The 72089-nt window shown below is 37.7% G+C and overlaps 1 protein-coding gene and 2 long non-coding RNA genes across 3 annotated transcripts; 2 read left to right on the top strand and 1 right to left on the bottom strand.

Moving 5' to 3' along the window:
• Nucleotides 1–34723: 34723 nt before the first annotated feature.
• On the bottom strand, nt 34724–36382 carry LOC145053014 (uncharacterized). Its single transcript, XR_013684318.1, has 2 exons — nt 36258–36382; nt 34724–36020 (listed from the first exon to the last, which is right to left on the bottom strand). It is a non-coding gene; the product is annotated as an uncharacterized LOC145053014 (long non-coding RNA).
• Nucleotides 36383–36403: 21 nt separating this feature from the next.
• LOC145053013 (uncharacterized) lies at nt 36404–51834 on the top strand. Its single transcript, XM_079000970.1, has 3 exons — nt 36404–37503; nt 37743–37820; nt 50545–51834. Exons 1-3 carry the CDS (start codon nt 36520–36522, stop codon nt 51535–51537), a joined length of 2055 nt encoding a protein of 684 aa, XP_078857096.1. The 5' UTR covers nt 36404–36519; the 3' UTR covers nt 51538–51834.
• Nucleotides 51835–56576: 4742 nt separating this feature from the next.
• LOC145053012 (uncharacterized) lies at nt 56577–58510 on the top strand. The gene is made up of 2 exons (XR_013684317.1): nt 56577–57346; nt 57457–58510. It is a non-coding gene; the product is annotated as an uncharacterized LOC145053012 (long non-coding RNA).
• The last annotated feature ends 13579 nt before the right edge of the window (nt 58511–72089 follow it).

Here is a 72089-nt window from a genome sequence, read left to right as displayed (position 1 = left end):
AATGAATGAATTTGGTTTAGAATTCTATTTATAGTCCTGAGATATTTTTGGCAGAAAATATTTTTATTCCCGGAATGAAAACTACTATCCTAGAGTTTTGGAATAACAGTGTTGCACAAAACCCTAATGCATCCACTCTCCTGATATCTCCTTATGTGTAAATCCTGAAAACTGCCAAACTTATACTCGAAGTCTGGAATTTCACTGTAATTGTTCTAACTTCTATTGGATTGATATGGTTTGTTCAGAATGGAAATTTCGGGTGGTCACATGTTTCTCCCTTGTCACCCCTTCCGGAGGCTAAAATATCTTTTGAGTCCCTAATTCCTGAGTTCCAACCAATAGTTGTCAAGTGTCCTGATTCCACGCCTCTTCCGCCTCTGATAAACCTGGACCTGAATCGGACCCCGAAATATCATTATAGTCTTCCAAACTATGTAGACTATGAACCTCAAGCCATGTGTGATGGGTTTTGGTCCTAAGAACATCCTATGTGCTCATACAAACCCTAATGCTTGGATCTAGGTTTCTCTATTGTACATGCAAGTTATCCAAGACAATAAACCCTAATTCTAGCATTCATGTAATCATATTAACATAAGAATAGGTTTAAGATCATACCTTGATTGTTATGTAGCAATAACAATCTCAAATCCTTCTTGTATTGACTTTAGAAAGCTTAGAGTCACAAATGTCACTCCTCTAATGGTTCACAAACACCATAATCAAGAGGATGAAGATGAGAGAGGATGGAAGTTGCCCAAAACCGTGTGAAACCCTAGAATAAAGCTTAGCCCCGTTTTTGGGTCATAAGGGTCATATATAGTGAGGCTATTAGGGTTATCTAACAAGGAAACCCTAATTTGGATGCTTAAGCCCTAAGCAACCCATGGATCCCTTTCCTTAAGGCCTTGGACGATTTCCTCATGGGCTTCCCCATAGAATTCGTCCACTCCTTAATATAAGGCAATCCATGGCCCAAATTGTAATTATCTTATAATTACAATTCCATTCCCTTAAGTTTAATTAATTTCTTTTAGTCACAAAACTAATTACCAATTAATTATTGACTAACATTAATTAAACAATATGATTTCTCCTTTAATATATTATTCTCATAATATATTAATAAATCATATTTAATCCTTTCTCTCCATAATTCATCCTATCAAGTTGCTTTGGTGAAGGCAACCCAAAAGGACCATGCACCATCGAGTCAAGTACATACCAAAATAGTTATGGACTTAGACACTAATCCAACAGTCTCCCACTTGGATAAGTCTAATAACTATTATGCGTATGACTTCAGATCCTGATCTGCAATCGTAGCTTTCCAAAGCCGCTGTCAACTCTGATCCCATCAGATACGCGTGTCCTTTAGATAAGGGATCATATATTCCTCCATTCTAGATATCATATGAGATATGATTTCAAATCATTCTCTTTGTACTATTTCTCAACTTCCGATTTATGACGACTGACTAATTGAACAAATCAAATTAGCCCTAACCCGGCCGAGCATTTACGTTTGTCATCACTAAATCATCGAGGGGCCCAAAGATATCGCTTTTATCCTACTTTGGATAAAAGGAACGGATAAACTTTGATTCAATGCTCGCTTGCACTCACTCACCAACTCACACACAACAATATGTTTTATGACACCAAGTTACTAATGTGTTTACATATTATCAATGTGCAACCGATTTGCAAGATACAACTCACACATCTCGGTTTCAAGAATATAAGATGTTATCATCTCACCAATCACTTGTGATACAATTCATGGAGTGATCCAAGTGAGTGTGGGTTTAATCCAATGCTCAAATCATATTCATAAGCACTCATGAACGTTGCAACAAACATTTGCTTATATCTAATGCTCTTTAGACAATCCACACACCAATTCACGACAGTCTTCGTTCATACCTACTTCCAACATATGAACGACTGTGGCCCGTTCGAATAATTTGACTGTTCTTAACCAATTAAATTATTCAGGAAGTCAAAACATGCAAATGTGAAACACACGAAGAATACTAATCCCTTATGGCCTCAAACCTTTGAGTATAAATAAAACACCTTTTATTTATCACCATATCGGTTACTCATTATTTGTCGTTTCGAGTAATCAACTTCTTACTTCAATTATTACAACACTTGTCCCATGCTCCTAGCATGCACACAATGTTTACCTATGGTTCTTACTTTGTGAAATAGATCAAATTGAACACATTTCCAATCATTCTCATTTCACAACTTCAAATCCTTTTCATAAGTGTAAGAATATCAAATTCTTGCTACTTATAGAATATGCTAGATTCTAACATTCTATGCAACTATCCTTTCGTAATGTCACTGCACCAAAGTCACAAAGACTATTGCCAATGATATTACAAAGTCTTCTATCGGAGATTGTTACAAGACAATTCCTTAGATATGATGTCTCTCACTCAAAGTACATTCCTTTGAACATCCTTTTGCATAAAGGTTTCTAATCTAGTCATAGATTTTTTAATATTCAATTTCTAATATGGATACATTTCCATATTTTCCATATGACAACTTATTCTTAATAGAATCTTATCTATTCATAATAATGTCGATATGGTCCATCCATATGACAACTCATTCTTAATAGAATCTTTTCTATTCACAATAATGTTGATATGGTCCATTCAATACCATGCTTCCAACTACTCACAAGCAACCAATCCTCGTCGAACTTTGGATTGTCCTTTGATAGTTGTTTAATTATTTTAGTCAAAACCGATTCTAGTCCCTTTTCCCTCTAAATGCGCTAGACATTTGGAAAATTTTAGAATGGTCAAATATTAAAGCATTTGCAATCGATCCTATACCCGAAGCATATGGGACACGATGCATTATGTTTTATTTGCTATGTTCTCAAAATTCGAATTGTGAAGCCGATTGTCATAATCATAATCGAAATTTTAAGAACACACTATGTACCTTTGACTAAATTTATTAACATTTATCAACCTAAGCCTTTAGATTAGAAATGAAGCATAATATTCTCTCCCTTAATTATAGCAAAACAACTATTCCATCCTTACGACTTTGCAAAGAATGACTCTTGTTTTCTATAATTAATATTGCCAACTTGCAATAATCTCCATAATAATCATATAATCATAACATTTATGCTCCCACTATCATGATGATTATTATAAAACATAACACTTATGCTGTCACTAGCTTTGACATGTATTCATAAACATCTTAACTTTCAGAAAAACAATACCTATTTAATTTCTTAAGTCCATGTTTCTAATACTTAATGCTTTGATAATCTTTTATCAAGGCCTCTTGAACTTATACACCTTTGCCTTAGATAGTTCATATGTGTGTCTAAACAATTAAGACTAATTGCCAAACCTCACAATTCAAATCATGGAAAGGGATACCATAACCATAATCGAATTCGAGAATGCAATTTTACAATCACTATCTTCTTAAAATCTTTCTTAGTGAAAGCATTTCCTCACAATCATTTTCATGAAGGAGGAAATCTTATGACACTTAGATTTAAACGGTGTATGTGTTCCTATCCATGTGAATTTGTTAAAACCAAAGTTTACGACAAATTCAAACTCATATGGACCGAACTTTCTTAATCTTGATTTCTTGCCTTATGGTAGCACAGCTGCCCACCATGTCTTCCAAGTAGTTAAGCAGCTCACCCTTTCCTATCAATGTACCTTTCATCGATTAAGGTGCCTTGCCTTTTATGCGTTCAAAATGAGAACTCATAGAACTCACATGCATAATTAACTCAATTGGAACAGCACAGAAATAATGTCAACACGATAGGTTGTAAACCTCAACTCGTGTGCTAGTGATGATCGATAAGGTTTATTTGATTTGTTCTTGAAACCTTTCAAGACCATTAAGACTCCCACTGACTCCTTGACATATAAGATTCTCTTGTCAATAACCATTTCTTGACAAACAAATATTCAAGAGTTAGTGTAGTTTTTATCAAAACATAACACTTCATAAAATGGTCCTAGTTGGTCTTTGTCTTATCCAAGACATCACAACTTTCCACATTTGATGAATGTTAAAAAAAACCTTCTTAATACTTGTCACTTATTGCCACAATCTTAACTTTAAGACTTGTTATTGGAACGAAGTACGATTGACCTTTTGATTTAACCATTTCTTCAATTCTTGATTCCTTTTCTTAAACATACAATTGTACTAAGACTCAGTTAGAGATCAATTGAGATATGGTTCTTAATCATTAAGACCTATCATAAAGCATAAAAGGTACTCTCGCTTCTTCTTAGAATGGAGAAACTTTTACCTTCTGCCTACTTGATTCTTCTTATTCGTTTTGCTATTGATTTAAACCCTTTTAATCAATTCCGAATTGCACTTAATCTTATAAGTATAATCATATTTATTAAACTTTTAATAAATCATGATGAATATCTTATTACTCTTATGGTGGACTTGATCAACACACAACTTTGTGTACTCGATCTCCTAGTTCTTCACTTGTCACTTTGTCAATGAATTAGTCTAATTTCCAAATATGAAATTTATCAGTCATCGTGCAACCAAGTTGCATAATTCCAAGTTTCTGTCCAATTGAACATTGGGCGATGAGAAACTCTCCCTATTTGGTAAATTCTTGACTTTTCCATAAACACCATAAATAAGAATCATATCCATTTTGTTGTAGAAATATTCAAACATCAATTTTCATAATGATTTCATTGCAAGGAAGTAAACAAATAAATAAATAAGTCAAATCAAAATTTATTTTATTTATAAAAGCAGCGGAAAACATTTGTCCTTACAATGCAAAATCCATTGAAAACTATGTATTTCAAAAAGAAAATTTCTAACAACTCTGTCATAACTATCTAAGTTCAAAATCTAATCTTCAAGTCCATGCGATCAAGATCCATTTCTTGTGATTAGATTCATCTTGCTCTTTCACCAAGCTTACTTTCATTTCACCGATCCTGCAAAACATTCAAATGCAATCTTATCACATCATGTATTAAGAATCAATGAATAGGAACTTAACGAAGTTAGATAATGGATTTTACCTGAAGCACAGCCATACTCTTTGACTCTCCCATCTTTGGAATCTTCAGGCTCTTAGGGCAGACTTCTATCCAACGCCCTTTCTTTTGGCTACAAACGCAAGTCAGTTCTCCTAGAACGTCCTCGGAAGCATGGTCGGTTGACTTTCCCAACAAATACGCTCCATTGCTTCACCAAATCATTTCTGATTCAGCAGCAATGAGCATGTAAGTTAGGTCAATGAGTTTGTCGTCATGATCCATCATATAATACTTTCTTTTGAACTCATTATATGATTCAGGGAGTGACTGCAAAACCCAGTTCACAGCCAACTCATCCGGGAAAGACACACCCAACATTATCAACCTATCAATGTGTGATTTCATTCCTAGAACGTGGGCACACACGGGTTTACCATCTTCATGTTTCATTTCCAATAGGGCGTTAGTGATATTGAACCTTTCAATTCTTCGATCTTGTGGGTTAGGGAGAACAATTGGAGGAGGTGGAGGAAGTGAAGCATGATTTCTTGTTCCTCGATCGAATCGTGGAATATCATCTTCATGTGGAAAGCTTGTTCCACGGGATTTTGGAAGACCATAGTTGTCGAACTTTGTGACAACCCTATATTTTCCAAAAGCATTGTAACACTCGAAAGCCAAATACAACGGAATTAACCTCGAAAATAAAAGTGTTCAAGTATCTAAGTTGGGATGCCTCAAATATTTGATATCATGCCAAGGTTTCCAAAACATAAAGAACGCTCAAAACCGGGTTATATTGAAGAAAGTATAACCACTCGTATATTTAGGACACGACGTTAAAACATTATTTTAACATAAAAAGTGAAATTTCAATAAAATGCATTTTAGCCTTAAGTATCTAAACAAAAGATGTAGAGTCCGTTAAACTGTAAACATACATAAAAAGATCGCCCAATTTGGACCTCGTATGAAGAAGTTACGAATTTTCAAAGTTTCGTAACAGTAGTAGAGGGCTAAAAACTCGGATTGAAGATCGAGTGTTATTTAGCTATCGCCACCTAAATGGAAGTTGAATATCTCCTCAGTGGTAATAAAACGATAAAAAGACAAACGAAAACCGACGTCGAATAAAGAACCTATGAATTTTCTTACGAACTTTAGGAGGCCCGGCCTATTAAAAATATATCATTAAAAATGAAGTCAAAATTAGCCGACGGAGTCTAAATGAAAGTTGTAGAGCATAATCTCACCTATGCGTGGATATAAAGAACACGAAAAACGGAGCTCGTACGCGAAAGTTATGGAATTTAGAAGAGGACAGGCCGGATTACGCCCCGCGTTCTTTGGGAGTACGCCCCGCGTACTAGACCCAGAGTCGAGTCCCATCGGCCCGCCCCCTCTACGCTTAGCTAGCCAGGAGTCGTAAGCCATGACGCCATATTACGCCCAGCGTAACGAGGTACACGCCGCGTACGTGAGTACGCCCCGCGTACTCCAAAATTACGCCCCGCGTACTCACTCTTCCAGCACTATAAATAGATGGCATAAGCTTCGAGTTTTTGCACACCTTCACAATTCATCAGTCATTCTCCCATACTTCTAAGCCCTAGAGACCATTCCCGACGACCTTGGTTTCCGCACTCGAGCCCCCGACGAAAGATCTACGCTGCAGAGATTCCCGAGAGCCCGAAGACGCAACTTTCTGCGGTCGAAACTCTGCTCAACTCTAGCCTCTCTCTTCAAAAATTAACGAGTGAGTTCATACCCCTACTTTTCAATTCTTTTCACGCTTTAGGGGGGGAATACAAGTACATTACCAGTCAAAGTATCATTTCATAAACATAATTATAATATCGTTCTTATAGGGTTTTGATACAAAAATAACGTTATGTTTAAAGGGCTAATATATCACCAAGTTGTTCTTACTAAATGGAAACATACTTTTGAGAAACTATAATGAGTGTAGTATTCAATTGATTCATACATTTTACATATACATCTCGACAAATGAAATGCTTTCAAAAGAAGTAAAGTCCTTATTATCGTAAATCTGTTTATACCAAGTAACGTGAGACATTTAAACTTCAACGTACTCGTATGTATGCATTTCAAGTCCTGTATTATATACCATAATCTCTTGGAGAGAGAGCGTGATACTTGTGTATAGATCTATACGGGATTGACAACCCCGCACCTAAACTATTAGCTATAGTTAGACCGGCAGGTCTGGGGTGACAAATGTCATAACACTACAACACCTGAAGAATGTTGTTACAGGCCGTTAGTGTCAATAGTATGGTTATAAAACTCACATAAAAGTATAAAAACAAGTTTGATTTACGAGATTCATATATGCATTTCAGTTTTCCATTTCATTGTGAATACAAATTTTATCACTATTATTCAAGTATGGAAAACACTAACGCACTCTAACACGGGAAACTTTTCAAATCATTTATAGAAAATATTGGATTTTTTGAAAACCTCGTTCATCGATATACTATCAAAAAGGACATACTTTTCAATGCAAAACACTTATGAACTCACCAACTTAATTGTTGACACTTTTTCGAAACCACTTGTATTTCTCAGGGAATCAGTAATACATGTAACCACCAGCTTTTGGAGAAGGGAACACTAAGGATAATTTATTATTGAACATTTATCATCTTATTGTAATATTCTTTTGCTAATATGTATAATGCAACAACATATGTTTTCATTATATATGTGATGGTTGTGTTACTTTCTTTACAATATTCAATGGTTGTGATACTACGTGAAGTCATCCACCCCCGAATGTTTCCGCCATTCTGGTTTGGGGGTGTGACAGATTGGTATCAAAGCATTGTTTATTGTGAACTAAGTATATCGAACCACATACGATATACAAACTATAAATGCAAAGGGGACCAAAAACCCTCTGATGAAGCATTTTCATGAACGAAATACTTCTTTTAAAGATATACATTTTGACAAGCATGCATTAATCTCGTATCATAACAAGTTTTACTAAAAAGTATTAAGGCAAGTTACGACACTACGATTGAGCCCCGGGGTATGTAATCAGGTCGAGAATAAATATAGCCTGATCAACTATATTTATCCTGGATTTGACCAACGTACGTCGCGGAATGGTCGTAGTGGACAACAAGCCAAGAACTTACCAATTACAAATTATTTTAGTTTCGCCAAATTGAAATATTATAGGAGTATTATTAAAAATAGTTGTACAAATTATAGTTAAAAATAGTAAGTCGTTAAATAGAATCTTCTTTTCTTATAGAGTTCTCATACGTCTATCCTAGTACAGACAAATGGCCGGATTCCATTTACCAGGAGATCCCTACTACCCAAACCAAGGCAACGGCGGTTGGATAGAAGAAGACCCGGAGGAAGACCCAGAGGAAATCAAAGGAGAGGTCGAGGAAGAACCCGAAGGGGTTATCGAGGGAGAATTCGAAGTCGAAGTCGGAGAGGAATTCGAAGTCAACGAAGAGATCAAGGAGATTTCTAGCGGGACAGACTCCGATCCAGAAGTGTTCGACCCTCCCATCCCTCATCCTCCCGAAATCCGACCATATCAACCGGGACCCATTCCCATGTGGGGAAGTCACCTCTACTACTGGAGCCGCCAGCAAGGTGTATGCCCTCCTTTCGGCATGTGCCGAGATTTTTACAATGTCAGTGGGGGAAGCTCAGCTGATCGAGCACTTCTTGTTATTGTGAACGCTATAGCTACCCAAAACTACGAGACGGACAGGCAAGCAGCCAGAGTTCGCGAGGTCAATGCTGCTACCCAAGGTAACGCCGCTGACATCCGCCGTTTGGAAGGACTACATGAGAATACCCAAATCTACACGGGGACACTTCAAAACCAAATGATAACGGCTCTGGCAGATATAAGAGAGATGAAGGAACAACAAGCAGATCTCGAGAGGCGACTGATGGGAGTCAAACGGTCGGATGCCGAATCTAGCTCCAAACGCTGCAAGTAGAACTTGTTCGAGCCCCAACAATTTTGTTATAGATTAGGATTTCGGATAGAAGTTTTTCCCTTATTTCCCTTTTGTATCTGTAATCGGAGACCTCTAGGAGGATCAAATTTTCCAAACAAAAACATGTAATGTAACACACCTCAGGTATGACCTATATGTATGAATATGAAGTATTTCTTATTTTATACCTCTCAAAAATTACGAGTTTTAAATTTCTATGCCTACCTTGAAACCATAAACTAAAGTCAAAACAAATTACAAGATACAACTAACACACGATTGTCAAAACATTAGAAACTTATAGTATTCATTCTTATTCTTCTCTACCAGAACATGCCTCCTCGTAGATCAACACGCAGAAACTCAACTTCAACACCACCTCCACCACCTCCTCCAATTATGGACACGGTTATGTTCTAGACTGCTGTAACTGCAGCAATGGCACAAATGAGCAACAACGGATCAGGGGGAGGAACAAACAGTTTTACAAATGGCCAAGGTCAAAGCCGTTCAGGGGTATGTACTTACAAAGACTTCACCAACGGAAAACCTATTCCCTTTTACGGGACTGGGGGAGTATTAGCTCTATCTCAATGGATAGAGAAAACGGAAGTTGTATTCGAAATCTGTGCATGTCCCGAAGAAAGCAAAGTAAAGTTTGCCGCTTTTACTTTCTCTGAACGCGCCCTGACATGGTGGAACGGCCACGTCCAGACACTAACCCTAGTGGTAGCAAACTCCATGGTTTGGGAAAACTTGAAAAGAATGCTCCTTCGAGAATACTGCCCAAGAGGCGAGATTCAGAAGCTTGAACAGGAACTGTGGAACCTCTCGATGGTAGGTTCGGACATAACAGGTTACACCAACAGGTTCAGTGACTTAATAACACTTTGCCCAGGAATGTTAACCCTGGAGAGCCAAAAGGTCGAGAGATACATCTGGGGACTATCACCCCAACTTCGACGAAGTGTTTTAGCCTCCAAACCCTTGACTTTCGCCAGCGCCAAGGAACTAGCGCAATCTCTTGTTGATCATGGTGTCTGTCAAGGAGTCGCGGCTATCATGGCTGAACCAACCAAAAGGAACAGCAACAATGAGATCAATGCCAACAACAACAACAAGAAGAAATTTTGGAACAAAAGGAAGGGGCAAACTTCGCAAGAACCTTCAAAGAAGCAAATGGTTGCGGTTCATGCTGCTACTACCCCCCACCACAACTCCTGCTACCTCTACGCCAACAAAACCATATGCGGGGATTCTGCCCAAGTGCAGCAAGTGCAACTACCATCACCATGGTATTTGTCGCGAGATGCACTGCAGGAACTGTGACAGGAAAGGGCATACAGCCCGTTTCTGTAAAGCACCGGCACGACCAATCACTCAAGTTTCTGGCACTGGAGTAAGCCGGGCGTGTTATGGGTGCGGAGAGACTGGACACTTCAGGAGGGATTGTCCCAAGGAAAGGAATATTGGCGGTGTAGGGAGAGTGCTAGCAGTAGGACAGAGAGAAGCAATAGCGGACCCCACGGTGGTTACGGGTACGTTCCTACTCAACAATACTTATGCATGCATACTTTTTGACTGCGGTGCGGAGAGAAGTTTTGTGAGTCATAAATTCAAACATCTACTAAATCAAAAACCCCAACCACTCAATAAAATATTCACTGTAGAAATGGCAAACGGTAAAACAGAACACGCAAACGATTTGTACGTAGGGTGCACACTAAATTTAAACGAGCGTTTGTTTCAAGTCGATCTTATGCCTATTTCCATAAGAAGTTTCGATGTCATCATCGGTATGGACTGGCTGAGCCTTCACCATGCCGATATCCTTTGCCACGAAAGGGTCGTTCGCCTAAATCTGCCAAACAACGAAACTCTTGTCATTTATGGCGACAAACCTAGTTCAAATTTGCAAATCATTTCCTGTATTAAAGCACAAAAATATCTTCGTAAGGAATATCATGCCTTTCTAGCCCACGTAGAAGACAAGAAACAAAAATCGAAAAACATTAAAGACATTCCGGAAGTCTGCAATTTCCCAGACATCTTCCCAGAAGATCTTCCAGGAATCCCACCGGAACGTCAAGTCGAGTTCAGAATCGACTTAATCCCCGGAGCTACCCCTGTAGCAAAGTCACCGTACCGTTTAGCCCCAGCCGAGATGCAGGAACTATCCAGTCAATTAAACGAGCTGCTGAGCAAGGGATTCATCAGACCGAGCTTCTCACCATGGGGAGCGCCAGTCCTATTCGTGAAAAAGAAGGACGGATCCTTTCGCATGTGCATCGATTATCGGGAACTAAACAAACTCACGATCAAGAACCGATATCCCTTACCGCGCATAGACGATCTATTTGACCAACTTCAGGGAGCAAGCTACTTCTCAAAGATCGATCTAAGATCTGGTTATCACCAACTGCGAGTACTGGAGGGAGACATCCCCAAAACAGCTTTCCGAACACGTTACGGCCACTACGAATTTGTAGTAATGCCCTTCGGATTGACGAATGCTCCAGCCGTGTTCATGGATTTGATGAACCGAGTATGTCGTCCCTTCCTGGATAAATTCGTTATCGTATTCATAGATGATATACTCATCTATTCAAAAAGCCAGGAAGAACACAGCCAACATCTCCGCCAAGTATTGGAAACATTAAGGGCAGAGAAACTTTACGCAAAATTTTCCAAATGCGAATTTTGGATTCGGGAAGTGGATTTCCTAGGACATGTTGTAAGCAAAGAAGGAATACACGTGGACCCCTCCAAGATAAAGGCAATAGATAGTTGGACTACTCCAAGAACCCCTACAGAAATCCGGCAATTTTTGGGACTCGCCGGGTATTACCGAAGATTCATACCGAACTTTTCAAAGATTGCCAAGCCACTTACCACCCTAACCCAGAAGAATGTGACCTTCGACTGGGGAGAAAAAAAAGACAGCGCATTTCAGACACTAAAGCGAGCCTTATGTAGTGCGCCCATCTTAACCCTGCCAGAGGGAATGGAGGACTTCGTGGTCTATTGTGATGCATCAAACCAAGGACTTGGGTGTGTCTTAATGCAAAGAGGGAAGGTCATCGCCTACGCCTCAAGGCAACTAAAGACGCATGAAGCGAACTACACAACGCATGATCTTGAGCTAGGAGCAGTCGTCTTCGCTCTGAAGATATGGAGACACTATCTCTACGGCACAAAATGTACCATCTTCACTGATCATAAAATCCTCCAACATATCCTCAATCAGAAGGAACTCAACATGAGACAGAGACTATGGGTAGAACTACTAAGTGATTACGAGTGCGAAATTCGATATCACCCTGGAAAGGCTAATGTAGTGGCTGATGCACTCAGTCGGAAGGAGTACTCAGGTCGCCGAGTGAAGTCCCTAACTATGACGATCCATTCACACCTGTTCACGCAAATCAAGGAAGCCCAAATAGAAGCCTTGAAATCCGAAAATCTGACAGGAGAAGCCCTAAGGGGAATGGATAAGAACCTTGACACCAAGAGCAACGGAATTCGTTATTTCATGGATCGAATTTGGATACCGAAGTTTAGTGGATTCAGAGAAATCATTATGGACGAAGCCCATAAAACACGATACTCCATACATCCCGGCTCCGATAAGATGTATCTCGACCTCAAGAAGTTGTACTGGTGGCAAAACATGAAAGCCGAAATTGCTACCTACATGAGCAAATGCCTGACATGTGCCAAAGTCAAGGTGGAATACCAGAAGCCCTCGGGTTTATTACAACAACCAGAAATACCCGAATGGAAGTGGGAGCGGATAACCATGGATTTCATAACAAAATTACCCAAAACAACAAGCGGACTCGACACCATTTGGGTAATTGTCGACAGGTTAACTAAGTCAGCGCATTTCCTACCAATCAAAGAGACGGACAAATTGGAGAAGTTAACAAGGACATACCTCAGAGAAATTGTACGACTGCATGGTGTGCCCATATCCATTATCTCGAACCGAGATAGTAGATTCACCTCAAGGTTCTGGCAGTCGCTACAAAAAGCCTTGGGGACAAGACTAGACATGAGTACCGCTTATCACCCACAAACCGACGGTCAGAGCGAGAGAACTATACAAACCCTGGAAGACATGCTGAGAGCTTGCGTAATCGATTTTGGCAAAGCATGGGACACACATCTACCCTTGGTCGAGTTCTCGTACAACAATAGCTACCACACTAGTGTCAAAGCTGCCCCGTTCGAAGCCCTCTATGGCCGCAAATGCAGGTCACCTTTGTGCTGGGCCGAAGTGGGGGACACACAACTAGCAAAAGGGCAAGCAACTGACAACACGCTCACTGGTCCAGAAATCATAAGGGAGACTACGGAGAAGATTGTTCAAATCTGAGAACGTCTAAAAACATCAAGGGATAGACAAAAGAGTTACGCAGATAAGAGACGAAAACCCTTGGAATTCCAAGTTGGAGACCATGTCCTACTCAAAGTCTCGCCTTGGAAAGGTTTAATACGCTTCGGAAAACGTGGAAAACTGAACCCTAGATACATCGGACCATTCGAGATCCTTGCCAGGATCGGTCCAGTGGCTTACAAACTTAGACTACCTCAGGAGCTTCACAACGTACACCCTACCTTTCACGTATCGAATCTAAAGAAGTGCTTGTCCGACGAGAGCCTTGTCGTCCCTCTAGACGAAATTGCAATAAATGAAAACCTCCAATTTGTGGAGGAACCAGTAGAGATCATGGATCGGGAAATCAAAAGGAATAAACAAAGTCGCATACCCATTGTAAAGGTCCGCTGGAACGCCAAGCGAGGACCTGAATACACCTGGGAACACGAAGATCAGATGAAACAAAAGTACCCGCATCGTTTTCCTAAAATTGTAAACTCTATCTTAGATTAAATTTCGGGACGAAATTCCCTTAACAGGGGGATGATGTGACAACCCTATATTTTCCAAAAGCATTGTAACACTCGAAAGCCAAATACAACGGAATTAACCTCGAAAATAAAAGTGTTCAAGTATCTAAGTTGGGATGCCTCAAATATTTGATATCATGCCAAGGTTTCCAAAACATAAAGAACGCTCAAAACCGGGTTATATTGAAGAAAGTATAACCACTCGTATATTTAGGACACGACGTTAAAACATTATTTAACGTAAAAAGTGAAATTTCAATAAAATGCATTTTAGCCTTAAGTATCTAAACAAAAGATGTAGAGTCCGTTAAACTGTAAACATACATAAAAAGATCGCCCAATTTGGACCTCGTATGAAGAAGTTACGAATTTTCAAAGTTTCGTAACAGTAATAGAGGGCTAAAAACTCGGATTGAAGATCGAGTGTTATTTAGCTATCGCCACCTAAATGGAAGTTGAAGATCTCCTCAGTGGTAATAAAACGATAAAAAGACAAACGAAAACCGACGTCGAATAAAGAACCTATGAATTTTCTTACGAACTTTAGGAGGCCCGGCCTATTAAAAATATATCATTAAAAATGAAGTCAAAATTAGCCGACGGAGTCTAAATGAAAGTTGTAGAGCATAATCTCACCTATGCGTGGATATAAAGAACACGAAAAACGGAGCTCGTACGCGAAAGTTACGGAATTTAGAAGAGGACAGGCCGGATTACGCCCCGCGTTCTTTGGGAGTACGCCCCACGTACTAGACCCAGAGTCGAGTCCCATCGGCCCGCCCCCTCTATGCTTAGCTAGCCAGAAGTCGTAAGCCATGACGCCATATTACGCCCAGCGTAACGAGGTACACGCCGCGTACTCCAAAATTACGCCCCGCGTACTCACTCTTCCAGCACTATAAATAGATGGCATAAGCTTCGAGTTTTTGCACACCTTCACAATTCATCAGTCATTCTCCCATACTTCTAAGCCCTAGAGACCATTCCCGACGACCTTGGTTTCCGCACTCGAGCCCCCGACGAAAGATCTACGTTGCAGAGATTCCCGAGAGCCCGAAGACGCAACTTTCTGCGGTCGAAACTCTGCTCAACTCTAGCCTCTCTCTTCAAAAATTAACGAGTGAGTTCATACCCCTACTTTTCAATTCTTTTCACGCTTTAGGGGGGGAATACAAGTACATTACCAGTCAAAGTATCATTTCATAAACATAATTATAATATCGTTCTTATAGGGTTTTGATACAAAAATAACGTTATGTTTAAAGGGCTAATATATCACCAAGTTGTTCTTACTAAATGGAAACATACTTTTGAGAAACTATAATGAGTGTAGTATTCAAGTGATTCATACATTTTACATATACATCTCGACAAATGAAATGCTTTCAAAAGAAGTAAAGTCCTTATTATCGTAAATCTGTTTATACCAAGTAACGTGAGACATTTAAACTTCAACGTACTCGTATGTATGCATTTCAAGTCCTGTATTATATACCATAATCTCTTGGAGAGAGAGCGTGATACTTGTGTATAGATCTATACGGGATTGACAACCCCGCACCTAAACTATTAGCTATAGTTAGACCGGCAGGTCTAGGGTGACAAATGTCATAACACTACAACACCTGAAGAATGTTGTTACAGGCCGTCAGTGTCAATAGTATGGTTATAAAACTCACATAAAAGTATAAAAACAAGTTTGATTTACGAGATTCATATATGCATTTCAGTTTTCCATTTCATTGTGAATACAAATTTTATCACTATTATTCAAGTATGGAAAACACTAACGCACTCTAACACGGGAAACTTTTCAAATCATTTATAGAAAATATTGGATTTTCTGAAAACCTCGTTCATCGATATACTATCAAAAAGGACATACTTTTCAATGCAAAACACTTATGAACTCACCAACTTAATTGTTGACACTTTGTCGAAACCACTTGTATTTCTCAGGGAATCAGTAATACAGGTAACCACCAGCTTTTGGAGAAGGGAACACTAAGGATAATTTATTATTGAACATTTATCATCTTATTGTAATATTCTTTTGCTAATATGTATAACGCAACAACATACGTTTTCATTATATATGTGATGGTTGTGTTACTTTCTTTACAATATTCAATGGTTGTGATACTACGTGAAGTCATCCACCCCCGAATGTTTCCGCCATTCTGGTTTGGGGGTGTGACAAACTTTGACATCTACAAACCGGGAGAAAACGAATTCAAGTTAGTTGATTGATTGAGTCCTTAGTAAATCACCCAAATGAGATACTAAGGCTAGGACCCAACACAATATGCTACAACTCGGGAGAGGGATGTCGTAACCCAAATTGCAGAACATTTGAAGGTAAGTGAATGATGATTCACTAATTTCCACCATGAAGAACGAAAAAGAAATTTAAGTTTTAAATTTATGAAAACTCCTAGATCCTATGAGATTCATTGTACATTTCAATGGCATGTTTAAATCTTGATATGCCCCTCTTGTTTGTGACTGGGATGCCGAGGATCACAAAGCGGGTGTGAATAACCATGCAAACTTACATGGTGCCCTCACATGTTACAGTCACCTATTCGATGTGTCGGTAAACCACACACGCTCCACCGAACTATGACAAACATTGAGTCACCCTTTGCTACCTTTGCTTAGAACCATTTAGTGTGCCGGTAAACCACACACGCTCAATGTCTTCGCAAGGGCACAAAGTGTAATTTCATGGAATTGCATCAATTCACTTTTGCCTAAGTAACTAAGATTGGGAATTTTATGAAAACATTTAGTTACTTTTATACTTCATTATACTTATAATGGAAGGTTTTGTCCCATCCTACCCGTTCGGCTAACGACCCTCCACTAGTCAAGAGTGTGGTGGGTAAGAGTGGATACCCATTCAATCGTCATTTTATAGGCAATTTCCTTAAACATCCCTTATAGACTAGCTTCATGAATGAGACCTACTAACGGTAAGACTGACTTTACTCATACATATATATAATGTTAGACTTTTAATGTTATATATATAGTATAGGGTGTATTTTATACTTCTAAAATACTAGGTGGTCTAATTTAATAATTATACTTTTAATTTAATTAAATTGTATACCAAGTCTTTATGGATTTACTAAATCTCTTTTAATTATACACCTTAATTATTTAATAAAACCATAAGGGTGTGATTCGAACTTTTTCAAAGCAATACTAGGGTTTTAGAATTTAACATTCCTAATTAAGCTTTTAGTCAACTTTTAAATTCCAAAACTTGAAGCAAAGTTTTGAAACATTTCAAAACATTAGGGTTTAGAATTTAAATATACATCAAAATTAAACTATTAATTCAAAATTTAAATTCCAAAACTTGAGGTCAAGTTTTGAAACCTTTTTCAAAACATTAGGGTTTCAACTATTTAAATTTCAAAACAACAAAACCTTTGGGTCCAAATTTAAACTATAAAACCTAAAAGGGAAAATATGAAACGTTTCATAACACAAGGATCAAATAACAAATAATCTTAATTAACATTTAATCACATAATTATCCATATTTGATTTATTTAATGATTTCTTGCAAAACAATTTACCAATTTAATCAAAATAATTAATCAATTATCACATAAGGAAACAAATATTTTATTAATTGATAAATATCTTCAATTAGATCAAGAATATAGTCATATATATCATAAAATCGGATTTATATTGATCTAATATGATAAAGGCAAGTATCTCAAAGATAAACAGCAAGAAATCCCGATATTCCCTCTTTCTGACGCTCGAACTCGCCGAGTGCCCATATGGACTCGCCGAGTAAGGGCCTACTCGCCGAGTCCACAATAGGACTCGCCGAGTTCATCAAGCAGATTCACAAAAATCGAATTTTTTCAACATACAAGGCATCAATACAATAGAAACCAATCAAGGCTCTGATACCACTGATGGGTTTTGGTCCTAAGAACATCCTATGTGCTCATACAAACCCTAATGCTTAGATCTAGGTTTCTCTATTGTACATGCAAGTTATCTAAGACTATAAACCCTAATTCTAGCATTCAAGTAATCATATTAACATAAGAATAGGTTTAAGATCATACCTTGATTGTTATGTAGCAATAACAATCTCAAATCCTTCTTGTATCGACTTTAGAAATCTTAGAGTCACAAATGTCACTCCTCTAATGGTTCACAAACACCATAATCAAGAGGATGAAGTGGAGAGAGGATGGAAGCTGCCCAAAACCATGTGAAACCCTAGAATAAAGCTTAGCCCCGTTTTTGGGTCGTAAGGGTCATATATATAGTGAGGCTATTAGGGTTATCTAACAAGGAAACCCTAATTTGGATGCTTAAGCCCTAAGCAACCCATGGATCCCTTTCCTTAAGGCCTTGGACGATTTCCCCATGGGCTTCCCCATAGAATTCGTCCACTCCTTAATATAAGGCAATCCATGGCCCAAATTGTAATTATCTTATAATTACAATTCCAATCCCTTAAGTTTAATTAATCTCTTTTAGTCACAAAACTAATTACCAATTAATTATTGACTAATATTAATTAAACAATATGATTTCTCCTTTAATATATTATTCTCATAATATATTAATAAATCATATTTAATCATTTCTCTCCATAATTCATCCTATCAAGTTGCTTTGGTGAAGGCAACCCAAAAGCACCATGCACCATCGGGTCAAGTACATACCAAAATAGTTATGGACTTAGACACTAATCCAACAATGTGTCCTCTGATTCATGTGAATCTGAATCCTTAGTGCTTTCAAAGACCAAATTGGTTCCAATTACTCCTGAGTTTACAAATCCATCCAAAGGACAAACCTCTAGATCCTCTCCTCATCCTAAGAGAAAACCAATGTTGAATAGGAAAGATGTTGTAGATCCCAAGGTAGAACCTAGAAATGCTTACAAAAAGGAAGTAAAGACTAGACAAAATTCTAGGTTCCTTTCTAACTCTAAACCAAATTCATCCCGGAATTCTCATGTCTCTACTCACAGTCAAAATTCTTTTGTTCCCACTAGGATCCTAAAAAGACCTTCTGGACCCCTTGTTCTTTCGGAACCTAAGGAAGTCCTTAGCTCCAATTCACCTCAAGCTCATGTTAATGTCAAAACCATCTGAAATACTTCACCGACATCTCAAACTGTTTCATCTGTCTTTATTGCAAAACCTGATGGCACAATTTTTAAACCCATAATTTCAAAAAACAATGTGTCATAAAACAAATCCACAAGTACAAAAACCACCGTTTCAAAATCTTCAAACAGAAATCTTGTGTGGAAAATCAAAACATCTGTCAATAAAACAACAATCCCGAAGATAGCAAAAATTGTCAATCATTCGGATACCAAAGGTCTGAAGAAGTTAGCTCCGCACCCACAAGTAGTTGAATATGACTACTGGATAGATGAAAATACTTTAGCATTCTTTCTGTTTCCAAAGAATTCCAGTAACATCACCCAGAAACACAAAGTTGTTCCCAAGTCACAATCAAAGTCCAAAGCCCATGCCTACGTCCCAAAGTCTAACTCGGAGCCTAAAAACCCCATTTTTCACTAATTTTGCAGGCACTTTGTGCTTCGGAGCAAGAAACAATATGGTATATGATAGTGCTTGCTCCATGCACATGACGAGGCAGAAGGATTTTCTGCGAGATTTAAAGCTCTCTCCAAATTTTGGATACGTGACATATGACAACAACTCCAATTCTCAAATTCGTGGTTATGGAACTCTCACCAATGGAAACTTCTCTATTTCACATGTTGCTTATGTAGCTAACTTGGAACACAATTTGATAAGTATTGCTCAGCTCACTGACTCAAGTCGACGTGTGGAATTTTGCAAAAAAGTATAGCTATGTGATGATTGAAGACCGAAAAGAATGTTTGATAATGTCACTTCGCAACAAGAACATGTACCCGCTTGACATCAACATGATTATTGGTAAACCACAACTCTGCCTTCTCTCCAAAGTTGTTCCTGACGTCAGTTGGTTATGGCACCGAAGGCTTGCTCATCTGAACTTTTTGTACATGAATGATCTTGTATCAGGCGAAATGGTAAGAGTATTACCTCTTCTCAAGTTCAAAAATAATCATTTATGTGTTGCGTGTGAGTGTGGTAACCAATCAAAGAAAGGTCATCCTGCTATCATAGAAAAGTCCATCTCAGATCCATTGGAACTTCTACACATTGATCTTTGTGGACCATCCACTGTAGAAAGTCTTCATCATAAGAAATATATTCTTGTGATTGTTGATGACTTTACAAGGTTCACCTGGGTTTTCTTCCTAAGGCTGAAATCTGAAACAGCCTCTGAGCTCGTCAATTTTATTAAAGGAATAAAAGTTCTTATCAAACTTCCCGTCCGAAGAATCCGAAGTGATAATGGCTTAGAATTTGTCAATTCCACCATTGAGAAATTTCTCACAGAAAAAGGAATTGATCACAAATTCTCAGCTGCCTATTCCACAACAAAACAGTGTAGTTGAAAGACGCAATAAAACACTTGTTGAAGTCGCTCGATCAATGTTGAACTATGCAAACTTACCACTCTATCTTTGGGCTGAAGCTGTATCCACTGCTTGCTTCACTCAAAATCGAAGTATCATCAATAGACGTCTCAACATGACACAATACGAAGCAATGAATGGTCGAAAGCCAACAATGTCATTCTTACATGTCTTAGGATATAGATGCTTCATAAAAACAACCGTAATCAGCTTATAAAGTTCCAACCTAAATCTGATGAGGCTATCTTTCTAGGGTACTCTTCCAAATCAAAGGCTTACAGAGTTCTCAACCAAAGAACTCGTGTTCTGGAAGAAATTTTTGATATTACCTTCGATGACAACTTTGTTCGGAATTCTGGCCCCACTCACATCATGGAGTCTGATGCTCCTCCGCCAGGATGTCCGAACCCTCAAACCATTCTTGAGGTTGACTTTGAAACCCTCTTTGGTCCCTCCGAAACCACTCTCGACTCCGAATCTCGATCAAGACCATCTCTAATTCCAGTTCCACCTTCGGAAGCCCCAGTTTCTCACAACCCCTCTGGTCCACTTCCGAGTCTACCTCCATTTGATACCGATCCGTTTCAACCTTCTCAGGTTGAGGGGGAGAATAATGTAAATCCCTCTCTTGATTCAAATGTGGATGGCTTCCAAGATGCAACTATCGATTTCGATGACTCTAATCCTCTCAACATTAATGAAAATGAAAACTTCTTTGAGTTCCCTTCTGATGATGATGTCAACCTCTCAGGTTCAGAAGTTCATGGGGAGCATCATCCAAATATTCAAATCATTCAAGGGGACCAAATCAATTCCACTGTTGAGGTAGGATCTTCGACTGCATAAGAACTCCCTCGATTGCATGTTTGGACGAAGGATCATCCTCCGAACCAAGTGATAGGCAATCCGAATGTTGGTGTACAAACTCGCTCAGCTACCAACATTCAAAATGAATGTCATTTTTCAGCATTCATATCCATGGTTGAACCCGAATCCATCAAGGAAGCATTAGAGCATGCTGATTGGATTACTGCCATGCAAGAAGAACTGTCAGAATTTGACCGAAATGAAGTCTGGATTCTCGTACCTCCTCTTCAACATCACCCCGTTGTCGGTACAAGATGGGTATTTTACAACAAGCTAGACAATGCAGGAGTTATCATCCGAAATAAGGCAAGATTGGTAGCTAAAGGTTTTACTCAAATTGAAGGTCTTGACTACGACGAGACATTTGCTCCTGTTGCACGACTTGAAACTATCAGAATCTTTCTTGCTTATGCTGCTCACAAAGGCTTCAAAGTTTATCAAATAGATGTTAAGAGTGCCTTTCTTAATGGTGAACTTGACACTGAAGTATACCTTCAACAGCCCCCCGAATTTATTAATCTTTCTTTTCCAAACTATTGTTATAAACTCCGAAAGGCTGTCTACGGACTCAAGCAAGCTCCTCGGGCTTAGTACGAAACACTCACCAATTTTCTCAAACGCTCAGGTTTTCAAAAAGGAATACTTGATCCCACTCTATTCCGAAGATCAAATGGAAAGCATCTCATGCTGGTACAATTTTACGTGGATGACATCATTTTTGGATCTACGGATTCATCTATGGTTGCTGATTTTGCCAAACTTGTGGTCAGTCGATTCCAAATGAGCATGAATCGAGAATTAAGCTTCTTTCTTGGCCTTCAAGTCAAACAGACCAATAAAGGTATTTTCATTCACCAAGAGAAGTACATTTCTGAACTTCTCAAGAAATACTCAATGGACACCTGTGCCTCAGCAAAGGTACCCATGGGCTTCAGACACAAAATCTTTGCCAACCCTTCGGGTGTTTCAGTTGATGAAAAGAAGTATCATGGAATGATTGAATCCTTACTCTACCTCACTGCAAGTCGCCCAGACATTATGTTCTCAACATGTTTATGTGCCAGATTTCAAGTCAATCCGAAGATGTCTCATCTTCTGGCTGTGAAACAAATATTTCGATACCTCAAAGGTACAAAGAACCTCGGAATCTGGTATCCAGCAAATGAAAGTTTCCTTCTGCAAGCTTACTCTGATTCAAACTATGGTGGTCTTCAACTCGATAGGAAAAGTAAATCAGGAGGATGTCAATTCCTAGGTGGTCGATTAGTCAGCTGATCATCTAAGAAACAAAACTGCATTGCTCTCTCTACAGCCAAAGCTGAATACATTGTTGCTGCCAGCTGTACCTCTCAAGTTCTTTGGATGAAATCTCAACTCTTAGATTATGGTTACCATTTTCAATGCATTCCTATCTACTATGACTCTCAAAGTTCCATTGCAATCTCTCACAATCCAATTCAGCACTCCATGACAAAGCACATTGACATCCGGTACCATTTTATTAAATATCATTCTCTAAATGGCAACATTGAACTTATTTTTGTTCCATATGACGATGAGATTGCTGATGTCTTTACTAAGGCATTAGACGAAACCAAATTTAATGGTTTTCTGAATAAAATGGGTATGATGATGTCTGATCCTCAATTCTTTCATGAGACATGTTCTCTTTGATAGAAGTATCTAGAAGAGAAACTTGCTCCGAACTCAATTATTTTTGCTTCGGAACTATTTTCTCTCTAAATACATAGGATCATTTTACTTGTCTTTATTTCTGATTATCCTTTGAGTTTTTCTTAAGTTGTACAGTTCATTCTACTCATCACGATCATCGAGTTCAACCATCACTGGAATCTTTATTACAGAACTCACTTCATAAAGGAACTCCAGAAATCACTCCAAAAGGTAATCTTCTTTGTACTTCGAAATTTCTCTCAAAACCCTCTCCAGAATTTTCAAAAGTGCTCCGGAATTTCAAAGTGCTCTAGAATTTCAAAAGTGCTCCGGAATTTTCAAAAGTGCTTCGGAATTTCAAAAGTGCTCCAAAATTTTCAAATCTGCTCCGGAACCTCTTTTTTTCAATCATATATGTTCCGGAACACAACTTTTACCCTCCGGATCATGCACTGTCTGGAACAACTCATCCAGAATACCAAAAGGTAATAAGACGAAATGGTTTTCTCAACGGTTACTTTTTAGGAAGATCCTTATCCAATCTTCCTCGATTTGCGTGACACGATTGCACGCCCTCTAAACTAGAAATCGAATTGACGGTTACATTCTCCTTTTCTAGCCCCAATTTGCCTTGCCCTTTCACCTCACTTGTCTAATCTCATTCCAAACATTAAATGTCACCGAATGGATCTCGGACCCTCATCATTACCTTTTTCAACCCGACCCATCTTTCCCTACCTATAAATACTCTTTTACATTCCCTTTTACCTCTTTACGCTCTCAAACCTCCAAACATCCCTCACTGTTCTTTGTGTTCATCAAGCTTCCTTCATTCTTCATCAATGGAGTCTTCAAAGAACCCAACTCAATCTGCACCACCACCCAAGAAATCCATCGCCAGGAAGAAATCATCTAAAGGATCAAAGGGCTCATCCTCATCTGCCAATCAAGGGCCCTTTCTTAAAGACACAACTCAACTTTTCTCTTTAAACCCTCTTGACTACGATGAATCAATCAGAATAATGATTGAGTTCCTTGCAAATCATCCTCTCTCCATTCCACTTACCAAAATCCCTAATCCTCCACTCCCACTCTCTCATCTTCATTGTGCATTCACCAGCATCAAACTCGAAGATGGTGTTCTATTAACTACCATTATTGGTGATCGCACCATTCCTGTCTACAAATCAACCTTCCTCAAGGCGATTGGAATTACACCAAATCCTACTGGTTTTGAAATTGTTGAACCAACGGCTGAAGAGTTTCAGACGTTTCTAAACATCATAGGGTACTTGCAAGACAATAGGGCAAAGGATTTCAAGAAAACCGATGTTTCTGGTCCCCGAACCGTTCTTATGCATCTCATCATCCATGGGTTATCTGGCAAGCATGGCGGTACCAATACCTTGAGCAAAGATTGGCTGAATGTGGTTTTCAGCATTTACTCTAGACGCAACAACGATGTCGATCTTCCGGAAGTCTTGTGGCAAGACTAATGCAAGTTCGCCATCAAAAGGAAGCCAAACGATATTTCGAGCCCTAGATTTTGGGCTCTGACGATTGAACAAATCTTCAAAGAACTCAACGTACCCATTCCGGTTAGCACCATTCCTCCGGAGGTATGTGTCTATTTTAAACTTGTTAAGACATATAGAATTCTGGACCAATCATCTTTTGGTCCGGTCAGACGTCTTCCGGGCAATATGTTGGCCATCATTCCTTCCGACTCTCCCTATTTAAAACAACATATTGAGACTTCGGTTGTGTTCGACCCAACACAACCTGCCCCGGTCTCTGTTGAGCCTACTCCAGAAGAGGCCACTCATGCTAAGTCCGGACCCAAAGTTAAGCAACCAGCCAAACGAAAGGCTTCACCTACCAAGCCTAAGGCCAAAAAGAAATCCAAAGTCAGTGCCCCCTCTCAACAGGAGGGCACCCATGACATTCCGGCTGATTCTGGCCGTCCGCACACCCCTCTTGCCCACTCATCTGAGGTACCCCTCAATGTTTCATCATCACAAGCACACACTCATGGGGAGTCTCCACATATTCCACCCTCACCCTCCCAAAAGGGTGATGCCGGTGCTGAATAAAGTTCCTTGCAGCCCCCTGGAACACACCCACATGTCAAATTTGATATTCCCATTATCTCTTCCACACGCACACACTCCGGAACCATTGTTTCGGAACCCAAGCATCCGGAAGGAGGAGCAGTCTCTCCAACTTCCGATGCCACAACTGGTCCGATACCCGGAAGGCGTACCGGACGACCAGACACTAATGATCCTCTTTGGGAAGATTATGTCAACAGGGCCGCCACTCTCATCTCCATGAGGAACAGGGCCATCCAAAGCAATCTGCCCTATGTTCCTCCCACTGACGATGGCATCATAAATGAACTCACTACGAAGCTACCCCCAAACACCACTCATCAAAGCATCTTCCTCACTGATCCAGAAGAAGAAATCTGAAGAAGTTATGTTGGAGGAAGAAGCAACAACCATTCCGGATTCTCATCTCATGACCTCCGTTCACTATCAATCTAAAGCATCCATATCCAAGACTGCCTTTGACTTCGGATCCTCTTCCACTACCACTCCGGACAACGGCTCCAACTCAAACTTTCAAGAAGATGATGATGCTACCAAACCGGGTCCATACTCTAATCCGAACGCTCACCAACCTCCTCCACAACACTCTGATTCCGATACAGAATCCTCGGTTGGTGACCACGTTAACCCGTTTGCCCTTCTGGAATTCCGCAACAATGTTTCGGACACTATGGATAAAGTGTCATCTATAGAGGCATCTGTAACAGAGCTGAATTCTAAATTGGATCAAAAAGTCTCCGGACTTGATTTGAAACTTGATGCCATTCTTCAGTCTCTCTCCCAACAATCCGGACCATCAGTGGCAGAGAGAGAAGTCCAACTTGATCAACTGCTTTCCATCCGGCTGAAGCACACTGTTGAGCAACTTGACTCCAAGTATGACGCTCTTGTTGAAAATTATCTCAACACCATATCCTCAATGCTCAAGGTTCATGATGATATTTTGTCTGCCACCAACGACCTAATCAAGCAGACTCATGTTCGTCATGAGAAACAAATTCAACGACTGCAGAAGGAGATCCGGAAGAATGATGAGATGAACCTCATTATTCAACAAGTCCTCATCAAACTCCTGCGCTCAACTTGGAACATTGTTGATGTTCCGAATAGGAAGTTTGATGAGATGATTCCCATCCTCAACAACACATTCAAGCATCTCTCCGAACAAGCTCCCACTGCCGAAGCCTATGACACTCTCACTCTTCAACTCTCCACCGGTCTTCATAAGGTTTTCTCCAAACTTGATGATATCAAGGAAGACTTAACGCTTGCACCGGTCTCAAGGTTCACCGATGCAAGATGGGGAGAAGGTCCAAGTAGGAGATGGAAACAAGCCTCAAAATTCACACGCAGGGATGAGGACCTTGATTATGAAGATGAAGACATTCAAATCGACTCCGAAATTCTGGAAATCATTGAAGGAAGCGAAGGTGATGAAGATAATGAAGCATATATTCCAGATGAAGCTCCCAAAGGAGTTCTTGGTCTTCAAGCTCCAAAGTTGACTACTCCGAAGGTGTTAACTGAGGAACAAAAGAGGATCTGGTCCGCAGTCTCCTGGCCATCCTCTCTTCCGGACGCTTTTGAAATGGCCGTCAAAATGGCTAAGGCAAAATCATTCCTTACAGCTCAAGCCTTCCGAGCCACTCCCTATGTGCTGTCTCCCACTCCCATTCCGGAACCAAAAATAACCCCAATCGACCAGGGCTCTTCTCTCCGGACCCCAGAAGAAATTCCGGAAGAACCGCTTCCAACTCCCACTCTGGAATTCATCATTGATGAAAATATGAAGATGGTCATTGATGCACTTCAGAGAGACAAAGGGAAGAAACCGATGACTTCCGAACATCAAGCCTTCCACTCCGGACCTCCTCTCAAACAAAAATATGGATGGTCTGAGGAGGAAATTCACAAGGCACTAGAGGACATCATCAGGATTCAAGCTTTAAAAGACCATCCCGATCCGATGTGTGGCATCTCTCCTCTTTGCCGTGAAGGCATCCTTCAAGCAAAGGAAATCATCCCAACACTCTACTATGACCTTTCCACAAATGACACTGATCAACTGGATCTTCCTCTCTCTCCTTTTAGCAAATTCTACTCGAAGTTTTCTCCGCTCCACCCAACCGATGATCCGGAAGTGATCATCCTGACAGAGCTTGAAAGGATCAAAACCTTCTATGCAAAAAATGCTCAACCCTTCAAGGAAGTATGGACAAGAAAGAGGATCACCAAAGTTCAAGGCTTTGGAAGAAAAATTTTAGTAAAATTCGAGCTGAACTGTCCTCTATTTTGTTTCCATCTCCTCCGGAACAAGCCAACTCCCCAGACCGTTACTGATGCAGATTTTCCTTCAATAAATCCAAATGACATCCTTACCATAGCTGCTTATTTCAGAGAAAATCAAAAGGATGACATCAGTATGGGTGCCTACTACGCAACTCTCAGCTTTCTCAAAGATTATGTTGTTGAGTTCTGCCGCTGTGATTACGAACTTGCTCACCTCTACGGAACCGAACGATTCGTTGCAAAGATCGATTTTGTTCTTCCAGAAGCTGAAATTCTTGCAGATGGTCCAATTGAAGAACCGGTTCTAGGGTTTGTCTACACCACCAGAAGAACAAACAAGAAGGACTTCTTCCGAGTCCTTGACAAACACCTAGTTCCTACCAAAGCTCTGAAGAAGTTCAAATCGTGGGCGTCCAAGTCTGATGCTCCGGAACAGGTTAAGGCAAAGTTTGTAAGTCAACTGGCTTGGTACATTGCGGTGCGTGAATGGTTGTTCCGAGCATACACCTTCATCAAGGAAGAAATGAACTAAGCTTGCTGGATTGCTAAGTTCACTTAGGAGGAGATTGTTGGAACCTGAAAGTGAACCTTCAGCAATCCTAAGTACACATTCTGAAGTGTGTTGGTTCCAAAGGAAAATGTAATCCGGAACCTGTCCGAAGCTGAAGAAAAGAAGAGGAGAAGTATTTTGAAGAGGAACACATTCCGAAGCTGATCTTGATGTCCGGAATGTATGCTGATCCGGATCAAACTTTCATCTCCGGAAAATTACTTGTCTGGAATGAAGTCTTTCTGTCTTTAATACAATTATTACTTTTGTCTTGTATTTGATGTAAAGTTTCATAAGACTTAGTCTAAAGTTACTTTAGGACAATCATAATGCTAGACTTATGTCTTTTGTCCAGTCTTATGTAAACATCTGGGTTAATTCGTTGTAACATTCACTCTTTTAAATAGGAGCTCTCAATACAAGTCAACTACGGATCTTTCACTCACTTTTGGCATTTACTCTTATCACATTAAAAACATTCTTCTTGTTGTTCATTTATTAACTTTACTTTGATCATTATCTACTTGTTCTCAATTAATATCTTGATCATTTGTTGAACTGATCATCTAAGACTTGACTGGTCTCTCCTGTCTCGACTTGAACATCCATTATCAAGCAGACATTGATCTCAAGCATTCACTCAAGGTTTCATTTCTCAAACCTTGTCCCTGCGCATATATCTTGTTCTCACAAATAAGGGTTTATTTCTAGACTTAAACTTAGAATGCTAAGCGATGATCGTGAGGAGTGTGTCTAATATATTTTAGGTAGTACACCTAAATAGACACAGACACTAGCTAATTTAGGGAAAGTGCCTAACATGTTTTTATGTGCTAAATGAATTGTGATGGTTTATGATGCTATCATCTGATCGGATCTATGGTTTGTTGCCGACCGGATCTGGAAATTTTATGTGTTCAGATTTCTAAACGTTTAATTAAGGTATTGGAACTGGCATGTAACTTTTCGGAGTGATAGGGAGATTTACACGTCGATCGTAAATAAAATATTTCCTATCTTAATTCTCGTCATTACACACCAAACGTCTGATTTGGTGTATAGATCAAAATGGCAAGAACCCGAAGCGGAGTTGGAAACGCGAACAGAAATAGGAATCAGCAGCCTTAACCCCAAGTAATTGAGCAAGTACCAGTAGTAGCAGCTGGACCTGAGTCAATCACAATGGATGGAGTACAAGCCATGATTCGGGCTATGCTGGCTGACAAAATAGAAGAGATGAGGAAAATGTTGCAAGAAAATAGGGACGAACCTATGATACCTATTGAACAGCCCGAACTGAATGAAGAGTTGTTAGATGAGGGAAATTACAGCCATACGGTGAGTCAAGTTGGACCCCGAGTGGTCAGGAGAAACAACCCGGACAGAAGGAATGACAAGGATAGGTGTATGTATAAGAACTTCTTGAGTGCCAAACAACCAAGTCTCTCTGGAAGCCCAAAACCAGTGGAGATTATAGACTGGATCTCCGAGATGGAGATGGTATTTGAGAGCTATGACTGTAGCGATAAGCAAAAGACCATCTTTGCAGTCAGACAACTAAAGACCGGAATGTTAAGTTGGTAGAAGTTGCTGGCAGATACAATGCCATGAGGAGAAGCCATATGAATGTCTTGGGAAGCATTCACGGAGCAGTTAAAAATGCAGTACTGCTCAGAGATAGATCTGATAGACCTAAACAACGAGTTTCAGAACCTGAAGAAAAGGAATATGAGTGTTGATGAGTATGTCACCACATTCACTGAGAGGATGAAGCTATTTCCCTACTTGGTGCCTACTAAACTCTCCAAGATTGATAGGTTTGCTAACGGACTGCCCACAGACTTTGGCCCAACGGTCAAAATGGAAACTACGTTTAAAACAACTGTTAGAGCAAGTAAGAACGTAGAGACCCAGATAAGAGAAAAGGGTCTAGAAAAAGATAAGGCAGGAGAAAAGAGGAAATTTGAAGGATCTTCAAGGTCCAACAAGGAGAGCAAATTCTCGAAGCTTGGAGGAGGAGAAAGAGGTGATGCGGGATGGTGTGATAAGTGCAAGAGGAAGCATAGAGGGAGATGCAACGAAGAAGTGACTTGTTACAAGTGTGGGAGGACCGGTCACTATTCGAAGGACTGCACACATAATGATAACGTATGCTACGAATGTGGAGGCAAGGTGCACATGTCTAGAGACTGTCCGGGGAAAAATAAAGCAGTAAGGCCAGATACACCACCAAGGCCAAGGGCATTCCACATGATCCTCGACGAAGCAGATAACAACGCGGGTAATCAAGGATGAGGACTTCATATCCAAAGATCAAGATATGAAGTAGCTAGGAGGTGTAGCCTATTAGAGATATAATATAGGTTGAACTTGAACACCTATGTAATAGTTTTAAGGAATAATATAAAACCTGCGTTTTGTTATCTGGTGTGTTAAGTTCTTATGTGATTTTCTTGTATGGTGACTTGGAAAACTGCGAGACAATACTTGGGACGAGTATGAGTAGGTGTGAATGGTAGTAGAGGCCTATACTATCGGAAGCACAGGACTTGCACTTGGATCAGGGAAAGTCACAAGGTTACCAAGAAGCTAGTAATTGATTCTGTTTAGTTCATGTATGTCATTACCATTGTTTCGGTAACGATTAAGAAGATGATTGTCATTTCGACCCTAGTGGTCATATCAAATCGAGTCCGACTAAGACGAATATGTTACGTGGTTCAAAGAACTAAGTTCGATGTCACATCTGACTTATGACAAAAGAATAAAATAATAGATGATCGAAGCGATCAGTAGAAATATCACGATCATTTTTGAAATAAGAAACTTGTAGCCAGAAGTGCTACATGCTAGAATGCGATTATATCACATTAGAACATGAAGAAAGGTATAGTCTGTTCTGGAATTTGACTCTAAGAGACCTGAGTCTAAGCATTGAAACATACGATGAGAGGTCATTAAAATGAGACCCATCGATCTATTATAGAAATCAAAGAACTTATCTTAAGTTTGTTAAGAAGAAGAAGGAGTCTCCAGTAAAGATCAAGATTGTGACTTGAAGGTCATAGTTTGGAGTCTAACATAATTTAGAGAGTGGGTGCAAGATCGAAGTTATGTTTATTACCTAGGATAAAGAGATAACATATGGAATCATGATACAAGCCATGTTTCGTTGATGATTCTGGGATGTAATCATCCTAAGGGGGAGATAATCGTAACGCCCGCGGATCCGGGCTAGTCATTATAGAGACAATAAGTGTTGAAAATGACTTTTCGATTATTTAGAATAAATAATCTTAACTAAGTTGTAGCATATGTCACAAGGGTTCCGTATATATAAAGAAAGCCGAAATCCGAGTTATAACGAAGATGTTATGGTCCATCGAAGTTTCGCGACAAAACCGACACGACACTGCGCGGCGTAAATAGTGAATTTACGATACATTGCTTTTTATCCTTAGTGATCTAAACAAAAGTTGTAGGATACGCTAAACGGAGAACATGCATAAAAAGAACGCCCAAATCTGACTTCGTATGAGGAAGTTATGATTTTTCTAAGATTTGGCATAACAATGCAAAACCCGGAATTCGAATATTAGATCGACCGATTTTTAGCCGACATAACCTAAACTAGAACCGAATGTCTCGTTAATAGTAGATCAACGGTAAAAAGATAGACGAAAACGGACGTAGGATGAAGAAATTATGAATTTTTAACGGACTTTTCCTGTCTCGGCCTGTTAAAAATATAACTTTAAAAATAAATTCAAAATTACCCAACGGAGTCTAAACGAAAGTTGTAGATTACGATCCCACCTACGCGTGGATATAAAGAACGTCAAAAACAGAGCTCGTATGCAAAAATTACGAATTTTAGAAGATAATTAGTTTTTAGAGTAACCAGCGAGTGACACGTTGCGCAATCCGAGCCACACCTTCTTCCCTACGGCTTTGCTTGAGATCGCGACACGTGGCACATTATGCCCAATGTAATTTTGAGTACGCTAAGCCTAACCCTTAAAAACCCATTACGCTTAACATATTTTTTGAGTACGCTCAGCGTACTCGGCGCTGACAGCCTATAAATAGAGGCGTTTTTCCTCATTTTTCTTCATGCCTTTTCTCAACTTCTCTCCCAAATACCCCCAAATCCTCAAGGATTTTCTTTGGCCTTTCTTAGGAGTTAGTAGCGAGTCCCGGAGCGCCACAAGGCCCTCAGAAGAAGAGTTTTTGGCTCAGAAGTTCTGCCCGCGCAAAGCCCGGTTCTTCGCTAAACACCCTTGTAAGTGAGTTATGCTTACCCTATAAACAAGATTTATCAATTATTCCAATTCATTATACTGATTGATCTACTTACGGGGATGATGTCTAGGCTGTGATTTAGTTAGGTGTTTAAAGTGGATTTCCAAATAGTATACTTCGTATACCAAACAGACCCTACCTCCGATATGATCCTACCTGGTTGTTCCTTACTTGATAGATCATGAAAGTAGACTTTGAGTTAATGATGAATCTAGACTAATAATTAGTCGCAATAATGATTAGACTAAAACTTAGCGATAATAATGCTAGGTTTCGTCGAAGGAAAATAGAATCGTTAGAAGCGAAGCACTGCCCAAGTTTGGAATCATCACTTTGATAAATGAGTGCATAGTTACTTTCATCTTACACATAGATATGAAGTATTTAATATGTGCTATGTGTGCAAATTATATGTGTTCTTGATATCTATGCTAGATGAACAATTTTATACATGTTTTAATGATTTAAGTTGTATAAGTATGTTATATCTACAAATGTGTTGGGTGAAACATGAGTAGATGAATGATGGGAAATGAAAGATAATATAAGTAAACATTATCAGCTATGGATTTAGTGCTTTACGGACGAGCACTGCCAGCTATGGACTTAGTGCCTAATAAATAACGTCGGTAGCTATGGACTTAGTACCTATTAGATAAACGTTGGTAGCTATGGACTTGGTGCCCAAGAAATGAACTTTAGCAGCTATGGATTTAGTGCTTTATGAATGAACATTGGAAGCTATGGACTTAATGTTTGTCATATAAACCCTGGAAGAAACAGACTTTGGAAGGAATGAATGCAGGATAGATGATACTTAGGGTAGACCCTTAAGAATAAAAAAGATAATGGGAATGGGTAATTGGGTTACTTGTTTGATAATTAAACATAATAATTATATTATTGTGGGTTGAAAACCCTATGTACTCACCAGGTTTCCCAATCTGACCCACTCAAATTTATTGTATCACGGGTATCGATATGAAGTTACATTACACTAAGAGATTAAGGAGATGTAAATCACTAGTGTTAATGAATGTAAGTTCTGTTTATGCTTATGTTTCTATATTGACGATGAAATCCCAAAGTTTAAAAATGAATAAAATACATTTCTTCGGAAATGCTTTGATAACGTATTTATCATGTTTTTTTTTTCTGGGAACAAATTCCGCAACATTTTTCTTTAAAATAATACTCTGATTTTCAAAACAAAGCATAAACAAATCGGTCTTTTCTGGCCGTGAAAATAAGGATGTCACATACATGGCGTAGCTACTTACAACAAAGGTAGGTCCTAGGACCTACCTAATTTTTTAATCTAATATTGTGTTTATATAGAAGAAAATAGTAACAAACTTGAAAAAAATAGCACCTACGTGTTACTATTCAAGAAAATAAAAAAACTAATAAATAAAAAAAAGTTAGAAGTTAAATTTCCAAACAAGTAGTTAATATTGTTAGTTGTAAAAAATGGTTCTTACAGATGAAATCTTTAAAATGAAAAAGGAGTCGTGCAAAATAATTGTTTTTCTTTTCTTTCTTTCTTTTCTTTTTTTTTTTTGCAAAAATTTGCATTTAGGGGTTAAGTAGACCGTTTTTACTAGCTTTTAAGTTGTTCGACTGGTCCGATTGTATTCGTGTTTTTTCAAATCGGACGATTTGATCAGCCACATATATCGTTGACTTTTTGGTTGTTTTTGGCTTCACTTAATTAGGAACCACATGCTATTTTATTGTAGATTCGACACTGGTCACATAATTCACTAAGGGTTCTTACAAATATAATCGGGCGAGAATGGATAGTAGGCAACCATTCAAGGATCTGATACCAATTGATAAACATTGATAAATCTTAAGTAAATGACAATTAAGTAAGTGCAAAAGTTATATAAACTTAACAACTGATATACAATACTAAAAGGCCAGAAGCGTAAGACAATGAACATGATGATAAACAAAGCATAATCTTATATATATTTCAATGAAGATTGTCTAGCAAAAGTGTTGAAAGTTGTAAAGATAACTTACTACATCCCCATTCTCCTTTCATAGAAACGATACAAGGATAGTTTAGTAATAAACATTTGATAAAAGATAACGACAAGATCTCTTAAACCGGTGTAGACCTATGTAATCATTACAAACTAACATGTAATAACTGCTATCGCTACAAGACAAACCAAAAGTCAACTTCTCATGAACCGTGATGCACTTCTTCTAAAGATACCTTACACTATTGATACCTTCCTTCGGACTAAACGCACTAAACGCACTTTTGATCGGTACCCATTAATGATCCTCCACTGAGGGTCACTTCCAGGTTTAAAAAATAATGTGGCTACCTATTTAGACCACATGGATTCTATATAGAGGCGGACAGGCGGTACTTTGGAGGATCTTCTACGGACCGACGATAACGTATGTCACAGAGATCTAGTGTATAATACAAAATTTGATTAAGGTGGAATGTGTTGATCATTTTATTTGGATATCACTATGTTTAGTTATGAAATTAGGAACATCATTTGATTATGGAAAATTCATCAACCATCCTCTACCTATTCACCATAATTAGAATCAAAGAAACAACAAACCCCATCAATTTCATTTGTCTTTTTGGGAATTTGGGAGAAGAATTTTTATGGGTTCTTCGTCACTTTTGAAATTGACAAAAGATGTATATCATAATCGATTGTTGGGAAGTGAATGAAAAAGAGTTTCCAGGTGGTGTGTTTCATTCGCGGAGGCCTCCAAATTCAGGAAAGCTTCTGTCAGTTTCATTTATAACCCTTAGAGCCGACAGATAATGGGAGTTCATGCAGGGGCGGAGCTAGGATTTTGAAATAGGGGGGCTTACATTCTAATCAAAGGCGGTATACAAGCACAATAACTAGAACACTGAAACTAAAACTTCAAAACAATCCCAAAGAAATACCCAATGTTTTCTATTTTTTGGTTAGTAGCTCATCATGATCTTGAAAAAACTTGCATGTTTAACAAACCAAAATAACAATTGAAAAATAATTTTTGTCAAACAACTAATTATTTTGGGAAATCATTAGCTAAAAAAATAATTATCTTGAAAAGAATTGATTTGTTGATACACAGATAGTGAGCAGCGGCTACGATATGCCTGACAATTATTTAGGGTTTTAAATTTTATAGGATTGAGTTATGAAGATATAAATTAATAAACTTGTTTTTTTAATGTTAGTTTCAAATGAAGTTTACATGTTTCAAAATTTTAGAGATTATATTGGTGTTATTGTTATATTACTAGCAACTTAAAAGAAAAAGCAATTAAAACTTAAAAAATAATAGAAGGGGCTGTTGGGGTTTAATTATGTCATATGGGCTTCAAATGGACAAGATGCAATATATAAATTAAGAGACTTATTAGGGGGGCTCAACACCCGCATGTCCCCCTATTGTCTCTGCCATTGAGTTCATGCTCTTCGGCCATCTAAGTGCTAATATGCTTCTCACAAACAAAGGTGGTTTGAAAGCTAATGTTTTTGGGAAATTGATGGTGGCGGTCATTGATAATCAATGGTGGTGGTGGAAGATGTATGGTGATTGTGATAGCGGTGGTAATAGATTGATGGCGCAATGGAGGTTGGAGATAGATGGAGAAGGCGGTGGCTGTGTATTATTTGATGGTGGAAGTAGCCATAAAAACGAAGCTGGAGATGCCCCTTGACAATCTCTAAAAGAACCATTTAAACCTGAGAAATTCCCCTATAAAACCAAAAAGAAAAAATAAAGTTAAAAAGGTCATTTGAAGTGGAACTTAAAAGTTCGATCGACTACTTTATCATTTCTCCTACGAAAATATTTTGAAACCAAAATGAGAATTATATTTGATATGTTAAACAAATATTATGTAGATAAAAAAAATCAAAATTAAAATTTTATTTAACAATAATTTAAAAAAAAAAAAAAAAAAAAGAGAGGGGAAAAAGGGGGCAGGCATACCGACAAATGCACATGGCGTGTTGTCCTTTCTCGAGATTTTTTAGGGGGTTAACCCCCTTTTAACCTTGTAATTAACAATTGATCCGCTCCAATATCCACCCAAAGGGCATCTCGTCCCAGTTTCAGTAGTTATATATACAAAAATATTCTACCAAGTCCTCCACAGCACATGCAGTTGTTTGCAACATTTTGATTTGATTTTTTTTTCTTTTTTGGACTGCCTTGAGTTCATATTTCTATCTACCATTTGATCTAACAAATAATGGATGCGTTCATGGATGAGTTTCAACATCTTAATATTACACTGGAAGATGTAAAGTCAGCCACCGGCAACTTTAATGACAACAACATTATAGGAAAAGGTGGTTTTGGGAAGGTATACAAAGGAGAACTCTCGGACTCTAATGGACAGAGAATGGTTGCTTTTAAGCGCCTAGATCGTAACTATGGGCAAGGAGACCCTGAGTTCTTGAAAGAAATTTTGATGCTTTCCCGTTACACACATGAAAATCTCATCTCTCTCCTGGGGTTTTGCAATGAGGATGGTGAGAAGATCCTTGTGTATGAGCATGCGTCTCATGGAAGTCTCGATCGCCATTTGAGTAGCACTACTCTCATGTGGAGTCAACGTCTCAGGATATGTGTTGCAGCTGCAAAGGGACTAAGCCACCTTCATGATCCCAAGGGTACAGACCAAAGAGTTCTCCACCGTGATATAAAAAGTTCCAACATTCTACTTGATGAGAGTTGGAATGCTAAAATTTCTGACTTAGGACTGTCGAAAATAGGACCTGCTAATCAACAACACACCTTCCTTGTCTCCAATGTTGTAGGTACCTGGGGGTACATAGATCCAATGTATATGCAAACCAGCATCCTAACAAAAGAATCGGATGTGTACTCTTTTGGAGTGGTCTTATTTGAAATATTGTGTGGGAGGCCATGCTATGAAAATAACAATGGTCATATTCGGTCTTTAGCACAAACGTGGAAAAAAAGCTACAAACAAAAGAAATTAGATGAGATTATCTTCCAGAATCTGAAGCAAAATATGGACCCAAGTTCATTGGAAACATTTTTAGACATTGCCTATCGATGTTTGAAGAAATACCGTGAAGATCGGCCAATGATGTATCATGTTGTGGAAAAACTTAAGATATCGCTTAGCTTTCAAGAGATTTTTGAAGGGGTGAAACCATCAATGTACTATGAAGAGATGCCTATAAAGATTGCGGTACTTCCTCGGGTAAGATATAGTGGTATGCTTTACAAAAATCCCAACATAATAGATCTCTATTTACAAGTCAGCACACATGTATGTCATTTCCTTTTGCTTTTATATATTCACTAAATATGTGTACTATAACGTGAAAAACAAAGAAAATCTTGCCTCCTGTAAATGTGAAATGCGTGCAACAATTAACTTGTAGACCAGATTTTTGATTTGAAGAGCTGTTAAACGTGTTTAACAATCTGTTCATGCAGGCATATGCTAAAGAAGGTGGTGGTGACAATGACATTGAGTTTGACCCAAGGCAGCTCCCTTCCAATGAATCTCTTGTGGTAAAACTCCTTGCTCTCACTTTCTTTTGATGGATTTATAACTTCTTTCTGCCTTAGGTTCATTGTTGTTCCAAACAGATTTGAGGTCCTGGATAAAATAAAAGAATATGGTTTTTATATCCTCTCCAAACCTACATAAGGTCATCTTCAATGCATTGAACTCAAATGAGTTCAATGGATTAACACATGTACATTCTACTCACAATATAATTTTACCTATTAAACTCTACACTTCATTAAACCCAATAAAATTTAATAGATTGTCACATCATTTATGAGTGTATGTGTGAGGAGAGAGAGTGTGGAGTTCAATGGGGATTGAACTCCCCATTTTATTGAGTGTTATGTCATTAACCCACAATGGGAATTTTGAGTTTAATGGGATTAAATTCCCCATTAAACTACCATTGGAGATGGCCTAAGTTTTTATACCAAAAAAATATTCCAAAGTATATATTTTTTTTAAATTATATAAATTTATCGAACACAATATTCAACTATTTAGTTCTTAACATATTTATCTTTTTTTTGTGAGAACTTCATAAAATATATTTATTATAAAATTATAACCAGATTAATTATCACTATATTACTAATTCCAAATAAATGTTATTTTATTAAAATGACATTTGTTAATTTAAAATATCTATAAAAAATGGTGTAAGAATTGAGTTTTTAGTGCTGGAGATATCTTTAGTAATATATATATATATATATATATATATATATATATATATATATATATATATATATATATATATATATATATATATATATATATATATATATATATATATATATATATATATATATATTAGAGGGTGGCTTTTTTTTTATTTTTTAAATCAATGACCACTGTTATAAATTTCCCCTTAGATGGTTTTTTATATTAATATTAGTTGTTCGTTTTTCCTTTTCTCACTACTAAATAAATGTTTTCTAGGCAACATGTTATTATTTTAAATTTATGAAAAATACAAAAAAAAATAAAAAAATAAAAAATAATAATAAAAAGTAAAGGAAACAAACACACTTAATTGTGAACTTGTGATGTTAAACTATTTTCAGAATCGTTTTCCAATAACAAGAATAATGATTTTTTATTTTTTTTATAGACTCCAACAAAGATTTTAAAACTTGTGACGTGAAGTTTCATTTTATCAACAAAAAAATCAGAAATAAAACATATAAATTAAAAAATTTATCAGATAACTAACATGAAAGAAGTGAGAAACAATACGAATCTTACAATTTACATGCATCAAAAATAAGATAAACTCGACTAGAAATAAGAAATCAAAATGGCAAGGCTGTCTATAATCAAATTAACACGAATAGAAGATCGATTTTGAAACATATGTGAAATCATATTATTAGAATCAATGTATTAAAAAAGATTGAAATAAGAAAGTAGAAAACAGAAAATATAAATTGAAATCGAAGATCAAAGGGATGCATAAAAAAACCAAAACCGATTTATAGAGTACCTCGATTGATGGTGGTGAAGAGCTCAACACAATGATTATTCCATAGTAATCGCATGTCCCTAAGTCTTTACTGATGATTTTGTTTTGACTCCATTTTCTTTCATTATTTTGTTCAACTGCTATACATGATATATCATGTTTTTTATATACTAACATAATAAGGTATATAAAATGGGCAATAGAAATTTTGAGGCCCTGGGCGCCGCCCATGTTGCCTCACCCATTGGGAAGACCCTTCTTAGGCTTATGCAAAAAAGTAATAATACATAAATAATAGCTTGGCCCTTTTATATGAATTCATCTTTGTAAAGCTATTGATCTTTTGAACCTCTATACTTGACTTCCTTGTAAGCAAATTTTCGTTCTTAGAAAAAAAATGCTTACTACACTTTGCATTTTACAAGGATAACCATCTTTTTCTAAACATAATATTCTCTTTTACCTACCCCTTGCCATTAAATAGGAACATATACAAATTACACAATAAGATTAGGTTGGATACATTAATACAAGCAAATACAGATAGAATACTTTGATGGTCTCAATTAACAACAATAACAAGAAAAAAAAATTGAGACCACATGATTATTTATCGAGAACCCCTTACATAAGATGGTGGTAATATATTGAAGGAACTTAGTTGAAGAGGCTGTAAGTTTAATATAATTCACATAAATGGAAGATACGCAGAAGAGGACCATGATTATAAACAAAGAGGGATGAGTCCTAAGGAATGTGAGAAAAACAAAATTAGATATAAACTCTACAAGAAGGTTAAACCAAGCTCACGAGGCTATTTAAGGCCATTGAATGATCAATGCAAGAGATATACATATTTTGTATTATTCATATGTCGAAATTATGGGGTTGATGTAGATAACTAATCTCTTTAAGATAACCATACAGAAAGCATTATTGACACCTAGTTAACTAATCGGCCAGCTGCATGACACTACAAGCCTGAGAACAATATGTTTACCGGTGCGAATACTAGGATGCATGTTTCATTATAATCTATGTCGGTTTGTTGACTACGCCTATTAGCAAATGGGTCTCACCTTGTGACGAGCTAAATAACTATCTATAGTCTGCTTCTTTAATAACCAAATACAATTATAATTGTTTTCGTATTTCGGTCGCGGGATAAAGATACGCATGTTACTCAAGATAAGAGCATTTTACAACTTGTGCATAACATTGATCCACTAGGGGTTTTTAAATCTTGTGAGTACAATTAGGGAATAGAAGATGATGAATCAACATGAAGATTATGACAAGTTTTAGGAAGCTAAGAACTATCATTTATATAAAACACTTTATAAACAACAAACAGAAGACTTTAACAAAACAACCAAGAGTATCCAATTACATGAACTTTAGAGATCATGGTAACCATAGGATGTGAAGAATACAACATTTGAAGACTTTGATTGCATTTGGTTTTAGGGAGTTATGAAGATGGAAAAAAACTCAAGATTAGAGTTTCTCTATAATGCATCCACCAACAAGATTAAGCCATCAAAAATGCTAGTTTAATATTGTATGAAGTACTTCCTAGACATTTAAGCACTAATCACAAATAAGCCTTAAAGAAGAAGCACTCTAAGAACTAGATCTTTACTAGCTTCAAAACAAAAGAAGGAAAGGAGAGGGGAGAGGTTCTCGACTTCTAGAGAGAAAGGAAGAAGAGTTTAAACAACAATTTTCCAAGCCTTTAGCCTCATTTAATTATATACATATTATACATACGGATGCTTGTAAGACCATGGTGCATGTAAGAATGAAATCCAAAAAGCAACCTCCTCTATCACATGATGGATTCGGTAATAAGCAGGAAATAGAAGTAGTTTGGAGTGGGTAACACTACATCCATTAAATTAATATATATGTATAAGTCTAGTGGAATCCAATTAGTTTAAAAACATGTACATAAGATATGTAATTATACATTACTATTAAATAACTAGTATAATCTCTAGAATATTTATTTCTTAAATGAATAATTTCCTAAAATTAATTTCTCAAAATAATAATTTTTCCAAATTAAAATACAAGAGTTAAATATATTTTTTTAATAATCAAATTTGTTAATAAATAATCAATAAGTGACGACTTACTAAAAGTGTGACCTTATAGGATCATATGTTATTGACAATATCATTCTAAAATGATTCTTGAGCATATAGATCCAAAAGATTAAGATTTTGTATTGGTTAGCAGACACCATGATGAAAAGTAGTGGTCAGGTGAGTGGAAGAGAGAGGGGAGTGATCCAATATCATGGAGCCATAGGGAAAAACAATTTCGTCATAAATGACATGTCTTCATATGATAATTTACTTGGTTTTGAGATTGAGAAAACGATAACCCTGATGGTGAGAGGGAAGTTGACCAATATATACACTGAATATCTAATTGATTGTTTGTGAGGATTGGTAATATGTATGTAAGAAAAGAAAAGGAAGACACAGAGGTGAGTGTATGAAGGTTTTTGCTAGAATAGTTTTAGGAAATGTGTTTCATTCAATATGTTAGAGGACAGGAGTATACAAAGTAAGTGGGCAGCCATGTGAAGTGCTTTAAACCACTATAAGGGTGGAAAATGGTCATGGAAGGGTATAGCGTGTATGACATTGTTGATGGTATGAAGTATTAATTCATAGTTTTCACTTTTTTGGAAATTGTAAGGGCACGAAAAGCATATGTATATGTCATTTGTAAGTGGGTGGCCATGTTTTCAAAATAGTTTCATATCAAAGTATCCCAGAAATTAAGATCATAAAAATGTGATTAGGTGCACGATCACGTCTTCGCCTTCCCGCGATCATCTGAAGTACCTAAAAAATCCAAAACTGTAAGTCCGAAGCTTAGTAAGTTCCCCCAAAATACCCATACACACAACAATATACATATAATCACAAACAACATACTATGGGTCCAATCAACCATCATGTTGGAATACCTCCGGCCCTCAACCATCGGGTTGGAATACCAACATATTATGGGTCCAATCAACCATCAAATTGGAATACCCCTAACCCTCAACCATTGGGTTGGAATACCAACATAGTATGGGTCCAATCAACCATTGGGTTGGAATACCCCAGGCCCTCAACCATCGGGTTGGAATGCCAACATACTACGAGTCCAATCATCCTCAGGATGGAATACTCTCACTACCACTCAAACATGTGCACCTATATTAGATAATCATATAATAGTCTACAGAGACAACATACTAGGGTCCAATTATCCACATGATGGAATGCCCTTAACTACCGATCAAACATGTGCACATATAACATGTAATCACATAATAATATACAGATAGTAAAATTGATCTAAAGATCTCTAATCATAGCAACATCCTATCTACCAGGATACTGATCGAACCGATCTCAATAATAACAAAGCAGGATAACAATCCAAAGGGTTGGCCTTGGTACCTTTGACCCTTGAGTATAATGAGGAAAACTCACCTCACGATGTCGAATTGTAGTGACAAGATCAAACTCCCGAATCACAGCCACAAACTCCACCAACTATAACCACCATAGGACCAAGTCCATCAAAATCCTAAATTACCAGAATACCCTCAGGAGTCAAACATGGTCCACCCTTGGTAAAAGTCAAAGTCAACAGTCAAGGTCAATAGTCCATGTTGACACAACTCGTCCAGCGTAGCTTACTGACTCGCCTAGTTCCTTTAGAACTCAGAAACCGTGAAAACTCGAGTCAATTCGCCGAGTTGCCAATCAACTCGTCGAGTCCATGCAGTGTCCAGAATATCGGAAAAACCCTAACCACTCGTCGAGTCACCTTATTAACTCGTCGAGTTCATGCAGAATCCAGCAAACGGGAAAACCCATCTCAACTCGTCGAGTTGGCCATCCAACTAGTCGAGTTCTTCAACCAAATTGTATTCAGCCCACTCCAGTCGAGTCCAAAGCACCAAATTCCAGATCTAGCTTCCTAGAGTGGAGTTACCACGTAAAGTTGCCAACTTTACATGCATGCAAGGCCTTAAGAGGCTTAAAAGACCAAAACCAAGTCTAAGATGGGGTTTAAGGCATGGAGAAGGGCCAAAGTTACAACTTCAAATCATGCCTAATACCCGAAATGACCCACAAATGTGCTAAAAATGGCCTTAAACCTGTGAATAAGGAGATCTAACATTAGAATGATCAAGGTAACAACTTTTTACCTTCAAATGGAAACCAAAACAATGTAGATGCTGGATCCACAAGCTCCTTCCCGTTCCAAGCTTCTCAACCTTCAAGCTTCTTCAACAAATGCACCAAAGACACTCTTTTAGCCTCACAAATACAAGGGAGCAGTAAAGAACAGCTAGGGTTTCCTTTTCGGAATAATGTGGTGATAAGGGTGGCCAAAGGATGTGGGTTAAGTCCTTTAAATAGGGTGCAAACCCTAAAAATTAGGGTTTTCTCATTCAGCTCCTACTCGTTGAGTTGGGCTCTTCCAACTCGTCGAGTAGACCTCATAAATCACGCAGGTTGGCTACTCTCTACACGACGAGTTAGCGCCTCCAACTCCTCGAGTAGGCTTCTTATTTGCAAGAAAAATTCCTAAAATCATACTCCTAGAAATCAGAATGTTACACCATTATTATATGGAAATTTGTATAAAAGAACTTCGAATTTTGTATGTAACAAATACTCCCAAACAAAGTAAAAATAATGATCAAGAAAAATAATATACTATTTAGTGCTAGTTAAATTGTAAATAAGAGAAATACGTACATCATAATGAACTAACTGTAAAGAACATATGCAACAAAATTTGATAAACCAAAAGGAAGGCGAACATGTTTTCTTTATTGCCACATATGACATAAAGACTATTGTTTACTATTTTTAAAAGAAATTAAATTGCTAAACACTGAAAGTTGAAAAGCTTTTTGACTAGGATAACCAATACATTAATGCCAAAAAGACGATCCAATAGATATGAGAGCTTGAAAATATGGACGAGTAATAGGGTAAAAATCTCATGTGTCATCACATCGGAGGAGTGTTTCATGGGTGTAGTACTAATCCTTAACAGAAAAACCAAGTTCATCAAATTCAATGGAACACATTGTTGCGCATGAACTTATAGATAGAATTTTTTTTTTTTTGAATAATATTAGGAGTGGTGAAAAATGAGTAAGGGTTAGAGGGATGAAAGCTTGAATATATAGAATAGCAGATTTTGTAGAGTACTTACCGAAATTCTAGATCCATCATCAACTAATACCGAAGAAGAAGAATAACTTTTATTGATAATATTTAGAATAAATGTGTCGTTGGGAAGATATGATGTGGCACCCAAATCCATGTACCAATCTCTATTTCTCAGATACATCAAATACACAGGGTTAAATATATGAGGTGGAGAGGTTGCTTAATCTTGACGGTTCCCGAACCTGGTCCACGTCAACGGTTAATAGTGATTCGAAAAGTGATCTTGAGGTTGCAAACTTTATGCTTAGGATGAAGGGTAAATGTAAAAGAAAGAAGTCCCAATATTTGTGCATCATTGTGCTTGAGTCTGGTTGTTTCCCTAGTCGAGTGAACAGTATGGTAGGCATAAGGGCATGTTGAGTTGTTTAGTATGGTTTAGCCCGTTCGGGCGATATATACGTGTTTCGGTTGACGGGTGAGGGAGACCATCAGTGCCATACATAAGGCAACAAATACCAACCAGGGGCAACCGACAACGTTCTTGAGTCAACAGGATTGTTTCTTCGACCATCAAGACTTAATTTACCATCACCGTGGTATCCGATACCGCCACCACAAATTTTCCACCATCAAGAAGAATTATTGTTGTTGCCAGTTTGAGAAGACGATTTGTTTGAATGGACTAGTTGTCGAGCTTCTAAGGAAGTGGGAAGAGACAAGTTGTGGCGCCTAAGACCTTCGAGACAGTTAAATATTGAATAGATTCCATTGACGGTTCAAGTCATTAAATTCTTTTCGGGTACAATAGCATCAATGTTATTGAGAAGATCAACAATGGCCTTCATTTTGGCATCCTACAACATTCTAGAGTCGACAGGACTGTCTCGTCGACCATCGGCACTTCATTTGCCATTATCGTGGTATCTTATACCGCCACTAGAAATTTTCCTGCATCAAGAATAATTATTGTTGTTGGTAGTTAGACCAGTATGAAAAGACAAGTTGTTTGAATGGACTAGTTGTCGAGCTTCAAAGGAAGTGGGAAGAGACAAGTTGTAGCGCATAACACCTTTGAGGTAGTTAAATATTGAATAGAACCCGTTGACGGTTTAAGTCATTAAATTCTTTTCGGGTGCAATAGCATCAATGTTATCAAGAAGATCAACAATGGCCTTTATTTTGGCATCCGAAAACGTTCTTGAGTCGACAGGACTGTCTCCTCGACCATCGGGACTTCATTTTCCATCATCGTGGTTGTTGGTTCAGGCCGTGTTTCACACAACAAAAACAGAGTAAAAGAGTGAGAGAAGATGCAGGGCAATTTTTCTATGTTTTATTCTGATACTTTGATCAATCGATTACAAGGGTATTTATATACGATAATTGCAACTAATTATCCTAGAAAGATTGCCTACTAACTCTCTGGAGCCAAACGTGGCTATTTACTTGGTCATACTTCATTACTCTTAACAAAAAGACTGAATTGCCCCTGAATAAAATATATTGCTTTGACCTGGTTTGGATTAACACCAACATTCTCCCCCTTAATCCAAACCATTTCTGCCAAACTTCTCTCTTTCTTCCTCAATCAAAACAGATTGCTCTTGCTGTTTGCTTTCATTCTTGTCTGCTACTTGCTATAGACTACATGCTTGCTACCTTGCTTTTCTTTCATGCTTCTTGCATTTTGTTTCTTGTTTGCTACTTGCTACAAACCCGAAACTTTCTACTTGCTATGATTGTCTTGCCTGCTACTTGCTACAAACTATGTGACAACATTCTTGCTTGCTACACTTTCTTGCTTCTTGCTACTTGCTTTCTTTTCTTCTTTTTTATTGCTTTCTTGCTTATCGAATCTTGCTAACATACAACAACTTTCTGTTGTTTCATCTTTCTTCTCCACCTGCTTGCTATCTTCGGGATCACACCATCACATCCGGACTGTCAACACCACTGTGAGCCATCAACTCCACAGTAGAAACCGGAACACACCACAGTCGAGAACCACCCTGGTTTGATCCTCCTTTTTGTGTTTCTTTCTTCTGATCATCAAACATGATCAGCCTTCTTACTTGCTTTCATTCTTAATTTATTTTGATCATCAAATTTGATCACACTTGCTGCTTCGACCTGCTTGCTTGTTTTCTTCCTCAACAGTCGTCTTCTACATGCTATCTTTCTTGATCAAAAGTATTTGCTTGCTGCATGCTTCTTTCTGCCAATCACACCTTGATAAGCCTTTTTACATGCTTTTTTCCTCATCTTTCTCAGGTAAGCATGTAACCTGCCTCTTTCTTACTCTCTTTCTTTCTTTTTTTTCTTCATTCTTCTTTCTTTCTATCAGCTTTCGCTGTTGTAGTAGTCAATCTTAAATTCTTCATTCTTCTTTCTAATTTGCTATTGTGCAACGGTCTTTCTTCTTTCTGCTACAAACCAGGTATGACCCTTCCTCTTGGTTGTGACTGAGTACTTCTTGGTCTGCAAAGCTTCTGGGGTTTTCACTTGACTCAACCCCTTCAAGTTCTTCTTCTTCTTCTCTCCCTTCACCATTTTATCTGCTGATCTCACATACTTCTTCTTTTTCGTTCTCAGCCCTGCAGCCAAGGGTTGTTCCTCCTTTCGCTACACCGACTCTCAAACCTGCAGCTTCAACCCGCTCTGATACCAAATGTTGGTTCGGGCCCTGTTTCACACAACAAAAACAGAGTAAAAAAGTGAGAGAAGATGAAGGGCAATTTTTCTGTGTTTTATTCCGATACTTTGATCAATCGATTACAAGGGTATTTATATACGATAATTGCAACTAATTATCCTAGAAAGACTGCCTACTAACTCTTTGGATCCAAACGTGGCTATTTACTTGGTCATACTCCATTACTCTTAACAAAAAGACTGAATTGCCCCTGAATAAAATATATTGCTTTGATCTGGTTTGGATTAACACCAACAGTGGTATTCGATACTGCCACCATAAATTTTCCTGCATCATGAAGAATTATTTTTGTTGGTAGTTAGACCGATATGAGAAGACAAGTTGTTTGAATGGACTAGTTGTCGACCTTCAAAGGAAGTGGGAAGAGACAAGTTGTGGCGCATAAGACCTTCGAGGTAGTTAAATATTGAATAAAACCCATTCATGGTTTAAGTCATTAAATTCTTTTCGGGTACAATAGCATCAATGTTATAGAGAAGATCAACAATAGCCTTCGAGGTATATACATACAGTGATATTCAGTCGTCGATGAAAATATTACAAAGGACGTTGTTGAGTTGAATTGCTTTTGCGTCCTTGTTGTCTCTAATCATGTTTTCAAGATTTCTCTATACTTGATGAGTAGTTGCTTTATTTTTTTTGCAAGGATCATTCGAGAAGAGTCTTTTAGATAGTACCATAGATCGACATCTTTACAATGGAATAATATGATTATGTTCAGGTTGATAAAAAATTTCGGAACTTTTTTCCTTCTTTTCATTTTGACGAGATCGATTATTCGAAACATCAAGCCATTACAATGTGTTTCAAACAGTTCTTGCAGTTCTTGCAATGATTCATAATTGAGACGATCTAGATCCCATGATTAGAGAAGAAGAAAAGGGCTCAAAGAAAAAAGAAGAGAAAGGAGCGGAAAAGCTAATGAAGCGAGGAGGCTGAGAGAGAGCTTGGAGAAGAAGAAAGGAATTAGGGTTTTTTGTTAGAGCTTCGATACCATGATAAACATATATAATATTTCCCATAACTGATCCCTCCTCATTAATTAGAAATATATACTCATTAGATTATAAGATTAGGAAGGATACAATAGATACAAGTACAAGCCCAATACAAATATAAAGCATAATCTATATCTATATCTATATATCTTATAAAGCTAGCATTTTTCCTTTCACCACATTCATTTGAAACTCCCATGCATTTTTCCTTTCACCACATTCATTTGAAACTCCCATGATTTTTCAATTTCTTCCTAATAATGGTTATAAGTTAGTTAATAAGATTAAATAAATATCAAACATAAAGTGTAATCATATACAAACTAAATTTTAATATTAAAAAAATATTTTTACATCTACTTATAAAGTTATGTTTTTTAACTTTTAACATATTATACTTAATTTATTAGTTTAAATATATTGTTGGGTGTAAACCATTATCATTTTAAAACTACAACTTTTGAACAATTTATATAAAATACTTAAATTATAAATTTAAATATAACATTACATAATCAACTTAAATATAAATTTTACTTTAACTTAAAGAACCCAAATAATATTTGGTAAATAGTTAAAAGTGATAAATTTTAGTGTCTTTTTAATAATGATTATAAGTTGGTTAATAAGGCTAAATAAATATCAAACCTAAAGTTTAATCATAAATAAACTATATTTTAATATTAAAATAATATATTTACCTCTACTTATAAAGTTATGTCTTTAATTTTTAACATATTATACTTAATTTATTAGATTTAATTTGTTGTTATATGTAAACCATTATCAATTTAAAGTAACAACTTTTGAACAGTTTGGAAAAAAATACTTAAATTGTTAATTAAAATATGAAATTACAGTGTCAACTTAAATATAAATTTCAATTCCACTTAAAAAAACCCAATGAATATTTTCTGAATAGTTAAAATTGATAAATTGTAGTGCTAAATGCAAAAACTAAATTATAATCTCAATTTAACTAAAATATTCCCTAAAGATATTTGTATAATTGTTATAACTTTTCAAATAAGTAGTTTAAAATAAATTACAATAACAATAGTTTAAAATAACTTTATATAAATGATTACATTGCTACCTTTAAAATCAAAAAACCATGTTTGATGTTTTAAATAATTATAATTATAGAAATTATAAAGTTAAGAAAATAAATTTAAAAAAATTAATTAACAATAATAACTATAAATAACATTAAACCATATGTTATATTTAATTTTTTTTTTCATGAGTAACTCGCGGGTAGAAGTCATTCAAACGGTTGAGATTATACAATTATAATAGATATATATATATATATATATATATATATATATATATATATATATATATATATATATATATATTATCATATAATTCAAAATAATCAAAATATTATATCAATTTACTATATGAATTATTATATCAAATTTAACAACAATGTTATTATTGTATTTAAAAAACATATATTTATAAGGATTTCAACTATATAGGTGTTTCTGCGCAACATGCAAGCATACGTCTAGTTAGAAATAATCATAGTAAAGGTTTTGGTACGATGGGATTTCTTTCTTGATATTCTCATTGGCAGAAAGAAAAACCACGGGTTGCAATAATAATAATAATAATAACAATAATTAAGATTGCACTACTAGAAAAAAAAAAAAAAACTTATTTCCAAAGGCATTTCCTGTCAAAAAATTGTCACTAAACCGATGAAGTTACATTAAGTTTACATTTATGATGATTGCCAACGGTTTTGTGACAGATTTGTGACGAACTTCCAACTAATTTGTGAAGGATTTTTAACTAATTTTCATTAAATTTTACATTTGACTGGAAAATTTGAGGTATAGTCCGTGCTAACCGTACTACTTACTAAATCTGCCCCTGCATTCTCACAATCTAACTAGAAAACACTCATTCGTGCAAAATATAAATGATTAATTATTTAAAAATTGATGACTTTTTCTACGCCATATTCGAACCTTCGGCCACATAAATACTTTTTTTCTGTAATAGAAGTAGACGAGTAACTCATTAGGCTTTAGATTGTGTTTTGGTGACCTTGGACCAACAGTGATAACTAGCATGAAAGAATTTAGATTGGAGTTGACCCAAATCTAAATTCGAATCTCACAGGCCCAGTTAATAAAAAGGGTCACCTGTAACACGAAGTTGTATATTTGGACAGGAGAAAATATTTTTTTTTAACAAAATGCTGGGTTGCCGATAAACATAGTATTACGGCTCTCTCCAATCCTCGGCTCAACACTGAGGAATGTAGGGTCACATTTTGTTGTTAAAACCAGGATAATGCGATATACTGATTACTGAACTACGTGACAGTGTCATAAGATGAATGAAGAAATCTCTTGCGGGAATGGATCTTCATCATCTGAGTTTGTTGATGACAAATTTGCTGTTGGAAACTGGGAACAGAGGGATATTTTTAGTTGGGACAGGTACATGAAGCTTAGTGCACAAGTTTTTTTTGCTTCAATTGATCAACAGAGTGAACAAACCGCCGGAAACAGTGCATGCACGGCCATTGTGGCAGGGATTGCTGACTGGTTCCAGAATAACCGTGGTCTCATGCCAATTAAGTCCCAATTTGACTCTCTGATTCGAGAAGGCTCATTAGACTGGCATAACCTCCAGGAAAACGAAACTTACAGTGACCGTTTTCCCGACAAACATTTTGATCTTGAAACGGTGTTCGAAACCACTATACGTCCATTGTCCGTGGTTCCAGGAAAGTCTTTTATCGGGTTTTTCCACCCCAGAGAAATCGAAGAGGGTACTTTTGACTTTCTGCATGGTTCAATGTCATTCGATAATGTGTGGGATGAGATCAACCACGAGTCAGAGTTTCCTAGCAAGAGTGAACAACGAGTTTACATAGTCAGCTGGAACGACCACATGTTTGTCTTGAAAGTTGACTCGGAGGCATATTATATCATCGACACTTTAGGTGAGACTCTCTTTGAGGGATGCAATAAAGCTTATATCTTGAAATTTGATCGAACCACCACTATTTACGGACTTCCGGGCTCTGATTCCGTACAAGGGCAACAGACTGAATACGAGGTAATTTGCAAGGGAAAAGGATGTTGCAAGGAGTATATGAAAAGCTTCATGGCAGCCATACCTATCAGAGAACTAGAAGCAGATATGAAGAAGGGCTTACTTGCTTCAATACCGCTCCATAGCAGGCTACAGATTGAGTTTCACTGCAGCCACTTACAACACCCACCTGCTACGGCAAACTCTAACCATGTCCCAGCCACTGCCATCTCAGCAGCAGCCGTCGATGACTCAGCAAACCTGGTTGGCACATAATATAGAATCTTTAATGGAAAGTGAATCGGAATCCCAAGTGTATTCATACTTTTTGTATTAAGAATCTTCAATGGAAAGCGATCATGGGAATCACAATATGTCTAGTCTCTCTTTCAATCCTTGCAAGTATATTCATACTTCTTTGGCAAACATTTTTTTTTTTTTGGATTGTTTCCAATTGTCTTGACATTGTAATGTCTGTTGGGAATTTGTTATCATATATGAACCAAAAAGAATTAGATCTAATACAAATATGTTTGATTAATTATAAATTTGTTATCATAATCTTATGCATCAGTTATGATGTTTCCATTGCAAAACTTAAACACTTACTTATTCGTAATAGTTATAAATTTTGAGCACGTTAATTTATCTAACATCAAATAATTATTGAAACTAAATTTAACAAACATCAATGGACATATTTGACATGTTTAATGTTAAAACATAGGTTGACATGTTTAATGTTAAAACACAGGGAGATACGTATATTACATGCATTATATATGAAACATTTTTTTTAGAACGACAAATCTACTCTACTACTAAACTACTCCTAATTCCACCTATGTCTCGAATGAGACTTGAACCCTCAATCTTTACGAGGGAGGGCAACGTCCGGTAATGTTAAAACATAGGGAGACACATTACATACATTATGTTTAGAGAGTAATTTTTGCCTGCCAAATCTTTAACTTTTTTCAACAATAGATAATCTCATTTTACGTAATGCGATGATACGATTACCTTATGCTACATATTATTAGATCTAAATCATACTGTTTCTTGAACTGTAATATTTCGAAGAGTTTGCAAGGATAAAAAATTGACAAATTTTCCAATTTAGAGGAAAATCAATAATTTTATATTTTTCCATTATTTTGTTGAAATGGATAATGTATAATAAAAATCCGGGTCACTACATTTTTAAACCATAACATCGTTAGAATAAAAATAAAAAAAAAAAAAATGTTTACCCATACTTTTTTATGAAGTATAATATTTCGAAGAGTTTCGTCGGAGAAAAAAATGAGTAAAAAGTATATAACTATTTTAAATTTGAAAGTAAGACTTAAGTTGTGGAATAAAAGAAGTTTTTTAGTTTGTTTACCATGACCATAGATGATCAAAATTACCTTAATTATATTTTTATATCAGGTTTCTTATACCATATTGCTTAAGAAATACAACCGTAGTGAAAGCAAACAACACATTTTTAGCATATATTGCTTAAGAAACAAAATTAAAAGGAAAACAAACAGGGGCGGAACCAGAAATTTTCGATAGGGATATCACATAGTTTCTTACAGTAATTTATAATAAAATAAATATAATTAAATATTACAGTGTCATTAGATATAAGTCTAGATGTAGTTAAAGTTGACACCACACCATGAAAATCCAATAAACGAAAAAAATATTGAAACGAAATAGAAATTTGAATTCATGTTTGTGTCATCATGTATAAAAAAGTCAATGTCGTATTGTGTCGTGTTTGTGTTCAAATTTCGTCACAAAAATTAACACGATACGACACGGAAATAAAACTTAATAAACACGACATATAATGACTTATACACGATGTATACTCAATTAAATATTGCCCATAAAATATATAAATTTAAATAAAAAGATTTATTTCACTTGACACAAACCGTTACACTTTTTCGGATTTCCGTATAATTCAAATGCCAAACACACAAAGAACTTCAATCGACATGCATTTATATTTCTTATAGTTTTAATAAGCGGGTGTTTGTAACTTATAGCAAATACTTATATGTTGCACTTGATTGGACCCATATATTTCATAAATACATTCGTTGGGTGTAATTGAGCATTTAGCCTCTTTGGACTTTAAAATTAGGCTAAATAGTAACACCACAATTGCTGGAAGGAGCAGGACCTTAAACTAAACTTAAAAAAAATTGTACAGTATCCATGATTTGTTGAGCCTTAAACTAAACTTTGAAAAAAATTGTACCGTATCCATGATCTTTTGAGGGGTAGCACGTGCTACCCCTACCGACCATATAGTTCCGCCCTTGAAAACAAACATTTATAAACAATTCGGATAAAACCTTTTCTCTTATATTATTAACTATGTCATTAAATGTGACCCGTTTAGGTATTAATTGTAACAGTAAAATAAAAAATAATTCACAACTATACATTTCCTTCAACTTTAAAATATGAAAAAGTTTTCAAGTATAAAATTGACCAATGAATTGTATAATTGTTTAATCTTTGAAGGGATATACTTATTAACTGAATAAAAAAAGTATTGTAGGTTTCTATAACATGATGGTGAGTGATCAAAGTTGTATTTATCATGTGCATTTTTTTATATCATGCAATATATTCATTCGTTAATTATTGTATATCGATCCTTAAGTCGTTTCAGTAGTTGAAAATCACATTTTACTTATTTTTAAGATGAAACTACCTTATGTTCTATACTAATAGAATTAAATTCCATGAAAATTAACTTACATTATATTTTCCAACTATTTTTTGAAAATGGATACCAAATGCTCAAAATCGACTAACTGTGTATCAAACGCAATATCGTTAAAAATCAAATAATATAATGTCTAATTATATTTTTTCTTTGAACTTTAATATTCGAAAAAGTTCTCATAGATAAAAAAAATTCGATGAACTGTATAACTATTTTAACTTTAATAAAAGAGTTTTTTGAGTTTTTTTAACAAAATGAAGTGAGATCAAATTTCCTTCATCGCTTAAGAAACACAACTGAAGTGAAAGCAAACAACTATAAGTAAATAGGATAATACATTTCTTATCCCACAATGCTTAAAATTCAAAACTCAAAGGAAGAAAAACATTTATACATAAGGAGGCTAAAACCATTTCTCTTATATCTTTGTTCTCTTACATTCTTTATTGTGATCGGTTTAGGGATCGATTGCAACACTAAAAGAGTTGTGATATTTTTTATTTTTTATGTCTCAGATCCATAGAATTTAAAATGGCTATATTAAGATGTCCTTATTTAATACGATAGAATTTAAAATGGCTATATTAAGATGTCCTTATTTAATACAAAATATTATCCTCATAAAATTTAGAGTTACTTTTTAACTTCCATAGGAAACTTTAAGAAAAATCATTTTACTCTCTTCATGTTAAATATTTTTTTAATATGTTTGAAGTCTAAAATTTTAAGTCTCGACGTTTACATAAAAGTTCATTTTTTTGAAGACTTATAAAATTACTACATTCAACTTATTTATTTTAACAATGTTAAAATTTACTTTGTAAAAAAAATGTGTCAAATATTTTAAATGGGTTTAAAGTATATAATTTTTAGTCTTAACGATGATATAAAATTTTGAGTTTTTGAACACTTATATAAGTATAATGTTAAACATATTTTTTTTAACAATGTTCATGAATGATTGTAAAAAAAATATGTATAATGTGATGATTCAAAAAAAGTTTACGTATATCACCACAAATTGGACTAAGAAAATGACATAATCTGAACAAGCAAGCTTATGCATTTTTTTTTAAGTTTTTAACTAATTTTTTCAATACTTTCTATAGTTGAAATAAAATATTAGGATCATTTGAATTTTGAGATAAAATCATATTTTTATGATACAATAACCACTAATGTATATTAAGAATAGACCTTAAAAGCCACATCAGGATCAAGATTGATAAGATAAGCACAGGGGCCTATTGTGAGAAATGAATGATTAGACGAATGATTATATAGATGGTGTTGGATAATTTGAATATTTAGAAATACAACAACTATTTCATCAGATGAAGAACTTTGAAATTACTCAAGTCTTAAAACTCTCAAACATCTCTTATTTATTTCATGACAACTAATAAATTATTTTACCGACACTTTTAAATAATTAAATTTGTAAAATTTACAATTCTTTCCTCATTGAAAGGACGCGTGTCTTCAATAATCGCTTCTGGGGTCATTCTTTCGGAGTTGGGAACGGATGGTTCGTCGATCTACTGGTCAACAGTGGTGGAGTAGCAATGGAGTTGTCTGCTGCGCTTGTGGTCGTTGGTGGTGACTTATGGAGAGGAAGATCAGAGCAGCAAGCAAGTACTTGTGTTGCTTTGGTTCTAGTCGACACCAATGATCGATGAACGAATGATTATATGGATGGTTTTGGATACTTTGGATAGACGCTCTGTTATTCAGAAATAGAACAACTATTTCAACAGAGGAAGAACTTTGAGATCAACTCAAGTCTTAAAACTCTCAAACATATCTTATTTATTTCATATGGGCAAAGACCCTATTTATAGGCTTAAGAGACCCGGTTACATTATACATTTACAATCGTATGATTGCAATACGACAACCTATTTTACAGTTTAGCCCCCTAGACTATAGATAGACTAACACTTTATGTAACATCACATTCTACCGACACTTTACAATAATTAAGTTACCGACAATAATAATGACAAATAACAAATATAATAATTTACAATTCCTTCCGCATTGAAAAGACGCGTGTCTTCAATAATAATGATTTTATACGTCATTGCTTGCGTCATTCCTCCCGCCACCGAAAGGACAAATATTTCTGAATGATGTGTGTTTTATTCATGGATGACGTTAGTCTTCCATGAATGGTGTTTCTTCTGTATTTTCTTTATAGTGACTGCAATTATGTCGTGGTGCATACATGATGTGTTTACAAAGTTTTTTCTTGAGATCAGCTGGTAATTCAGCTAAATGATGAGAAAAAATTTTGAACGGTTGTTCGAAAGTTTCAATTGCTTTTAATGCTTCCGGGTAATTTCACTGTCTGTTAGAGAATAGATAACGAAGGTTTTGTTGGCATAATTCACTATGATTTTTGACTTTTGATCTTTACCGTTGCCTATGCGAGAAGATGCTAGATAGATACCGGCTAAAACATTTTGAAATTAAAAGCTTAAACATTTTGAAATTAAATTAGATAATTCACCTTGCCGCTCTTATTTTCATTTCCAGTTCCCACTGGTCATACAAAATTTAAATTAGATAATTCACATTACCGCTCTTGTTTTCATTTCCCCCTTTTCAAAGCCCTATCCTTTTTAAACCAAATTCAAATTTGGTACACAGATACGCCCCTCCCTCTCTTCTTTACCCTCTATCTTCTATGTAACCTAAAAGCAGCCGCCGACCACGTGTATTGTTGATCCAAGCACCATCGTCGGCCACTTATGGCGATGTCGACCTCAAATCTCACATAACCGAGAGTCGTCAGCCACTCACATCGAGGACCTCCACACCACGACGCACGAGAACCTTATCGCCTTTCCACCTCTTCTGACCAACTTCACTACTCCGTAATCTATTCGACTTACCGACTGTTTCCTATTTGCAAAGAAGAGGTATGACTAAACCTAAAACCATATGTCCCTTTTGTTCTCTTTCTCACATTCGACACCTTCTCCAATATTATCCTTTATCAGGAAGACTATGGCCCTGTTATATGCTTAAGTTTCGATTGGAAGGTCGAAGTTTTAGTCTTGTTGTTTTGAGGTTTTTTATTTATAAATTCACTTATTTTGATTTGGGGGAGTTCGATTTCCTCTTATTCTCATTGTAATTGTATTTTTTTCAGCATGATTTTGTGGATTGTTGCCCATTGTGTTTGAGTTCGATCACAGTAAGAACTACAGAGGACCTATTGAGTGAAAATTGATTTTCCTTTTGATCCCCAACTCTACTGCAATGTCATGCTCCATAAGCTGTTAATTGAAAATACTACTGAATGGAAAGTGAACAAGGACGCAAAAAGGAAAAAAAAACTTGGTAAATAATTTGAACATTGGTATAGTTTATATTTCTATGAAATATTTAAATTTATATGACCATTTGGTAACCATTTTTTTCAAACATTCTATGTTTTGGCATATGCGTAGGGATATGCTAACAGATGACATGTTTTAGGAACTCAATTACGAAAGGTACTTTTTAAAAGATTAAATGCAATTGGATTTTGCTTCAGGTAGTTCTTATTAGTAGTGTTTTCTCTTTCACGCATCCATCTTCTTGCATATGGTTTTCTGACAGGTAAATTATCATGCATATATGAAGCATCATGTATTTTCTGTTTCCCGGACTTCTGATTACGATTCTTCATTTGGGGAATATATATAATTTAGCAAAGGAAAAAAAATGGAATCTCTTCAATATATGATTATTTGAAGTTTTAGATAATCTGGATATGAATGTGGGTGCTTTTGGATTGAATGGGTATATTCGTCCAAAGTCACGTAGATGCATGTGGATGTATTGTCAAGATGGTATTAATCATATTATGTTATATGGTTTTCGTTTAGCATATTATGTCGTATCATTTTGTGTGTTGATAAATCTATGTTTTGCAGGATTGCTGAAAAATCACAAGTTTATACTCAACATGCTTACATGAAACAGCTTGGAGTTATTATACTTCTTATATTTTGTGAATTTGCATGATTTTATTGATTTGTTACAATTCCAGTGTCTTTGGTGTTGGGTATTAATGATGAGAATGGGCCTAAACTCTTCAAATGTGATCAAATACGCCTCTTTCCAGAAAAAATGATGAATTAGAAGAATTGAGAAAGCTTTTGAGGAAACAAAAAGAGAAAAACGAAGAACTGAAGGCATAATGATGGCAAAAGATGAACAACACACCACAAAATGCGAACAGCTTGAACGACAATTACAATCGGCAATGACGGTTACAAACACATTTACAAGGCCGGTCCATAGATATTTCATGCCCCGGGAAAAGGCACTTAAAAATGCCCTTATATTCCCTTATATTTGTACTAAACTAAAAAAATGTAAATTTATTAAACAAAATTGAATCGTATTCCTTTAGTGCTCAAAGTATAGGCAAATTCTTTTTATCCAACAAGTATCAGTCTACAAAAGAGGGCAGTTATGTAATTTTACAAATGGTAAGAACAAAAAAGCTTTGTCAAAGTTACATCAGCTAGATCTTAAGGTATGAAATCTTGAAATCCAGACCGGTTCTTCCATAAGCTCAAGTACAACATGCAAGCTTTTATGCATTAACAAGAGATTTGCTTCACCATCAAATCCACATTGGCGAATTGCTATTGTAGCCTCAACATCCTGAATCAAGAGAGAGGGCAAAAATAACAAATGTTGTTCCTTTTGTCCGTTTATTTCGTATTTACAAAAATACTCTAGCAACTAAACAATCATATATTTCTGCACAAGCAGTGAAAAGCAGTGAAAATTGAGATGAATACATATAAGTGTGATTTGAGCTGACTTTCAAGATTTGGTTGAATTGGTAATTAAATAGCTCATTTTCATGAGTATACACAAGCAATGAAGATTAAGACAAATACACTTTTGTAAAAAATGTGATCTAAAAAATGTCAAATCCTAATTCGTATATATACATAAATTAAAAACAAACAACCCTAGCCTATTAATTATTATTATGAACCTGGTGTTTAAAGCCATCCATATCCTATATAAACATAAGATTAAAACAACAATGACCAACAAACAAAATATTGGACTGATTATAGAAATGCTTATATCAAATTTTCAGAACTTCAGAAAATATCAGAAATGCTTATATAAAAAAAAACATAAAAACGCAGACTTAAATAACTAAATTATATATTAGAATTTCGGAAAAGGGCATTGCATCAGTCCTTGAAAAATAGAAATATCAAAATAACTTTCAGTCATGTGACTTTTAATGTTTTTTAGAAGAAAGGAATTAGAAAAACCTCAACCCTCGCCTCTCTGTATGAAAGGAAGAATTAGAAATCAACATGTTTTTTTAGATGAAAATAATCAGTCATGGACTATTTGATTCTAAAAGATAGAACTAGAAATACTTAAATACCTCAGTCTCTCCGACTCCTCGTAGCTCTCATAGTCTCTTCGTCTTCGACATGATTTTTTCACCAATCGAGAATTTCCGCCCATTTCATTCACGTTTCAACATCCCTTCGGTTGTTTCCTTACCTTGCCCATACGATTTGGACATGATCTGATGCCCCTTGCTATATTGGTGCCCTAGGCGACGGCCCAACTTGCCCTGCCCTTGGGCCAGGCCTGAACATTTAAATAATTGCAAAAGTAGCAGATCATAGAGTGTTGATTTGTTTCTCGTAAAGTTTTTATTTTAAATTAGGTTACTTTTCATTTCCATGTAACAAATATTTCTTATTTATTTTATGGTATAAATCTTATTTGATTTTTTGTTGTTTTTGTTTTTTATATATTGGTACAAAATAATTGGGAATTAATATGTAAAATAATTATCCATCCGTAGCTATTTATCTTTGCAACGAAAATATTCCTACAAAATGTGTCTATGAATGTGCTATGGAAATTTGGCAACAAACTTTGTTATACGGAAGCATGTTTTGCTATGGAATCTGCTATAAAATATAGACCACGAATTTTGCTATGGAACCAACACCATGGATATAGCCAGGAAAAACCACAACGGATTTAGCTAGGGAACAATCAGCATGGATTTTGCTAGGGATGCATCACCATGGAATTTTCTAGGGAGTCACAACTACGGATTTTGCTAGGGATTCATCACCATGGAATTTGCTATGGATCCACTACAATGGAATTTGTGACAGAAGAACTACTACAGAATTCACAACGGAATCCTACTACGGAATACCGTCTACAACGGATTTCATTATGTTGTCATATTTGCGATGGGATATTGTTTCCCTCGCAAACCCTCGCTACGAGGTTTTCTGAGACGTCAATCGGTCGTCGCAAATTCCGTCGCTATTCGTCATTTGCATCAGAATTTCAGCTTTTTGCAACGAATTCCTTCCCTAGCAAAATCACATTTTCTTGTAGTGTATGCTCCATCTTCTGAATCCCTGAGCGTGTACCTGTCTACTAGTTTCCTGAGAATACAAGTTATTTTGAAAGCGTAGATCAGCATTTAAGCTGGAGAGTTCATAAATATTTTAGTTATGAAAAGTAAACCGCAAGTTCGTCTGTTCCTCCAGAAAATCCTATATTCTTTGATGTGATGAATGAAAAATAAAAATGACTCTACAATTCCTTCTATGAGTACTAAATGGATACGAGTTATATAAAATCCAGAGTAAACAGACAATCGATTGTGTGAATCTGCCCTAAGCCCACAACCAAACAAGGAACAGGAAATGAGGCGGAAGTCACACATCCCATTGTTCGTTAGATCTTCATTGTATATAACCCTGGCGTATTCATTTGGTACTTACGGAGTTAACTGTAATAGCTCTATTTTATTTGAAGAAAACATTCATTAAGGAAATCATATATTTCCTTTAGTAAAAATGGTAACCAGAATAGTTCCTTCTATAATCACTAAGTTTATACAAGTTATATATAATCTAATATCGAACGGACAATTAAATGTAAGAATATGCCCTAAGCCCACAACCAAACAAGGAACAGGAAGTAAGGCGGAAGTCACACATTTCACTGCCTATCGGGTATTAATTACATACAACCTTGATGTATAACCTCAAGTATTATAGAATTAACCACTTAAGGTCCTTTATGTTATACGAGTTTAATAATGCATATTAAACCTGTATACAGATAAGTTTCTAGTTTCACTACTTAATGTTCTATCCGAAAAGTATGTTTTTGTACTAGAAAGTAGAATGTTGTGTTTGTATGTTATGACCTAACCCATACCTGTTACTCCCCTATGATCAGTTGGTGTATACAAGTTATATATATATATATATATATATATATATATATATATATATATATATATATATATATATATATATAACTAAGATTGAATAGATAGTAGACTGTGTCAATCTGCTCTAAGCCCACAACCAAACAAGGAACAGGAAATGAAGCGGAAAGCGCACATCCTACTACTTGTCGGATCCTATTAATATATAACCCTAACGTATCTACCAAAGAATCATAAAGTTACCATTATAGGCCCCCTTTTAACTGAATGTACCTAGACCCGACTGTTTTGTTTGTTTGTTCTCTAGTACAAAGTATGTTTTCCCAATTTTTTGACTATCTTTACTAGAAAATAGTTTACATTACCTTTTATGTGAAAATATCACTATATGAATGTAATGGGGAAAATAAAAGTGTACATTAGTGTTGTATAAAGTAACTACTGACGCACTAACTACCTTAAAAACCAAGTTGTTAATTAAGGTTAAAATGTGACGTGGTTGTAACCATGCTTGATTGAATAGTATAAACATGACGTTTCAAAGAAATCGAAATGGTATGACATTTGTCACCCGTAGACTTGCAGGTTGTACTATAGCTACCAGCAAGGTGTAGGATGGTCAATCTCGTATAGATCTATACACAAACTCATGGTCTCCCTCCACGAGACTTTGGTTACAAAACATGACACAACAAGTATGTTGATATGCCATGAAATAGAGGTTTAACATTATTGTTATCTTGTTCATGTTATAGTATGTATGTTCCTTTCTGTTCTTGTTATAGTATGTATGTTCCTTTCTATTCTTGTTATAGTATGTTTGAACTGAATCATGTATGAACTGACTCCCGTAAGAACTGACTCATGTAACTTTCAGTGTTCTAGAAGTATTAAGTAGTAACCCCCCTAAACTATATACATATTATAGTTTACTAGTACATTTGATTGAACTGTTATTGACTTGTAGAAAAGTCTCAATCATCTACTGAGTTAAGAATGTGCTTTAAAATAGGAGTTTTATAAACAACAATCTAACCTTTTTAAAAGAGTTTTTGAATGGATTTGATCAATTACAAAAGCATAAGAAATCCTTTAATGTGATGGTTATCACAGATAATAATAACACAATACAATTGTGTTCAACTTGTATTCCCCCCTTAAAAGCATTTAAAAAAAATTTAAAATATTGATTACAGGGGTATGAACTCACATTATGTGGGTGATTCAACTAAGGATTCGAGTAAGGATGATAAGCTCCACGAAAGAAGTCCCGATGCACATACGATTCCTAAATGATATATAATGATACATATATGCATGTAACTAGTGAATCTAACTACAAAAGGTGATTAGGAAACAACCTAGGATGCAAGAATAAGTCACCAAAAGCATGCTAGAAGCAAGTTAGGAGGTTGAAGGATGATCACGACTAGGCTTGAGGTGTTCACGGCCCAATCTTGATGGTTCACGACCCAAATGACGAAGGGTTCACGACCCACTTGAAGGGTTCACAACCCACATGATGAAAACATGAAGGGTTCATGGCCCAAACTTGAAGATCTTTGAGGAAAAGTGATGAATCAATATGGAATCAAAGGGGTTTCTAAGTATACACAAGTAAAGGGATGAGATACTTACGATTTTGAGGTGAACAGAGACCCTTTATAGGATGGTACTTGAGAGAACTTGAGAAGTTTACGGCTAAGAGGGAAGATGTGAGGAATAAATGATGGAAATGTATCTATATGGGGAGGGGTTCATGGCCTAACAAGGGTCCACGACCGTGAACATGGAACTTGTCCTTGAACCTCACTTGTTGGGGTTTTATGGCTCAAATAATGTTCTAGGCTCTTGGTTCATACGTGGTTCACTTCCTAACACACATTCTGTAACGTCCAAAATTTCAAAACAATTAAAACTTTTCAAAAACCACTCATTTTAATAACGTTGTTACAAAAGGTTTTCAATACATTATTTAACAGAGTATTTTCCCAAGTTCATATCATAAAACATCAACGCGAGGAACGGTACGATCACGCCTTTGCCTTGTCACAGACTCCTGAGAACCTGAAAACATAAAAACCACAACTGTAAGCCCGAAAGCTTAGTGAGATACCCCTAGAATACCAACCACATATACGCCTTTCCAGGCCACGACCTTCCGGTCCAAAACATATCGCCTTCCGGCCCATAACATATTGCCTTCCGGCCCACAGCATAATAAGCATACATATGAGCATAAAAGCATACATAACATAACAGAACATAGAACGACCCTGCCTACCGGGTCACACCCAAGGTCTAGCAATCATACACATAACACATAATCATATAACAATTCACAGTCAGCAATCGATCAACAGACCACATAACATAGCATTATTCTATTCAAGATACTAAATGCACACATACGCCTTTCCAGGCCATGACCTTCCGGTCCACATAGCAATGCCTTCCGGCCCGTAACATGTAATGCCTTCCGGCCTGCAACATATAATGCCTTCCGGCCCATATCATAACAATTGACAACTACCCGGATTTCCATCCGATAAAAGGGTCGGCCTTGGTGCCATAAACCCTAGCGATATAGTGAGGATAACTCACCTCGAAACTGCCGACTGAACAGATAGCTCAAGCTGCTCCGATCACTGATACGATCTCCACCTCTGGACAGCCACCAATGCACTAAACTCAAACAATAAACAACAATTACCAAAATACCCCTGGAACCACTGGTCAACCCTTGGTCAAAGACAAGGTCAAAGTCAACCCCTGACTGACCCTACTCGCCGAGTCAACCCTATGACTCGCCGAGTCCCCATACTCAGAACTTCACTCAATCCGCGATCTAACTCGCCGAGTCACCCCGAGACTCGCCGAGTTCCACAACTCTGAGTCCACTCGCCCTCAACTCACCGAGTCATCCCTTGACTCACCGATTTTTTAAGATTCCCTTTCTACACGTCGAGTATCCCCCTTGACTCGACGAGTTCCTCCTGGAAGAATCGCGGGGCCACCCCGACTCAACTCGCCGAGTCTGAAGAACAACTCGGCGAGTCCCAGTTAATCTTCAAGCTACTCGCCGAGTCTGTTCATCGGACTCGGCGAGTCCATGCCATGCAACCGCTCAAACTGCTTTCTAAGGTCAGACCTGCTCCGACAATTCATAGGTCTGGCCTTCCTATACTGGTTCATCACGTAAAGTCCTCATTTCGGTGCTCAATATACACCCCATGACTCATAATCTACATTTTGACCTAAGGCATAAGGATTCCAATCCAAAACCTCCATTGATTCCCGAAATGCTCAGGCATGGGACATTCTGGACTTCCAAGGGTCCCAGTATAGGGTTCCAATTGCATGGGGGACTAAGGAAACACTCAATTTAGCCACAAATGGGTTCAATAAACCCTAATTCCATATACACATCAACATAGAAGAATGCAACTCGAAAATATTACCTGAATAATGTTGCTCTGTGTCCCCAATCCTCAGAATGTGGCTTCCCTTGTTGTTCCCTTAACCAAGTCTCCTCCTCCTTGCAACATAACACTTCTAAGATCAATAATGGTCTTCTACCTTGCTCCAGATGCTCACAATCGAATTAGGGCTTCACTCACAGGACTAGGGTGAACAATGACGGCCATAAAGCCCCTTATATGTGTCCCCAAACCTGGACGGTTAGGGTTTCGCTAAACAGCGTGGACTCGCCGAGTCCATATCCCGACTCGTCGAGTCCAGTCGCGAACCCGCGACCAGATCCGCGATCCTACTCGGCGAGTCTGAGCTCCAACTCGCCGAGTCCCCTCTTAAAACACCCAAAATCATAATTATAACAATATCTGAAATTCCGGGCTGTTACAACTCTCCCCCACTAGGACTAGACTTCGCCCTCGAAGTCTCACTCTGAAAATAGCTCCGGATGCTGCTCCCACATTTCACGCTCCGGTTCCCAGGTCATTTCTGATCCCCTCCGGTGCTGCCACTGAACTAACACCAGAGGTATCTCCTTATTCCTCAGAACCTCGATCTTCCGATCTCTGATGACCATTGGTCTCTCGGCATAATTCAGGCTCGCATCCACCTGAATGTCTTCTAATGGGACCACTGCCGACTCATCGGCTATACACTTTCTCAATTGCGACACATGAGAAGTGTCGTGGATTTGTCTCAAATCCGTTGGCAACTCCAAACGGTAGGCCACCCGGCCTACCCTCGCAATCACATGAAAAGGCCCAATATACCGGGGCCCCAACTTGCCCCTCTTCCTGAATCGAATCACTCCTTTCCAAGGAGAGACCTTCAGGAGTACGAAGTCGCCGACCTGAAACTCAAGCTCGGACCGGCGTCTGTCTGCATAACTTTTCTGTCGGCTCTGGGCGGTCAATAACCTCTGTCTAACCTGCTGAATCTGCTCTGTCGACTGAAGCACGATCTCTGTACTGCCATCACTCTCTGTAACCGAGAATTACCCAAGATGCAACTCTGCTCTAAATCTCAACGATCACTCGACCCATAAGGGTTAGGAAACCATGAACCACCGGATCCCCGATCCAAAGCCCACTTTGTCCATTCCGGACCGACTGAGAGACCCATTCTCACTCCCAGAGCAACTCTCACGAGTTCTCCTCTTGCAATCACATACACATGCTGAACTAGCCCCAACACCTACAGGTTGGAAGACCCGATACACTGATGATATCCTCGAACATCTCCCAGGATGAACCACTAATATCCACCCTATACCCTGATCAGAATCACCCTGAGAATTCAAGATTCTCTCTCCTCCTGCATCCCTTCTAAGCCTCAACAGACATCCCAAACCGGATGAGTTCCTACTTCACTGCCGCGAACACGATGCTCGAAACCATACTCGAAATACTCTAACCATAACTCTGCTCTGCAGCTTTCACTTTCGTGAACTTGCACTCCCCTTCGGAGTTACACACCTTTCTCTTTTCCTTTTTCCAAGGAACCCTCTTGGCCATAATGCCACCCCAACCGGTGCCACGGTGCTCGCCCCGAGCGACACCACCCCTTTTGCGTAACCACTATTCACATACTCTGGCTCTCATTGTAGGGGCTCTCAAGCCCATGCACTCTCTCCACTCCAAAAAATCACTACCTCAACTAAACAAAATCACTAACCCGGGGCCAGACCTTCCAATGTAATCACACTGCAACATACACAATCCGAAATCTCCAACTGATCCAACAATACCATCAGAGTCCCCAGCATGACTGGACCGACTCTCATAACACACACTAGCCACTCGAGGCTATATCTCTGTGGGTCCGTACACCCAAACTCTATGAACCCTCAGGTTCTAACTCTGGGAACCTTCCGGTTCCAACTCTAGAAACATGCACAACATAAATCTCGTGGGATTAATGCAGTACAACCCATCACGTACATCAAGCATATAAATACTCTGATCATATAACCCCGGTTACTTACTCAAACTTGATCCCGGCCTACTCCCAGGCCTCCACAATCAAATGCCCTAGGTCTGTATCCCGCCCCGCATACCCGACACTCGCTCTCGTCAGCCTATTCTCTGGGCTGACAGAACACTGTTGAATCCCAACAGCTAAGCACCCTCGCATACTCATTGATCTCCCGGAGAATTCTCCAATTCTCCCCCACTTAAAGTTCTGACTAACAACCACCAAACTATAACCATACCAACCTTCAGGGAACAACGGATACCAAAACAAAAACCCGAAACACCAATCCATAACCATGCCAAACCCGCGAAACAACGAATACCGCATCGAAATCCACACAAGATACCAGCACAAACAATACGCCACAATAAACGCAAGATAACAAGACATCAAGAAAACAACATACCCGCAGCTGCCTCCGGCACTGCTTCGACTCCCTCTGCCGCAAGCTGATAAGCACGACCCTGAGCCCTTGGGGCTCCACTCCATCCTGTCCTCCTCCTGAACTCCTCAAGGTGGCCGGTGCTAGAGCCTGCACTGGTCCTGCAGAAAGCTGTGGATAGTTGACCCTCAAATGTCCAACCTGCCGACAAGGATAACAAATCCTCAAATTCCGAATCGGCACTGACTGCTGACAATCCCGCGCATAGTGCCCCTCCTTTCCGCACTTGCGGCATGCACCACCGGACCACAAAATCCGGTGGGACCCCTCCCACACTTTCCACAAGTGTGGCCGCTCCGATCCCCCACTCTAACATCAACGGTCCTGGACCGTTTCGACGGCGGTTGCGACTGCATCGGAGCCTGCCTCAGCTCACGCAACTGCAACTCAACCTCTAACTCACGCCGCATGGCGGCCTCCTGCAACCCCAACAAGGTCTCGCACCTCTGCGCAGACACGAACTGTCTGATATCCCCTTTGAGCATACTCAGATATCGGGACATCTGAGCCTGCTCCGAAGCGACTCAGGGCAAAACATCGCCCTCTCAATAAACATCCTGGTGATCTCAGTCACCGACTCCGAATCCTGCTCCAGCTCAAGGAACTTCCGAGCCAATCTCTCCCTCTCATCCCGCGGAACATAGCGAGTACTGAACATCTCTCTGAACTGATCCCCTGAAACCGCAGCCCTCTGCGCATCGGAATATGACCCCATGGTCAATCTCCACCAATCCTTCGCCCCGAGCCTCAATAGGTTCAGAGCACACCTCACCCTCTGATCAGCAGGGCATAAACTCGTGGAGAAACACCCCTCCACGTCTGATAACCATCTCATAGCAACAATCGGGTCCTGAACTCCATCGAATGTGGGAGGCTTCGTATAATAGAAGTCCCGATATTGAAAACCCCGACTAGCTCCTCCCCTTGCCGCTGCTACAGCCGCTGTAGCCGCCGCGGCAGCCGTCTTTGCGAGAGCCGCATATCGCTCATCAAAATACTCAATCATGGCGGTCTTGATCGACCCGAACAATTCCGGCAACTCAGCCCGGAATAATGCAGCAACCCCATCACGCAGGATCTCGCGAATCCTCGCATCCAACTCGCTCGTGCTCGTCTGATCGATAACCTTAGACGGTACGATCCATCCGGAGCTCGCTCTCCAGCTCCCGATCCTGATCCGGATCCACTATCATCATGCCTCGAAATCTCCATACCGAAGACACCATACCAAATCTCAGACACTTCCCACAATTCTGGGATCCAACTCTCGCAACCCAACCCTAGAGGTTATGGTTTCCCTGCTACGCGTATGGGTCCTGTGCTTTCAGTAGTACGGGCCCATACTACCTTCCACACCTACCCATATTTGTATGAAGTACTACCACAATACTCTAGAGAACACGCATAACGACTATCAACCCTCACCACTAGAGGAACACTGAGAATCTCCCATAAGGGACCCTAGGCTACAGGCATCACAAATCAGGCAACATTATCATGAATTCCTGAAGATCCCTAGCCTAAATCTAGCATGCTGTTCTATCAAGCTCAATAAAACAAATATCATGTATGGTATCTTGGGGTTACTTACTGGCTCCGGCTGATCGTACCTCCGCATCCTCTTTTTACTTAATTTGAAAACCATTTTAATTTCTCTTTTTAAAATCCTCCTCGATTTGAGACTGGAGTCACACGAATGTTTCCCCAATTCACTCAAACCAAGGCTCTGATACCAACTTGTAACGTCCAAAATTTCAAAACAATTAAAACTTTTCAAAAACCACTCATTTTAATAACGTTGTTACAAAAGGTTTTCAATACATTATTTAACAGAGTATTTTCCCAGGTTCATATCATAAAACATCAATGCGAGGAACGGTACGATCACGCCTTTGCCTTGTCACAGACTCCTGAGAACCTGAAAACATAAAAACCACAACTGTAAGCCCGAAAGCTTAGTGAGATACCCCCAGAATACCAACCACATATACGCCTTTCCAGGCCACGACCTTCCGGTCCAAAACATATCGCCTTCCGGCCCATAACATATTGCCTTCCGGCCCATAACATATTGCCTTCCGGCCCATAACATATTGCCTTCCGGTCCAAAACATATCGCCTTCCGGCCCATAATGCAATGCCTTCCGGCCCATAACATATTGCCTTCCGGCCCATAACATATTGCCTTCCGGCCCATAACATATTGCCTTCCGGCCCACAGCATAATAAGCATACATATCAGCATAAAAGCATACATAACATAACAGAACATAGAACGACCCTGCCTACCGGGTCACACCCAAGGTCTAGCAATCATACGCATAACACATAATCATATAACAATTCACAGTCAGCAATCGATCAACAGACCACATAACATAGCATTATTCTATTCAAGATACTAAATGCACACATGCGCCTTTCCAGGCCATGACCTTCCGGTCCACATAGCAATGCCTTCCGGCCCGTAACATGTAATGCCTTCCGGCCTGCAACATATAATGCCTTCCGGCCCATATCATAACAATTGACAACTACCCGGATTTCCATCCGATAAAAGGGTCGGCCTTGGTGCCATAAACCCTAGCGATATAGTGAGGATAACTCACCTCGAAACTGCCGACTGAACAGATAGCTCAAGCTGCTCCGATCACTGATACGATCTCCACCTCTGGACAGCCACCAATGCACTAAACTCAAACAATAAACAACAATTACCAAAATACCCCTGGAACCACTGGTCAACCCTTGGTCAAAGACAAGGTCAAAGTCAACCCCTGACTGACCCTACTCGCCGAGTCAACCCTATGACTCGCCGAGTCCCCATACTCAGAACTTCACTCAATCCGCGATCTAACTCGCCGAGTCACCCCGAGACTCGCCGAGTTCCACAACTCTGAGTCCACTCGCCCTCAACTCACCGAGTCATCCCTTGACTCACCGATTTTTTAAGATTCCCTTTCTACACGTCGAGTATCCCCCTTGACTCGACGAGTTCCTCCTGGAAGAATCGCGGGGCAACCCCGACTCAACTCGCCGAGTCTGAAGAACAACTCGGCGAGTCCCAGTTAATCTTCAAGCTACTCGCCGAGTCTGTTCATCGGACTCGGCGAGTCCATGCCATGCAACCGCTCAAACTGCTTTCTAAGGTCAGACCTGCTCCGACAATTCATAGGTCTGGCCTTCCTATACTGGTTCATCACGTAAAGTCCTCATTTCGGTGCTCAATATACACCCCATGACTCATAATCTACATTTTGACCTAAGGCATAAGGATTCCAATCCAAAACCTCCATTGATTCCCGAAATGCTCAGGCATGGGACATTCTGGACTTCCAAGGGTCCCAATATAGGGTTCCAATTGCATGGGGGACTAAGGAAACACTCAATCTAGCCACAAATGGGTTCAATAAACCCTAATTCCATATATACATCAACATAGAAGAATGCAACTCGAAAATATTACCTGAATAATGTTGCTCTGTGTCCCCAATCCTCAGAATGTGGCTTCCCTTGTTGTTCCCTTAACCAAGTCTCCTCCTCCTTGCAACATAACACTTCTAAGATCAATAATGGTCTTCTACCTTGCTCCAGATGCTCACAATCGAATTAGGGCTTCACTCACAGGACTAGGGTGAACAATGACGGCCATAAAGCCCCTTATATGTGTCCCCAAACCTGGACGGTTAGGGTTTCGCTAAACAGCGTGGACTCGCCGAGTCCATATCCGGACTCGTCGAGTCCAGTCGCGAACCCGCGACCAGATCTGCGATCCTACTCGGCGAGTCTGAGCTCCAACTCGCCGAGTCCCCTCTTAAAACACCCAAAATCATAATTATAACAATATCTGAAATTCCGGGCTGTTACACATTCCTTGAGTGTACTAGGCTTAGAACTCATAAAATGACCGTTAACAAGGCTAAAAGGTAACAAAAACAAGTCTGACTCTTGATTGATTGGATGGACTTACAAGATGAAATTTTGGGTTGTCAGATCATCCCCCCGTTAGATGGAATTTCATCCCAAAATTAGCTTCTCAGCAGTACTCTTGGGTTCGTGCTTCTCTGAATGGCAGAATACCTACTCGTAGACCTAGGCAACTTTTCCCTGAAGTTCATGACAGGATTCATACCTGATCCATCTATCATTACCTTGTGTATACAAGTCGTATACAATTAAGATTAGTAAGACGATCCAAAGTCACGTAGATGCATGTGGATGTATTGTCAAGATGGTATTAATCATATTATGTTATATGGTTTTCGTTTAGCATATTATGATGTATCATTTTCTGTGTTGATAAATCTATGTTGCAGGATTGTTGAAAAATCACAAGTTTATACTCAACATGCTTACATGAAATAGCTTGGAGTTATTATACTTCTTATATTTTGTGAATTTGCATGATTTTATTGATTTGTTACAATTCCAGTGTCTTTGGTGTTGGGTATTGATGATTAGAATGGGCCTAAACTCTTCAAATGTGATCAAATAAGCCACTTTCCAGAAAAAAATGATGAATTAGAAGAATTGAGAAAGCTTGTGAGGAAACAAAAAGAGAAAAACGAAGAACTGAAGGCATAATGATGGGAAACGATGAACGACACACCACAAAATGCGAACAGCTTCAACGACAACTACAATCGGCAATGACTGTTACAAACACTTTTAAATAATTGCAAAAGTAGCAGATCATAGAGTGTTGATTTGTTTCTCACAAAGTTTTTATTTTGAATTAGGTTACTTTTCATTTCCATGTAACAAATATTTCTTATTTATTTTATGGTATAAATCTTATTTGATTTTTTTTGTTGTTTTTGTTTTTTATATATTGGTACAAAATAATTGGGAATTAATTTGTAAAATAATTATCCATCTGTAACTATTTATCTTTGCAACGCAAATATTCCTACAAAATGTGTCTATGGATGTGCTATGGAAATTTGGCA

This window comes from Lactuca serriola, chromosome 5 (genome assembly GCF_051521515.1).
Source record: "Lactuca serriola cultivar US96UC23 chromosome 5, Lser_US96UC23_V15, whole genome shotgun sequence".
NCBI lineage: Eukaryota > Viridiplantae > Streptophyta > Magnoliopsida > Asterales > Asteraceae > Lactuca > Lactuca serriola.
This window is presented reverse-complemented; position numbering and strand designations above follow the sequence as displayed.

Bases quoted from the DNA above. Each gene is read 5' to 3' on its own strand.
- LOC145053013 (XM_079000970.1), top strand. From the start codon at position 36,520: ATGGATGCGTTCATGGATGAGTTTCAACATCTTAATATTACACTGGAA. The intron at 37,504-37,742 runs GTAAGATATAGT...CTGTTCATGCAG, and splicing joins AGATTGCGGTACTTCCTCGG to GCATATGCTAAAGAAGGTGG. The intron at 37,821-50,544 runs GTAAAACTCCTT...ACTACGTGACAG, and splicing joins CTTCCAATGAATCTCTTGTG to TGTCATAAGATGAATGAAGA.